This window comes from Schistocerca gregaria, chromosome 5 (genome assembly GCF_023897955.1).
Source record: "Schistocerca gregaria isolate iqSchGreg1 chromosome 5, iqSchGreg1.2, whole genome shotgun sequence".
In the NCBI taxonomy this organism is placed as follows: Eukaryota; Metazoa; Arthropoda; class Insecta; order Orthoptera; family Acrididae; genus Schistocerca; species Schistocerca gregaria.
Window position 1 is genome coordinate 395,280,674 of NC_064924.1, and position 72,089 is coordinate 395,352,762.

General features: G+C 40.1%; 1 protein-coding gene across 1 annotated transcript; it reads right to left on the minus strand.

Annotated features, from left to right (window-relative positions):
* Positions 1–7,676: 7,676 nt before the first annotated feature.
* Positions 7,677–33,042, minus strand: LOC126272169 (small nuclear ribonucleoprotein-associated protein B). The gene is made up of 5 exons (XM_049974810.1): positions 32,931–33,042; positions 29,673–29,766; positions 13,658–13,930; positions 11,151–11,330; positions 7,677–8,047 (listed from the first exon to the last, which is right to left on the minus strand). The coding sequence occupies exons 1-5, from the start codon at positions 32,931–32,933 to the stop codon at positions 7,938–7,940; spliced, it is 660 nt and encodes a 219-aa protein (XP_049830767.1). The 5' UTR covers positions 32,934–33,042; the 3' UTR covers positions 7,677–7,937.
* Positions 33,043–72,089: the final 39,047 nt, after the last annotated feature.

The window sequence follows — 72,089 nt, forward strand, 5'->3', positions numbered from 1 at the left end:
TATCCCGTCATTGTGATGGAAAGACGCCATCCCACCTGATCCAGTTGTAGATGACTAGGAGATATCGCTTGTAGTCAGATGAGATGTTTAATCATCTGAGTGTGGATTCGATCCAGCCCAGGAGCTGTGTCAGGGCAATGTGCAAGGGTGCTGAGGAGCTCCCAATCTTTAAATGTGGCATTTATATGTTTCACTGTGGCGTGTAGTGAACAAGAGTACTTTCCCTTCCAACCATCGTTTCACGGTGTGAAAGGCTGGGGGGGAAGTTCTCTGACGCAGGGGCTAGAGCAAAGTGCTCGGCAATCCCATTTACATCGGCTGAGAGCACGCCATTAAAGTTAACACCAGAGCCACCTGTTGGGGTCTGGTCCCCAAAAAGATGTCTGATCTTCATAGAAACTTCGGAACGTGAAGTATGGCACCCAAAGGTCGACATGTACCTCTCGCAACACTCCTGTTTCCATCATTTTATAAGCAGGCGAATATGGGCAAGGAGTTGCTTAAAGGCTATTAGGTGTTCTAGGGAAGGTTGGCACTTACGTCGCTGTAGAGCTCGCTGATGCTCTTTAATTGCCTCAGCAACTTCCAGTGACCACCAAGGGACTGCTTTCGCCGGGGGCACCCTAGAAAATGAGGGATCACGTTTTCCGCTGCAGAAATTATCGTTGTAGTGACATGCTCAATTCCAACATTGATAGCACCACATGGGGGAGATTCAATGGAGACAGCAGAGGTGAAGGCTACCCAGCCTGCCTTGTTTAAAGCCCATCTGGGTAGGCGCCCGTGGGCATGACGCCAGGGAAGTGGTCACTACCACACAGGTCATCATGTGCTCTTCAGTGGATAGATGGGAGAAGTCCTGGGCTGCAAACTGGTAAATCAATGGCCAAGTAACTACCATGCGCCACACTGAAATGTGTAGCGGCCCCAGTATTCAAGAGGCAGAGGTCGAGGTCGAGTTGGGACAGTAAATTTTCGACATCTCTGCCACAGGCAGTAAGCATGGTGCTACCCAGCAAGGGATTACTGGTGATAAAATCTCCCAAAAGAAGGAAAGGTTTAGGGAGTTGATCAATCAGTGCAGCCAATACGTTCACGGGTAATGCACCACCTGGAGGGAGATATACATTGCAGACAGTTATTTCGTGTGTTGTCCATATCCTGACAGTCACAGCTTCAAGAGGAGTTTGAAGGGGCACAGGTTCACTACATACAGAGTTCAGGACATAAACACAAAATCCACCTGACACACTATTACCATATTTACTCGAATCTAAGCTGCCCTTTTTTTCCAGTTTTTGTAATCCAAAAAATTGCCTGTGGCTTAGAATCGAGTGCAAAGCAAACGGAAGTTTTGAAAAATGTTGGTAGGTACAGCCACAACTAACTTCTGCCGTCGAATATATGTGGCGCTACACAGGCATGCTTTGTAGGCACGAAGATATATACTGGCGCAAAAACCTCTGCGTCAGTAAAAAAATTTAAAAAAGGTGGGAGACGAGTTTTTTTTTCTCCGCCCCAAGTTTCGACCAATGCATTTTCACACATTACCCAACGAAGTAAATACAAATTCCGTATTGTTCATCTTCGAATGTAGCAGCATTTCAATGTACTATGAAAATCCGACTCGCAAGACTGTTTGGGATGTTTGTCAATATGGCCAACTCTACGTTCTGAATTTTTTCCTATCTGTGAGAAGAGATGGTTGCTAATAGAAACTCTAATAAACTGTAAATCACATGCAGTATTCTCGTCACCATAAGAGTAATAAACATTTTGTCTTATATTGTTTCATGTTTGCTGCTATCTCATTTAAATCCTGTCTGCCTAATAATCTACGAAACTAGAGTGAGGCAACAGCAAACGGGGAAGAATATACGTATCGTGTCATGTTTATATTCGTATTATTCTTATGCCTAATAGTGATACAGTCAGAAATGAAGCACGGCAATTGACTAGATTTTTTAATCTAAGATAACTAATTTCTGTGCAGAATGTAATGTACTAAAGAAGCGGTCACAAAGATTTTCAAATGGAGAAAAATGTTCGCCTAAGTCTTGTTCAGAACATGTTCTATGATACGCAGTCTATTATTTGGTTCTTGTTTATTATCAAAGAAAGCAGCAGTGTAAGTAACAATAAATAGCAGTCTCTTGCCATTGTTTCACTAATGAGATGATTCCACCCCCACCCCCCTTTCTCTCTCTTAAAAATAAAAAAAAAGCGGCGGAAGTGTGCACAAAAGCAAGCCATGCCGCGAGTGGTGACAGGCTGTAAACACGCACTATCAGAATGCGACAAACAATGCATTACGCAGTACAGTAATGCATTTTCAGCGTAGTGTGACGTAAACACCTGTAACAAAAAAAAACGGCACTTATCACATGAAAGCAAAATAAGCAATCGATTCAAACCAGACGAAGCACGTGAAAAAGGAAGGGTACCCGTATAAATATGGACTGAGTGCCTGACGCATAGCAGTGGCTACCTGGTAAAGCTTATGACTCGAACCGAACTATTGTAGCTATATAGTCTTTCATTCGACCTGAATTGTGTCTCGTATTACAATGGACCAACTTTGTTTCGATTTGGAGGGGCGGTCTAAAACTTTTATTTCCCCTTGAATTTCGAGTCTAAAATTTCAGGTGCAACTTAGATTCGGGAAAATTGTAGTTCCTTTATTTCGAGCCTCATTTTTCAGGTGTGGCTTAGATTCGAGTAAATATGGTATATTTGCTATGGTTCTTGCAGTATCCCCTGTAGCCACAAAGAGCAGAGGTCCACATTGCCGGGAACCAGGTTCCCTGGAGGCCAATGCAGGAAGTAAATGTAAAGCTTAACAGTTGCCGTAGATCAGTAGGATGGTGGAAAAAACCGCTACACTCCACTGGAGGATGAAGTGATTGTGATACTGGAAAGGCGTGAAACACTCAATGAGACAGCCTACGCCTCAGCATCACCTGCTGCCACAGACTTTTTTCCTGAACAGGCTATATCCATTCTGTCTCATGGTTTGGCGAGATCTACGTCCTCAGCAGACGCCAGAATACTCACCTCATGCTCAGACACAGAGGTAGGCAGCAGTGGTGTGGGTGCCACCACAATTGCCTTGGTCTTGAGGGTCTTCTGTCTGGATATCTCTCAATGATTCTGGGTTTGCTCTGGCTGGGAGTGCTTCACTGATTCAGTCTCCAGGAATGATGATGATTGCGAAGCCCTACGACCAACTGCTTTTGGGCACTTCAGGCACTGGTGGTTCTTTCCCACTATCAGAAACGTGGAAGGGATTGACCCAAGGGACCCCTCCTAGTGAGAGGACCCGAAGAAGACTTATGCTTCTCTGGCTGAGGAGTGGGGACTCGTGTCCCCAATGGTTGGAGGGGGAGGGAAGTGCCTCCTCACAAGCAAGGGGGGGGGGGGGGGGGGGCACTGTAGTCTTCTGGCTCTGAGAGCCAACTGGAACTAGTGGAACTGCTGGCATTTGATCACCAGCAAGTGCTGGTGATGACATGGTATGCTTCATCGCTTGTCATCCGTCCTGATGCCACCCACTCTGACCAGGGGCCCTCATCGGTACCACCTAGATGCAGCAAAGATCACTTGGCAGGATGGGCATTGCCGGGAGTCCCGATGCCCCAGGGTGATGGGTATCTACTACTCGGCACACATAGGAGAGCTAACGGCGCAGGCATCAGCAGAGCAATCCCTGTGTAGTCAGGGGGCTACAACTAACAGGGTACATGGCGGCTCCACCACAACAGACTGGCTACCGTGCTGTATATGACGTGCAAAGAATTCCATGGTCATTGTTGGCACAGAAAACTACACTGAATAGTGGGTGGAGGAAAATGCACGCAGGAAGGTGTCCTTACCCAACAGATGGAGGATGATTGGGACAATGCCAGGGCGATAAAGTGGGCTAAAGATCTTTATGCACGATGGACACAATGCACCATGTAAAGCTCTACAGGAAAATTTTGAAAAATGGAGGTCCAACCCTACAGGGGACCATCACACAAAGGACGAAAGGTGAGAGACTCCTTTTAGTCGCGTCTTTCGACAGGCGGGGATACCTCAGGCCTATTCTAACCCTCGGACCTACAGGGGGATGTAACGTTAACTGAAAACTAAATTTGAGAGCATTCTTGGATGGTTCCAAGATGCAGTTAAAATGGAAGTCTTGCTTCCTTCCTTATCTGCAGGCTGTAACAGCTTCTGGAGCACCCAAGACACACACACCTAATGACTATGCATGGCTGTCACACTATTTTGTGCAGTCTGGGAATGAAGTTCCTCATAGTAACCCTTGCCACTGGGCAACCTGAAACGTGCAAACAGCCCAGTTTCTGCTGCCTTCACTTAACACTTTGTACTGACTGAGTGACCACACAATAAGTGCACTGGAATAAATAGTGAGAGTGCTTTAATAAAATAAACACCGTGGACATAATATCACTAAGTTGAAACACGGTGATTTAGCATTACAGAATGAAATCATATTGAAATTGTCAATTTGCAAGAAATTTTGTTATGTATTTGACACCAAAGAGAAGAACGAAAGGTATAGTGGCTTGTTATGAGAGTAAAAAAAGTGTACTACTAAATTTTACACGAAACTAGCACTTCCAATCTGTTGAAACATATGTTTGAGGATGGACAAAGCGGTGTAATTACTTTTTAAAATACAAAGAGTGATGTAAAAGTTTCTGAAGTTTCGAAGATAGCCATGACGTAGAGCTCAATCTTTTCAACAAATACATTTTAGCTTTAGAAGCTGCGTATGGAAACCGATTTCTCAGGACGGCGCAGTTCCTTATTGACTTACAGGAAGTACAGTACAGTACAGTGATTGTTAAGCAACTGCCACCTCATCCAACCACTATTTTCAGAAATTACAAGTAAACTGCCAATCATCTGTGTCAAGCTGTTTCTAGTGAGGCAAGGAATATTTTCACGGATGTAGGAGGGCACTCACAGTCATCTATGGAGTGATTAATAACGTAAAGTGAAGTACATATGAGTAACGGTACAGTATATTAAGAGTGAAGAAGGCTATGTTGAGAGCAAGATTTTTACATGAATCTGTCCACAAAAATATTAAACATCCACTGGTAAATTTAAGAGTTGTGCAATTTATTCAGCACTTCACAAAATATTGTGCTTATTGCTGCCAGAGATCCAAATATTGTAGCAGCACTTCAATGCAACACTCATGATCATTGCACCAGGCTCAACACTGTGCTGGATCGTACAACTTAAGTTGATATCAATAATGAGAAGTGATGTATTGTCATCAGTAAATTTTTTTTTCAACGTGTCAATGGTGAAGGCTCTGGTTGTCGGAACCCCTCTGCAGAAGTCCCTGGTAGGAGAAGTGGACACAGGATGGGACAGCAAATTCGACATGTTTGAGTCAATTAACTAACAGTGGTTTGAAGTACTAGCAATTTTGTCCGAGAAAAAGACAGAAGAACAGTGTACCTTGTGAGACAGGACAACAAATTTCTTCGGACGTTGCGTTTTTTAGATGCCACGGCACCTCGCCAAAATGGCGCCCACTAAATCGTTTTATGGACAAGATGGAGCTTGATTCCACTAGGAAGCTTCCGTCATTTTGTGAAACGTGCCAGGAGTTTGGCTGCAGGACCTGACAGAAGTGGGTGGGTTTATGGTACAAGTGTCGCACCTGGATCATCCACAGGAGAAAGATTTTTGAAATAAATGATCAGGAACCAGTTTCGCATAAGCACGAATCTGGATATTGAATGATGCACAACATACTACGAAGGATTTGAGGATACATCTTATCTTGGGGCACAATATAAGCCAGTGAAGATGTCTTTCAAAGCCTACATTATTTCAAAGTAAGCAGGAGTTCTGAAAAATGTTGGTAGGTGCCGCCACAACTAACTTCTGCCGTCGAATATGTGTAGTGCTACACAGGCATGCTTTGCAGGCACAAAGATAAATACAAGTGCCAAAACCTGCGACAGGGGGGGGGGGGGGAGAACATGAGGTATGAGGTTTTTTCCCCACCCCGAGTTTCAACCACTGCATTTTCATACATGTCCTACATCCATGCAAATGCTTCGCAGTATTAGATTTATGGGATATAAATAAATACATTATCCAACGAAGTAAATACAAATTCCGTATTGTTCATCTTCCAATGTAGCAGCATTTCAATGTACTACGAAAATCCGACTGGCAAGACTGTTTGGGATGTCTGTCAATATGGCCAACTCTACGTTCTGAATTTTTCCCTACCTGTGAGAAGAGATGGTTGTTAATAGGAACTTTTATGAATTTTGAATCACATGCAGTATTCTCTTCACCATATGAATAATACGAATATAAACATTTTGCCATGTATTCTTTCATGTTTGCTGCTATCTCATTTAAATCCTGTCAGCTTAATAAACTACGAAACTAGAGTGAGACAACAGAAAACGCGGAAGAATATACCTATCGAGTCATGTTTATATTTGTATTAGTCTCATGCCTAATAGTAATACAGTCAGAAATGAAGCACGGCAATTGACTAGATTTTTAAACCTAAGATGACTCAAATTTCTGTGCAGAATGTAATGTACTACAGATGCGGCTGCAAAGATTTTCAGACGGAGAAAATTTTTCGCTAAACTCTCGTTCAGAACATCTGTCTATTATTTGGGTCTTGTTGATCATCAAAGAAAGCAGCAGTGGAAGTAGCAACAGATAGGAGCCTCTTGCTATTGTTTCGCTAATGAGACGATTCCTCTCTTGTTTTTTAAATTGTATGCGGCGGTAGCGTGCACAAAATCAAGCCATGCAATGAGCGACGAGAGGTCGTAAACACTCATTATCAGAATGCGACAGACAATGTATGACACAGTAAAATAATGCATTTTCAGATTAGAGTGATGTAAACACCTATAACAAAGAGAATAGCACTTATCAGATCAAAGAAACATAAGCAATCAATTCAAACCACACGAAGCACGTGAAAGAGGAAGGATACCTGTATAAATACGGACAGAGCGCCTGACTCATAGCGAGCTTTAACTGCTCAGCTTACGACTCGAACCAAAATACTGTAGCTGTATCATCATTCATTCGACCTAAATTGTCTCTCATATTACAAGGGACCAACTTTGTTTCAATTTGGAGGTATGAATTTCTAGTCTCAAATTTCAGGTGCTGCTTAGATTCAGAAAATTTTTTTTCCCTTGATTTCGAGTCTCATTTTTCGGGTGCGGCTTAGATTTGAGTAAATACGGTATGTTTCTGTATTATGCAATCACAGTATTGCTGCCTGTAAAAGTCTTTGGTAAATTTATCAACACAGTTGGAAAGCTCCTGCTTCACACAGCAAATTAAGCATCCACACACACGTAAGGTCTTATATGGATTACTGTATTATTTTCATGCCAACAGATATGATGGTAAATGATAACAGAAAATTGAGAAGTAAATTCATCAATTCTAAATCTACCACTACTAACCCCCGCACACGAGCTATCCTGCCCCAATGGTGAGCAGAACAAACATTTCACAAATTTATTATGTTAGACACAACATTTCAGTTCTTCAAATTTCTTTGAGGTGGTGTGAAACTTGCAATCCACGTTTGTGTATCTGCAGCTGTGATTATGGGAGAGTGGCTACAGCAGGTGCAGTAACATTTCGATCAGCAATTTTTTTACACTGTAGCACACAAAACTTTTATTGCAGGTACAATTCTTTTCATTTTCATACAACTTTTAGTATGAGATCATTGACCACATATTGTCAATATTTGTCCATCTATTAATACAAGTGACACAAATTATCTTATTAAACTGCTTTATTTGCAAAAGTTACTGAGTATGAAGAATAAAAGAATGGCATGTATCAAGTTACAAATGTGAATGCGCTCACAAATCACAGTTTCTCTCAATCCTCTTAAGTAATGGACCTCAATAAGGTGGCCTTGGAGGACCTCCACGCATCATTCCTGGAGGTGGTCCTCTCATACCTGGAGGGCCCATTGGTCCACCTCTTCCCATCGCCATTCCAGGAGGCATTCCTAAGAGAAAGAAAATTGAAGTGGAAGATAAATATCTCATCAGCAGCCTAATATAAAAAATTCTCTGAAAATACATCCACATTTACTCATGCATTTTATTTATATGCAAGTCACATCAGACTGGAATGCTCATGGCATGACAAACCAGGCCATTCAAACTATGTCTTTACACTGTACAGCCTTCATACAATCATTATGACAGGTTTCTGAAAACGATTTGTGCCAGAGTTTTAAACATAATTAAGAAAGAAAATACAGAGGAAATAAAGTAAGACAAATTACCCCTACATACAATCTACCAACAGTCAGTACATTTTGTCTCTGTTCCACATCTTCAAGAAAAATGTGGAAGACATGACTTTTGGAACCACATAGAATTTTTCCATAATGTTCATGTAATCACTGTTAATAACATTTTGCACTTACTGTACAAAATTTTCACCACTGTCTACATATTTCATCCCACAATCAAATGTTGTATGCTTACCCAATGAGAAAGGGCTGACTTACTGAAGCACAGTGCTGAACAAATGTTACCGCCAACAGTCCAAATGTAGAGAAAGTAGTGTAGTTTCTGTGAGCTGGGGCTTTGGAAAGCGCCCCCCCCCCCCCCCCCCACACACACACACACGCTTTCTATGTGGAAAGTTTCACAATATTTTTATCATTAGGGTGATTGTATGAAGTCTACAAAGCTTAATTGCTAGTTTTCCAGGCAATAAATCGATATGGAGGGCTAGAATCTGAACTGGCTATGAAAAAAAAAAAAAAAAAAAAAAAAAAAAAAAAAAAAAAAAAAAAAAAAAAAGAGAGAGAGAGAGAGAGAGAGAGAGAGAGAGAGAGAGAGAGAGAGAGAGAGAGAGAGAGAGAGAGAGAGAGAGAGAGAGAGAGAGAGTCCTGAATTTCAAATCTGCTGGTACCCATGGCTATCTTGCTATATTTTTATTCAACAAAACTGGTCATAACTGCCTTAAAAGCAGCTCTAAAAGCAGACTTACTTAACAAAACTGCCTGTATCACAACTAGCTATGTCCCAATTTTATTATTGGAGTTACAGAATAGTTACAGGTTTTCTTTTCTTCTTTTTGACAGCCCTCTAAGTCTTAACTGCAAAATTTTAATATCTGAAATAACGCACAAACATATTATTCAGGTTTTTACACCAACATTCAGTCAAGCACCTTCTCCAACGAACATTTGTTTTTCAGTAACTATACTAACTTTGAGATTATGTTTCCTTCAAATTTTTCAAAGAGGCCACTACATCTGAATCTGTACTTAATGTTACGTCTGTTTGCATGGCTATCTTCCACAGCAGATGTTAAAATCTGTCACTATAGGTTATCCGCCTTGAGCTGACTGCTATTTTATTAAAAAGAATTACATCAGATGTGTTTCGCTTTTATTTACAAAGCATCTTCCGTAGTTATTGGTTTTTGTTTACATATTTTGCACCTTCCCTTCTTGCTAGCAGTGGATGGTGTCGAAAGGCTTTATTTCACATTTGCACTTGGCAGTTTTTGCCATTCTACATTATTTCCTGCACTGCATTATTTGCACTTCACTTTCTTAAACTCTTAGTGTTAGGCTACATTTAAGAAAGTGAAGTGTAAATAATGCAGCGCAGCAAATACTGCAGAATGGCAAAAACTGCCAAGTAAAATGTGAAATTAAGCCTTTCGACGCCAACGGCTGCTATCAAGGATGCAAGGAGCAGAAAATGTAAAACACCAATAACCACAGAGGATGCTTTATAAATAAAAGGGAAACATGTTTGGTGTAATATTTTGTAATTAAATTACAGTCAGCTCTAGATGGATAACCTATAGTAACAGATAAACCTAATGTTTATGCTACCGACACCAAAGAACCCAAATTTCTTCAATAATACCGAGCATTGTGTGTTCAAGAAAGAAACACGACTAACATATCTATTGCTCATTCATAGAGCACTTCTTACACTATTAGAGCAAGAAGCAAACCACATTACCCATTCGAGGATATATCTATCTGGAAGAAGGAAGTGTAAGATACAACCTAGGACAATAGTGATAAAAAACCCACTGAACACTGATTATAAAGAAAGTGAAGGTACAGGGTACAAGCAGCAAGGAACTATCAGACAGAATCCAAGTTCTGATAATCCCATGTAAGTAAACAATCGGTTAAACTAATTTTTAAGAGATCATGGTGTGCAAATAAAGGCTCTAAACCCAAGTAGGAAAAAATGAGAAGATTTAGCAGGTGTTATGGCCAAATTAGGGGGAAAAAAATGAAAGAAGGCTCTATATTAAACACAAGGACAAATTAACAGCACAGAATCTAAACAGAAAAGGGAAAAGCATGAAAAAATAACGCAGAAAAGGAGAACTAACTTCAAATTAAAAGAGCCAAGTATATGAGGGAAAGTTCCTATGCCTATGGTTGTGAGACTCGTGATAAGTAGAATATATGTCTCTTCATTCTTTTTCTTAATGTGGGAAACACGCACTTAAGTAACAGCTGTTACTTTTACAGTAACTATTCAACGTGATATATTGATTATTCCCATTTTAAATATATCAATATAACTTAAAACAAGTGATACTCCACATCACCTTACCGCAAGTGTCTCCCCTATTCCCTTCACGACACATACTCTACCAGTGGCTCAATTCACTAACCATTACTGGCATATTTCTAAGACAAGTTTCAGACAGACAGAGCCCTCCGATACATCAAGATTCTCAGGCTACAAATGGTGTACCACAGCAAAATATTTATACAACACACCTTTTGGTATTGCAGTTGTTGTTAAGAAGACTTTAGATGTATGTACTATGGTGTAAGAGCAGGAAAGCTTTCTCATTGTTCTTTAGTCATTATTAACATAGGTGAGGCAGAATAACTAACATTACAACCCCCCCGGTGTAGACTGAGAATGCTGATGCACAAACACCACCAACTAATGATTTCACTAAGAGAGGCAGGAGCTACTCATCTTTCACAAAATTCATGTGTTTAACGAAGCATGATAATCTGAAGCTGTTTACTCACCAACTGCATTTTGAAAACCTAGTACATTCTATAAACAGGACGAATTTCACTGTGAAAAAAATCTTACCCATCATTCCTGGTGGTGGTCCCATCATGCCAGGAGGTGGACCACCAACAGGCATTCTTGGTGGTCCAGGCTGCTGAGGTCTCATCTGAGGAGGTGCAGAAACAGCAGGAGCACCTCTGCCAACAGGAGTCATGACCTGCTGAGATGGGCCTCCCACTCCCCTTACTGGTCCTTGTAAGCCTAAAAAAGTGGTAACATCAACATTTCTACTTTATTGCTCTAACAGGAGGAGTCACAACAATGAAATTAACACCTGGAACTACTGTCCACAATGGCACTTCTACTTATGTGCAAGGATCAACAGAAATCTTTAGCAATGAAAGCACTATTTTAATATTAATTATTGTTTTGATATTAATATTGTCACACAAAGTTGGTGGGTGACAGAAAACCAGTTTATAGTATTGGAGGATTCTGTGTTGTTCGACAATGTTAATTGAGCATTGCGATAATACAAATAGTTCACATTCTATACCCAACTTAGTCATGCATGGAAAGAAGGCGCTACTGCCTCTAGCTACAGGGAATAGATGTGCTTTGTCCAATGTTGTGTATTAAGTTTTAAATTCCTCATGGGTTGGCAAAGAATGTTGAAGCAAGAAACAGAGAATTTTCCTTTTTTGTGCATTGTTAGTGGTAGTGAAGGCTGCTGCTTTAATTTGAGACATTCTATTTTGTAATGCAGGTAGAGTACGTGATTCATTTCAGTTTTAACAGTTATACTGAATGATGAATACTTCATCTGAGGATTAAAATAGAAACCTTCAGATTCTGATGGTTCTAGGAAAAGGCAAGTACGCGGATAAATGATTACAGTCATGAAGAAATTAAAGAATTCAGTCTCACAAACTTGGAGAAGACTGTAATTCTGAGTTAAAGTTTTTTGAGGAACTAAGGGAGAGAGAAAAATTATATATATATATATATATTAAAACATAGATTCCAAGACTTACCAAGCGGGAAAGCGCCGGCAGACAGGCACAATGAACAAAACACACATACAGAATTACTAGCTTTCACAACCGATGGTTGCTTCTTCAGGAAGGAGAGGGAAAGACGAAAGGAAGTGGGTTTTAAGGGAGAGGGTAAGGAGTCAAGGAGTCATTCCAATCCCGGGAGCGGAAAGACTTCCCTTAGAGAGAGAGAGAGAGAGAGAGAGAGAGAGAGAGAGAGAGAGAGAGAGGGGGGGGGGGGGGGGAAGGAAGGAAGGACAGGTGTACACACACACACACACACACACACACACACACACACACACACACACACACACACACACACACACATCCATCCGCACATACACAGACACAAGCAGGGAGGGAGAGAAAAGGATGTGGGTTTTGGGGGAAGGGGTGGGGAGTCGTTCCAGTACCGCGAGCGGAGGGACTTGCCTTGGGGAGGAAAAAAGGACAGGTATACGCTCGCGCACGCACGCATATCCATCCGCACATGCGCAGTCACAGGCAGACATTTGTAAAGGCCAAATGTCTGTTTGTGACTCTGTGTCTGTGTGTGTGTGTCTGTGTGTGTGTGTGTGTGTGTGCGAGCGCACGCGCGCCTGTACACCTGTCCTTTTTTCCCCCTAAGGTAAGTCTTTCTGTTCCCGGGATTGGAATGACTCCTTACCCTCACCCTTAAAACCCACATCCTTTCATCTTTCCCTCTCCTTTCCTCTTTCATTATGAAGCAACTGTTGGTTGTGAAAGCTTGAAATTCTGTGTGTGTGTTTGTGTGTTTTATTCACAGTGCCTATCTACCAGGACTTTCCCACTTGTAAGTCTTGGAATAATGGAAGTGTTAAGTGTGAAAAATTAACAAGAAGTGATACATGCTCAACCAGGACAAAATACTGTTCCGACAGTTGATGGTTGCTGAATGAAGGGATAATGTGGTGCAAACCACTACAGACACCAGTTATTTAACATTGGCTACTATTATGAAAGACCCTGAGATTCAATTCCACCCAATTTACACTGATCAAGGAGCCAGAGGATGGTATACTGGAAGTCAGAATTGGTTGCATAAATAGATTACATGCAAAACAGATGGCTGCAGGTGTTTCACTTCTCATTTCACACTGAACTTATTTTAATAACTTATGGTTCCAATTTTCCACACGCTAAATAAATGAAACTGTGATCTTAAGAACTAAATTCACAATATGTGATTTCAATTTATTAATTGTGTTATATTTAATTTTCTTTGACACGATAAATCAAACTGGAAAAAATTACAAATTTTATGTGGCTTGGTGAATTATTCATGTATTACAACTCAAAGCTACATCTAATCCATTATTTGATATTTGTTAGAACAAATTATTAGGTCTAACAAACACAATTTTTGAATTTTACTATCATTAATTTTCATGATGTTCCTTTTCAATGAACAGTCACACAAACTGCCCATCTTTCAATTACTCCACAGCACGACGAGCTTTAATGTGTAGTGGCATGAGATCAGTGTTCACTAAAAACATGAAAATGATGTTCACCAAAGCATTATCTTACCTGCAGGAACACCTGTGGCACCAGCAGGTACACCTCTACCAGCTGCTCTACCAACTCCAGGACCCGGTGCAGCTCCTGGAATAGGCACCCTGGGCAGTCCTTCCTCTGGTGGAGGAGGCCCTTCCACCGTTATCGACACTATATTCTCACCTCTTAATAGAACAAAGCCTAATACACGTTTTTCTTCCCGTTCACCTTGCTTTGTGTTCTTTGGTTTCACCTTACGAAATTCTTCACAATCTCCAAGTATGAGGTTCATATGTTTGTCAAAAGCTGCAAGGAATAATAACACTTTGTCAACAACAACATTATATGAACAGTTTCTAGGAATACAAGCCAATCTGGATAACATGAGTTGAGGCAAGAAAGAAGCTATGGATGACTCAAACAGGGACAAAGACAGATTGAAAGATAAATCCCTAAGGTAACTCCCTTATACAATCTATGGGATGATAGTTGCAGCTGCCCAATGATGAGAACCCCAGTTCGGTTGGTAAAGCACCCCTGCTGCCATGCTGTGGATAAACAGTACCATGTGATGGCTCGCATTACAGGCATGGATGTCGATTAGCTCTTGTTGTAAAGCGATATTTTCTGGCGTTGAATGTTTCTGCACTCATCAGGTATCGTGAACAAGTGTTTCATGTTGGTGCAGCATTAATAATAAAAGAGAGTCATGTCTTAACACGAGATTTTCAATGAAAGTGGTCATCCAAGAATACGTTCACCGGCTATAAAGATAACGTTGTGTTGCAAAATATTCCTCTAAATTTGAGAACAGTAATTGACAATACACAGCAGCACTCGGCCCTTATGAATAAAGCTTCTACAATGTAGTGGAGGAAAGTGGCATTTTTCTCTGGATACGAACGAATGTTCAATTGGATGAAGTTAAACCTAGCCTGTGTAAAAAAGTAATGGAACTTGTGTTAGTGTACAAGCTAAAATCTCCATGCTACCAGGTTGCAGAAATTGCTGATGTTGAAGAGTATAATTTAATCAGGCTTACAATGTATCATGCTCATTTAAATGTGACTGAGAATATATATAGGCCCAGCTGAAAAGTAGTGTTGCCAAAAACAGAAACAAATTTATGCACAATGAGGGTGAAATGCTGACAAAAGAAGTCATTACAAATTTACATCGCAGGACTGTGTCACGTTTTGAGTATTATGTTACTTCTCTCTTGTTGCGTTAACATGTGCTTCTTTTGCCTGAACACAGCCGAGTCTACAGGTATATATCTCACTATCATTCAAACGCAGTTTAAACTGTGGCAGAATCCAAAAGCAGCATATTGTTAAACTAGTAATTGAGGGCGAGACATATCAATAGTTATAAGTGAGTGCATTTTCAGTGCAAAAATTAATGTGCAGCTTCTTCACTTATGTTGTTGCAAAACCCACAGCAATTCCTGTTTCGCAGGATGTTGATGGTCCTGGAAAATTATGGTATTTCATTTTTTTTTAAATCAGTAGTTGCTTGAATATCATGAACGATATGGAAGTTTCACATATTAATCATGTCGGAAAAAAACTCTTCATTTTGCGTGCTATCATTTGCCAAAATCATATGTTGTTATTTCATACCATTTATGAGACACGAGGGATTGATGAATATTTCATTCTGATCTTTTCATTGGTGACTGATGATGGAACCCTTTACATAAATACAATGTTTTTAACATTGGACTCAGTTAGCGATACCCTTTGGGGTTTAAAGAATAATTTAATATGCTATTTAAATTTCAACATAATGACCTAACACACACCAAACGCAAATTCATAGCGACCCCTGTTTTTCAGTGCAAAGTTTCAGAATTTCTTGCAGTAGTTTAGCTAATAATAAAACAATAACTATGACCATTAACGAAATGGTAGGTAATTCATCCAGAAGCTAACGAAGAAAGCTATAAGATGTGCGAGATTCAGAGTTTATTACTAAATAGTTTCTTTAAAATCATTTGATAAAAGATTGCAGATCGGCCAGCTTGTGCGGCTGACAGGTTACGTGCAGAGCAGGCCTGGCGTTATCAACACAGATTGGCAACTACACTTCCCTCCATTTGCTGCATACTGAACTGTAAAAGGTCAAAACTAATTTTAACCGCACTATACTGACATTTGTACGAACCAAAGTGCAGACCCCCTCCAGACACTGTATTGAGGCCGGTAAGATTATAATGGAATGCCCGATAAATACGAAACTTGGGAGAGTGGTCATCGAGGAAGCGCAATACAGAACACAGAATAAGAGGAAACGAGGTGTTACATCATTTCCAGTAGGTGACTGTAATACCTTTTGCAATTCCACTGGGTTATTATGTGGCTAGACTCCAGGTTAGACATACAGAATCCGAGGGGAAGTCACGTCACGTCACCGAGTCAGTGGCCATAACCAACAAGAATAGGGTGCCATCCATAAAAACTGGGTCTGGTTGGTTGGTTTAAAAGAGGGGGGAGACACCAAACTGATAAGTCATCGGCCCCTTGTTCCGATTAAAATAATTCTACAAGGGCGGGAGCAAAATAATTGAGACATACGGAACACAGCTGGAAGAAAGGAGAAAACCACAAGAATGACAAGGGTAACAAACACTAAAATAGACAAAATCGAACAAGAAAACCACAGACAGGGGGCAAGAAACATATAGAAGAGATCAAACAAGAGAGCAGAATACAATGGCTGGCTGACCATGAGAATGAAAGGGAGAAGCCAGTCACTCCGCAAAACATTAAGCACACATTAGAAGCACAAGGATGGAGGACACAGAGGGACAAAGGACATGGGCTAAAACTTAGATCAAGTGACAAAACTCATCCTCATGAATAAAATGTAAAGTAAAGCTGATGTTGAGGCACTGCCCCCACACAGTAGGTAGGGTGCTGTGAAAGTTAAAAAGACCCCCGCTGAGTGGCTAAAAGTGGGCAGTCCAGCAAGAGGTAGACTACTATCATTTGAGAGTCCAGCGACACTGGGGTGGGTCCTCCCGACAAGAGGACGGTACCATGCATTAAGCATGTATGGCCAATGTGGAGCCTGCAGAGGACAACTGATTCCCTGCGAGAGGACTGCATGGAAGACAGGGCCATGCAAAAGGTCCAGGAGAAGCTTCGGCTGACGTGTATGTCCCTTTAATGAGACGCAGTTTGTTATGCCATTCCGTCTCCCAAAGCCGAAAAACTCTGTGGCGTACGACAGAATGGAGGACAGTTTCGGAGATGCCAATCTCTGAAGCGGTTTACATGTAGCCTGCTTGGCCAGCCTGTCGGCAAGTTCACTGCCTGGGATTCCAATGTGTCCTGGTGTCCACACAAATACCACTGAATGACAGGACCGTTCCAGAACATAGATGTACTCCTGAACAGACGCTACGAAAGGATTGGGAGGGTAGCACTGGACGATAGTTTGTAATCTGCTCACGTAGTCAGAACAGAGGAGAAATGACTCACCAGAACAGGAACGGATGTACTGAAGCGCATGAGATATGGCCACAAGCTTTGCTGTGAATACACTGCACCCAACAGGTAAGGAAACCAGTTTAATATGGCTTCTGTGGATATAGGCAAAGCCATCATTACCATCAGCCATCGACCCGTCACCGTAAACAACTTCAGAGACCAGGAACACGTCAAGAATCTAGAGGAAGTGACAACGGAGAGCGGTGGGCGGGGTTAACAGAGTCCTTAGGACCATGCGAAAGATCCACACAAAGCTTCGGCAGAGGTGTACGTTAATGGACCTCAAGTAGAGATGGTAAAGGGAAGGATTCCGGTTCGGAGAAAAGGGATCACAAGTGAACCGCAATCGTGAGCCCTGACCTGGGCGGCCGACATGGGAGATGAACTGCCGTGGGTGGGAAAGGAAGATGGTAATTCGGAGGCTCAGGAGAACTACAAATGTGTGCAACGTAACTGGCGAGCAGTTGAGCACGTTGGATCCGCAAGGGAGGGACTCTGGCCTCCACCAGGGCACTGATCACTGGACTCGTTTTAGAAGCTCCCATTGCTAGGTGAACACCAGAGTAGCGCACTGGGTCGAGTAAACGTTGATGGGGTGGGGGGGCGGGGGGGGCGGTGGCGACAACCCATGAACCCAACTCTCACACTCAAGGCGAGATTGAATAAGGGCTCTGTAGAGCTGCAGTGGCGTAGAGCAGTCTGCACCCCAGTTGGTGTTGCTCAGGCACCAGACAGCATTGAGGTGCTGCCAGCACTCCCGCTGAAGCTGACGAAGGTGAGGTAGCGAAGTCAATCGGGTGTCGAAAACCAGTCCCAGTTTACTGAGAAGGATGGTGAGGCTGATGGGCCAATAGCTACACACATCATGTGCATTTTTACCGGGTTTTAGCACCGGAATGATGGTGCTCTCCCACCATTGGGATGGAAAGACGCCATTGCAACAGATCCAGTTGAAGATGACGAGGAGATAATTAGTTTAAGTTAGACAAGATATGTTTAATCATCTGACTGTGGATCCGATCCGGCACAGGAGATGTGTCGGGCAATGTGCAAGGGTGGAGATCAGCTCCTACTCTGTAAATGCGGCGTTATAAGTTTCACTGTGCCATGTCGTGAACAAGAGGACTTTCCTTTCCATCGACCGTTTGAGGGTGTGAAAGGCAGGGGGCAGTTCTCTGACGTAGAGGCTCGAGCATAGTGCTCAGCAGTGAGCACGCCACTGATGTTAATGCCAGGGCCACCTGTTGGGGTCTGGTAGCCAAAAAGACGTCAGATGTTGGTCCAGAATTGGGAAAGAGATGGTCAACACATACCTCTTGCAACACTACCGTTTTTATCGTTTTATAAACATGCGAATGCAGGCATGGAGCCGCTTAAAGGCTATTAGGTGCTCTAAGGAGGAGTGCCACTTATATCGCTGTAGAGCTTGTCGATGTTCTGTAATTGACTCAGCAACTTCCAGTGACCACCAAGGGACCATCTTTCACAGGAGGCACCCTAGAGAATGAGGGGTTGTGTTTCCCACTGCAGAATTTATCGTTGTAATAACCTGCTCAATCAAAACATCGATGGCAGCACGTGAGGGAGATTCAACGATGACAGCAGAGGCGAAGGGTATGCATCCATGGACATGATGGCGGGGGAGTGACAGGAAGTTGGGGAAATGGTCACTACGACACAGGTCATCATGTGGTCTGCAGTGGATAGATGGGAGAAGTCCTGGGCTGCAAACTGATAAATCAATGGCCGAGTAACTACCATGCGCCACACTGAAATGTGTGATGGCCCCAGTATTTAGGGGGAGTAGGACTTCAAACGGGCAGACTTCGAGAAGGAGTGGCACTACAGGACATTTTAATTTGCACTGTCTATACTTTTACAAATAAATTCATGAAACTCTTGTCAGCATGACAAGGAAGGATTCAGGATTCACACTCATAGCAGTGGAAGTTAAAAAATACGAAAAAATATTTTTTACATGTGAAATTTCATGATTTTTTTCTCTTACTGTTGGCTGCATTTGTTGCTATAGGTACACTTTTCTTCATAAGTAAGAGATTCTTCGATGAATTTCGCACAGCTTAGAAACCATACTTACAGGTGTATGAATCTCTAGAATTTATTTAATCCATGGGAAAATGAATGGGCTGTTACGTTTTAAACTTCCGTGTTTAGAGGAAACTCGAATTTTATAGTTAATTATCTCAATTTTTACCACAGTTTTTAACAGATTTGGGAAATTCTAGAGTTTCATACACCTGTAGGTATGGTTTGTATGCTATGCAAAATTCATCAAAGAATCTCTCTTACTTATGAAGAAAAGTGTACTTACAGCAACAAATACCATGTGAAAAAATAATGAAATTTCACATGAAAAAAAAAAAAAATTGTTTTGTTATGTTTTTGAACTTCCTCTGCTGTAAGTGTGAATCCTGAATCCTTCCTGGCCATGGTAACAAAGTTTTATGAATTTATTTGCAAAAGTATAGACAGTGTAAATTAAAATGTCCTGTGGTGCCTCTCCTGCTCCAAGTAGGCCCGTTTCATGTCAGACCCACTTAAGAGGCAGAAGTCGAGTTGGGACAGTACATTTTTGACATCTCTGCCATGGCCACCCCACAAGGGATTATGGGCGATAAAATCTCCTGAAAGTAGGAAAAGTATGGGGAGTTGATCAATAAGTGCAGCCAATACGTTCAGGGATACTGCACCATCTGGAGGGAGATATACGTTGCATGCAGTTTATTTCATGTGCCATCCATATACAGACAGTCACAGCTTCAAGAAGAGTTTGAAGGGGCATAGGTTCAATACATACAGAGTTCAGAACATAAATGCATTCTCCACCAGACACACTATTAAATTCGCTATGGTTCTTGTAATAACCCCTCTAGCTGCAATGTCAGGGGTCCACATTGCCAGGAACCATGTTTCTTGGAGGGCAATGCAGAAAACAGGTGTAAAGCTGAACAGCTGCTGTAACTCAGCCACGTGGTGGAAAAAACCACCGCAATTCCAAGAGGACGACGTTATCGTGAGACTGGGAAGGCATGAAACACTCAATGAGGCAGTCTATGTCTCAGGATCACTTGCTGCTACCGACTTATTTCCTGAACAGGTTATATCCATTCTGTAAGATGGTTTGGTAAGAACTAGGTCTTCAGCGGACGCCAGAATTCTCATCTTATGCTCAGACGCAAAGGTAGGCAGCAGTGGTGTGGGTGCCACCACAATTGCTTTGGTCTTGGGAGGGTCTTCTGCCTGGATATCTCTCACTGATTCTTGGTTTGCTCTGGCTGTGAGTGCTTTACTGATCCAGTCTCCAGAAATAAAGAGGATCGCGAAGCCCTAAGACCAGCTGCTTTTTGGCACTTCAGGCACTGGCGGTTCTTTCCCACTAGCAGAAACCTGGAAGGGAGTGACCCAAAGGACCCTTCATAGGAGAGGAGCCGAAGAAGACGTACACTTCCCTAGCCGAGAAGAGTTGTGATGATTTGTAATCTTATTTCTTAGCACTGAAGTTAGATCTTGACCACTTAGAGACTGCTGGTGCTTGACAACCAGCAAGTGATGACGTACTACACTTCATGGCGTGTCATCCACCCTGATGCCACCCACTCTGACGGGGCCCTCCCCATGTGTGCCACCCAGCTGTAGAGAAGGCCACCTGGCAGGATGGCCACTGCCACGAGTCCCGATGCCTCAGGGTGACGAGCATCTACTCCTTGGCATACGTGGGGAGTTAATGGCGCAGGAATCAGCACAGTGATCCCTGTGTTATCTAGGAGCTACAACCAAAAGGGTACATGGTGTCTGCACTACAACAGATTGGCTACCGTGCTGGATATCAGGTGCAAACGGAAAGCGATACTGCACAGAGGATGGAGGAAAACGCACCTAGGAGGGTGATCTCACCCAACAGCTGGAGAATGAGCCGAAATGCAGGTCCACGTTGACGGAGATGCAAGAGGTCTCAGCGCATGATGGACACTATGCACCATGTGAGGTGCCCTTCCCCAACTGGCTTGCTGTTTAGGAAAATTTTGCAAAATGGAGGTCAAAACCTACAGGGGACCATCACATAAAGGCCCAAATGTGAGAGACTCATTTTAGTCGCCTCTTACGACAGGCAGGAATACCTCAGGCACATTCTAACCCCCAGACCCGCAGGGGAAAGTGACTGATTTGGGATGAGGAGGAGGGGACGTTGCCTTCTCGTCCTTCGACTTGTGCAGCCACTTCTTCACCCTAGGAGGGAGGCAGGGGGGAGGAGGCACTATCAATAATGGAATAAGGGGCAGCAATGTCAGGATTGAACAGTGAGCGAGCAGCATTGGGGGCCCATCGAGCGTAAGTCACCTGAGGCTGCAGGTTTCATATCTCAACAACACCAGAGGGATGTGTTACGGGGGGGGGATTGGAGCTGCAGGGGGTAGGGAAGGGAAGAGAGGCAGTATGGGTGTACAGAAGAGGGGGGAGGGGGAGAGGAAGACGTAACTGAAGCAAAGGTAGAGGAGAGATGCACAGGGCGAAGCCTGTCAAAATTCTTGCGGACTTCAAAGCAGCTGAGACAGTCAAGAATCTTTATTTCCTAAGTTCTTTTTTCCTTTTTATATAATGGACACTGATGAGACGATGAATGGAGACTAGTTTGCACAGTTAGTGGTATGGTGCAAGAACTGCCCACACAGAGAGTGGCCAGCCACCACAAATTGGAGAGGCACTGCATTGCAAAGGCATGTGGCCGAACTTGAGGGAATGGAAGCAAAACATGGAGGTGGGCAGGGTACTCTCTCAAATGCCAGAATGAAAGCAGCAGTGTCTACATGATGGTCTTTAGGGACTCTCTGGGCACACTAGATGAAATCAACACCACATCATTCCAGATTAGTCCTAAGTTCATCATCTGACTGGAGGAGAAGGTCCCTATGGAAAGTTACACACTGTGCCATACTGAGGGACTTGTGAGGATTGATTTCACTGTGATGTATCCTGAATGGTTGGGAGGAAGGCTGAGTGACTGGCTGAAATTGTCTTTACAAGGAGGGAACCAGATATCTTCCTTGTTAAGGACTCAACTTCAAACTTCTCATCAACGTGTTCCACAAAGAAAAGGGGTTTTGTGGCAGCAAGAGTCACCCTGTCAATCCTGGTACAGACGAGAAACCGCATTAAGTCAGCAAGAACTAAGGTCTCATCAACTGCCAAGTTTTGCTTTTTGTCTTTGTCTTTCATAAATTTACCTTGAGCTTTGGCAATAGCATGACACGTTTTCAGATCTTCATGGTTTGCTACCAACATTTTCTCGTAGTTTTGTGATCACCATTTCCATTCTGTCTTGTCACACACTGCCTGTATTCTATATTTTCAGCACCAAATCGTCGTCTTCAGATTCTACAAACAAGCCTGAATAACCTTGGCATTTTCCAAGATCACAGAACTGTCAATATTTGAAACCAGTAACTCCCGAAACTTCAAAGGGTCTTTACAGACATGCCAAAACTCAAAGAGGAAAAGGAACTGGAGAGAGGGTAAATCGATTACAGAATAAGCACTGATGGACTAATTATCTGTAGGTGGAAAGATAAGAGGACAACGAATATAATTTCTACATGTCACACACCATAAAATGTGTCCACAGTAAGCTGTAGGATGAAAGACTGAACAATAATCAATATTACTTGCCCTCACATGTTGAAAGATTGTTAATTCCAGTATGAGCTATTAGGATAATTTTGATTGACTCAAGTCAAAAAGACTATGCTACAGGAACAAAGCGCAAGAAATGGTGGATGATACTGTACTTTCATTTTTAGACTGCTGTGTAAAAAATGTGTTCACTGTGCACAAGGAGACAAATGTAGCAGTTCTCTAATTCGGACTTTCATTAACAGTAGTTGTACAAAAGTATGTTTGTCCGGAAATAGTTTCAGTGACTTCTGCTATATCATCTGTAAACAAATAAAATTTGCCATATCAGATGAAGGCACACAAGCAACATGCAGGCCGAAGTATTCACCTCGAAACCAGTAAACGTAAGTCCATTAAATCATCATCCAGAAGGTGTGCAGTCTGCAGCCCACGAAAACCTCCAGTCCAAACAGTGTGGATGCATTTAGCATGCTATGTACCATTGTGCCTGAGAGTTGGCAAGAACTGTTTCACAAGAAATACCAAGAAAATTAAAAGGAAGTTAAACCAAAGTTGAACTACCAACTATTGAAATTTTATACCATAATGGGGCAAAGGTTAGCTGCAGTGGTCACATTGAATGTTAATATTTTGTTGTTTAAGTGAATTTTTATAAACCTATTGGGGTCAATCCATACGAAATGGTCCAGTGATGGTTGCTTGACCATTTTTAAATTTTTTTATACGTGATTGCCCTTTATTTGAGAAGTTCAAAACAGTTTTTTAAAATAATTTATCTTGCACCTTTGCTGGATGGTGGCCAGTTTTATTTGTAGGCGCGTGACAATTTTTCAGCCTGGAGACATATGAACATCCCTGCACTGGGTTAAGTTAAAACATTGCAATTGCCATTGTTGTTTTCAGAAAAGTGTCCTCTACAACATTGTCTATTACACAAAATACCCTAAATTTAAAAATAACCTCTAAAGTTTGGTATCCAAATTTTCAGAAGTCCACTTTTTAGGCCAGAAAATAACAAACAAGGAGTGATTTATGATTTTCTAAGTTTCCAGTGGGACTGAATATAAAAATATGTTTTTTGCACAGTTTGTACACCTATATGATAGCAATGTACTGTAAAAATTTCAACATTGATATCTGACCGTGAAGAAAAATATGAATTTTTGAAAATGAGGAAATAATACACATTACTCTACAACTGATCTTATGGCTGTTGCCTATTTAAATGTTTTATTGTTTCATTGTAATAAAATTTAATTGTAACATATATTTAATTAACACAATCAACAATGTTCATTTAGTTTATTTTTAATAATGCAATATTAAACGACAGGAGCTTTCACTTCTGTTCTTTGGTAATAAAAATGCCCATTTATGCTTAGCTTTCTTGCCAATAAAGACTTACATTATTGCTGGGTGAGGCATTGTTGTAGTCAGTCTGTTCTGAAACCTCAGAGTAGATGTACATACTTTATCGAGAGTGTAGAATGTGTTAAGTGCTTTGTTCTGTGTGTAATTTGTAATTAATTTTGGGAGATTAAGTGGAACGCAATAACATGGATGAACAAAGCTCTGTTGGAGGTACAGCAAGTGAAGTGTGTCACAAAACAGTTTATGGTTCAGTTTCAAAAAACTTGAAAAATGTCAAAGAGTTTGATGAAGTTAGACAAAAAAGGTTTGGGGGAAATAAAACTTGAACATTTGTCCTTGTTATGAGGAACAGCTTCCCAAGTGAAACGTAATGTGATTCCTGGAAATTCCCTGTTCCCAAATTGTTACTAAAAATATCTGTTGTGAATCCAGAATCAGAATCATGTAACCTTGTTAATGACATTTATATTTGTAATGAGGAAAATTAGTTAAAGAGCAAGACATTCTTCCAGTTTTAGGAAAGAAGAAAGGAATAGGTCTAAGTGAAGAAACAAAAAGATCCAGCAGTTTTTTGAAGATGACGATAACAGTAGAATGTGCCCAGGTTGCAAAGACAGCAAAATAGTTGTTATAAATGGAGTTAAAGTAACAAAGCAGAAATGACTAGCACTGTCAAATTTAAATGAACTTTATGTAGCTTTCAAAAATTCTCATCCTGAATGCAAAATTGGAAGATCAAAATTTTGTGACCACCATAGCTGGTGTATTTTGGCTGGATCCTCAGGGACACATTCCGTATGTGTTTGTTTATATCATCAAAATGTCAAACTGATGATTGCAGGTGCATAACTCTGTGATCTTCACTACGAAGAGTTACTAGATTTAATGGTCTGTGACACAACAGTTATGACTGCATGATGTGTTTGTGTAATAAATGCTCTGGTAAGGAAACCATTACTGAACTATTTCGTGAATATGATGAGGAAATGCAAAACAGTATTACCTTCAAACAGTGAGTCACAACTGACAGGACAGAAATTATAACAGTGGTTGAATCTCAAGAAGAATACTTGGAATATTTAACTGATAACTCACAGAAACACAGAAGTCACCACTATGTTTCTAAAATCCAGAGTAAGTTTCTGAAAGACAAAAATGTACAACTTCATGAAACTGACTGCAAAGTGCTATCTGATTTTGCAGAAAATGTTACATTTGTGATTCAGGATGAAATACAAGGGTACCACTGGGTCAATGACCAGGCCAGTTCTTCAATTTGCATTCTAAGTGACTACTTGGAGCACAACACTTTGGCTGTACATGTGTTTCAAAAGTATGTAATAAATTACATAAAAGAAAATTTTCCCAAGTTTGAGAAGCTGATACACTTTTCAGATGGAAGTGATAGTCAGTATAAGAACAAAAAGATTTTTTCAAATCTGTGCAACCACAAAGTAGACTTTGGGTTGGAGGCTGAATGGCACTTTTTTTCCATCTTGCCACGGTAAAAATGCATGTGATGGAGTAGGAGGTACAACAAAACTTGAAGTAAAGCCAGCCTGCAAAGACCAAAAACAGAGCAAATTTTCACAGTACATGACATGTATGTCTTTTGCAAGGATAATATTAATGGCGTTACCTATTTTCTGATCAAGAAAGAAGAAGTGGTTCTGCATATGAAAACATTTCAAACTAGATTTGAAAACTGTATAGCAATAAAAGAAACAAGGCATTTCCGCAAATTCCTTGGCATTGCAGAAAACATTTTGATGCTATGTAACATCAGAAACCGAAATTTATGAGGATCACTGTGTCAGTAAAATTACATCTCTGTTTTTAAACATTGAATGACATAGTGGCATGTTTGTATGATGAACAGTGGTGGCTTGCAGAGGCTGAAAGAATAAGTTTGGAAAACAATGATTTTTTGGGCATTTTTACCACCCTGCTGGCCCAAGACCATCAGTCAAGAAATCTACTAGTGACAAAGTTTGGATACCAATGAAAAATGTTTTAAGGAAACTTTCAGTGCTTGAACTTGCCACGGCAACTGGGAGGTCTTATTCTGTATCACAGAAGCTGCCTGAAGAAAGAAGTGTTCTTAACGTTCACCACCGGGTTTAGGAAGTTAACATCTCGAAGGTCGTTAATTGAAAATATTAATTTTAAGTATGTCAAAATAATATAAATGTTAATTTCAGCGATGTTTCCACTTTTTGTATATAATTGATTATATCCCACTAATATCAGACATTAATAGGCAACAGTCATAAGATCAGTTGTAGAGTAATGTGAATTATCTCCTCATTATCAAAAACTCATATCTTCGTTCACAGTGAGATACCAATATTGAAACTTTTACAGTATGTTGCTATTATATACGTGTACAAACTGTGCAAAAATCATATTTTTATATTCAGTCCCACTTGAGATAACTAACCCCCAACTTAACAAAAACTGAACATTTTCAAATTTCAAACATTCATAAAAATTAAGAAACATTTTTAAGTGTTCTTGCTCTGTATCAGACTAGTAGTGTATGATATCTAACTACAGGAAGAAATAGATTGTCATAAATCACTCCCTGTTTGTTATTTTTGGGCCTAAAAAGTCATTTTTGAAAATTTGGATACCAAACTTTGGAGGTCATTTTTGAATTTAGGGTATTGTGTGTGTTTTGAACTTCACAATTATAGGATGATCACATATAAAAAAATTAAAATATTTAAAAATGATCAAGAAACCAACTTAATTTTTATTGGACCACTTCATTTGGATTGAGCCATCGTAGGAAACATATTACCAATAAAACTAAAATGTTCCAAGTGGATAAGGTTTGAAATATGTAAATTATTGTTCATGCCCCTCTGGGATAAATTTTTGTGGTGTTTACCTCCCTTAGCAGAGTTAAGGAATACATACAGCTAAGCGATAATGGTTTCAATTTGTAGGCCAGAGCGTACTGAACTAAATGCTTTTTGTTTGACAGGCCTAGGGGAACCTATTACTGAATAATAAAACACAGATGCTTGCAAATGCAAAAAATACTTGCAGACTGAAACAAAAATGCCCACAATTTCTAAATGATAAACAATAAATGTTTTAAAAAATATTTGTGAGTCGACTCAACATTAGGGAATTCACCCAATAAATATCAAATTTTTCTGAGATGGTCAAGCCACCAGTTATTTCTTTTCTTGACTACCACCCATTCTTCCTAGTTCTCACGTGCATTTCATCATGTTATACGTTTCTAAACTGCTTCCATTGTCTGTCCACCCTTCCCCAGAACTTGTTGACCTGCTCCTATTTCGACTGATTCCTTCAAAGCTTTTGTTTTCTCTCCCCCCCCCCCCCCTTTCAGGCTGCTCCTCCAACTTCTCTCTTTCGTTAACTTCATGACACACACACTTTTCACTAATCATAAGAATGTGTGTGTATTCTTTCTATATATCTCTGCCTTCTTGCTTGGGTTCTTACCAGATCATACCATTTTCAGAAAATGTTGCTAGTGAATTGGTGGTACCAATCGAATATTCATTAAAGACTGGATGTTTGAGTACTTAATTCTCTGAAGTGTGCAGAAAGAAAGCATCAATTTGCTTTTCAAGACACACTTGATAGATCTCTGCAGTTGGGGCTAGTGTACTACAAACAACTATCCACATTCTCTGCATTAAATGGAAACAGATCACTTACTCAGAAACCAGTACACGTACACATATTTCCCACCTCTTTGGGTTCTGAAACAATTTGTGAAAACAGTAGGTACATCAGATTTTGAAATTTTAGTGCTCTTATTGTCATGAACATTTCTGAACACACTTCTTCCACGTTTTCTTGATTGCTCCAAAGACTGCTACATCTAGTGGTTTCAAGATTTGTAGAATGGGGATAAAAAGCAACTAGCATGCTCTTGTTTTCGTGACAATATCTGCTCAAATTAAATGTCAAATGAGAGCAGTCTTTACCTAAAAAAAATAATACGCCTAGGATTTTTTTTCAAGAATGGACAAATATATTTTATGTACTGAAAGAAACTTTCATCTGATATTCATCCGTTTTCCGTTTCTCCAATGTGTCAATTTGAAGGACTATTTTCGTTAATGCTGCTGGAATTCTTTTGTAGAGTTATTTGCTAAGGGATGTGCAAATATTCCACCAGCATTCGCAGCAAACATATTACATTACCTTTATCAGAGTTAGAAAACTTAATCAAATTTTACAGCCATGAGGACCTGTGAGTATCAAAGTAAAAAAGATGTTTCATTCATACCAAAAACTGTCAGTACCATTTGACACATCCTTAACAGTTTCAGCTACTTTCTGAAAGAAATTTTTGATTTTCTCCCCTGTATCAGAAGCTCTTGTCCTATTAACAAATTTGGCATGTTTTGAGGAAAACTCAGTCTCTTTAGAGATGAATAATATTTTTTCCAGATAGATTGTTTGCAAATGCAGTCTTACAACTTGTCTTACAACTGTCCTAGCATTAAGTTTCTGCACATGCAGAGATTTTCCTCAGCTAGTGGAAACCTGATGGAAGAGTTGAAACCCAGACCATCAACATTCTTCAATTTTGTTTCTTAGGACAATCTGGACCAAAGTGCCCAGCGAATTCTTGTGAAAATACACAAAAAATGCATTTCTTAATGTTGTAATTGGGGTACAGTGCAATTTGCTTGCTATACCAACTTTCATTTCCTACCGAATAGCCTTTAGCACATCTTTAACATTGCTGGGAGAATACTGAAGTCTTATCCTTTGGATGACTTAATATTCCTATAAATATTGCACAAATACCTCGAGTTAAAAACGTTACATTTTTATAGTTCCCATTGCACATTTTATTATATTATGAGCATTAATAATATTGAGAAATGCCCAGGCATATAAATTATGGCTATGTAGATAAAATGATTATTTCAATTTTTTAAAACTTTTATTTAGCCTAGTTATATTGTAAGTCTGCACTATAGATGTTTTATATCAATTTATTATGTATTAATAAATGTGACCACAAAAGGATTCACACATACTTTCAGCAACACGCATGGTCATAACAGAGAACCAGTACTAAATATTGGCCTGTTAATTACCACAATAGTCTAACAGTATATTCTTACATTTTAACTTTTGAGAAATTAAAATAATTCGCCATATCTTTCAACAAATTATGTATCTTCTGAGGTTCTGTTTCAACAAGTACGACTGTACTTTACAGAAAGCGAAACTTCACATTAACAAATCTTTTCACAAAACAGACTCCAAACAAGAAGAAATGCTTCTCAACACAACTGAATAACACTTGTAATAATTTTTGTAAGAGGCTACAACTGGGTTGGTTGGTATTCAAAAGAAACTTTAAAACTTAGCAGTTACACCAAAGTGGCCACAATTCGCATAATAGCTAAAGTTGGAGCTTTCCTCCACTTTTCCATTCAAATGTAGTTTGCTGTTACAAAGTGGGTTTCAATGTTTCTGGATGCATACGCCGAGCACAACCAGACTGTATGCAGAGCTCCACTTACCTTTGAACGTTCCAATAAAAGTCCTGGAGTCTTGCAATATAATTCTGACCCTGTAGTTGATATGCTGAAGCATCTTATTATTTTTCCCGATCGTCTATAACAAAAATTACGTATCATACATTTCCAGCAATGAGTAAGGACACACAACAAAATTTCATGTCAACAAAACTTAATTTATAACATTTTCTTCTGAATTTCATTCCTTTAGTATACGGTTTGCTGGACCCACCAGGGTAACCACTCAACTTAACTGTTGGGTCATTCCAGGTAAAACCAAAAATTAAAAATATTTCCAACTTTACCGTATTGGATTTAACTTGAAATGAAGCACAACCGTAGCATTCACTTACAGTAATGTGAGGATTTGTTTTCACATTTTCTGACAAAAGGTTGCCAAATGATGAGCGGGGCGAGAAAACAATTTTTTTGCCTTGCGGAATAATACTGCTTCGTTCACAACTTGAGTTTTCAGTAAGCAACAATAATGAAATGGAGTTGATAAATATAATCAGTTGAAAACAATATTCTATTTTTATGAAAACATTATTGAATTTTGGAGTGGTGGTGGTGGTTAGTGTTTAACGTCCCGTCAACATCGAGGCCATTAGAGACTAAGCGCAAGCTCGGGTCAGGGAAGGACTGGGAAGGAAATCGGCCGTGCCCTTTCAAAGGAACCATCCTGGCATTTGCCTGAAACGATTTAGGGAAATCACGGAAAACCTAAATCAGGATGGCTGGAGACGGGATTGAACCGTCGTCCTCCCGAATGCGAGTCCAATGTGCTAACCACTGCGCCACCCTCGCTTGGTTTGAATTTTGGAACCAGAAATGCAAGCCAAAGATACTCTTTTCCTCTACACATTATAAGAGTTTCAACTCTAAATGATCATGTGGTCACTATTTTAAGTAATTTGAAGTGTAAGAGTGTACAAGCTTTAAAAAAATAATCTGTTTTAAGTATTAGACCTACTTCTCATCAGCTGTGCGTTGTATAACTGCACGTGGCCAACAAAATAAAAGAAATTATTATTTATCAGTGTCAAATTAAAAAACCAGAAGATGCAAACATAAAAAAAAAATATATATATCAGTACAGCTGAATACCAAAGATAGGCCCAAAATCAGATGAGCCATAACAGTTCAGTTTGTCATGCTTCTAGCCAGTCAGTTTGCTGCACATCAACTTTTACGCATGGGGTAATGTGTATGTTCGATTAGTTGAAATTTCAGTGTTCGAAATTCCCTGCTGTTTACAGAAAGAACTGGAAAAGGTGAAAGATGCAGACAGTCCCTCTAGATGCAGGAAGCAACAGTGATTTAATATTTTACCAAATTTTTTCTAACTACACAGGCTAACCATCAGTGTTCACTGTCTTCACAAGCAATATATCCTTTAATATCATCCAACAATACAGGATCACTGACAACAGCTGTCACCTGTTCAATTAGACTTTATAATTCTTGTCTTGCTTAGGGGAATTAAGATTAAGACTTTTGTGTTCCTGTAATTGTGCAACATTTCTCAAATCTCTTAAGTTTCAATTCTTCATTTTCATGATCTTCCATAGTGGTATACTTGAAATTTATCCACTCAACATTATCAATGGCAAACAACTGTTCGGGTGTCATGATTTGATTAGTATATGGGCACTGACTGGACACGCAGTCACGTAACTATTCACCAATACCATCGTTAACTCCTTTACCACGAGAGCAGGGTGAATAATGCCACTGAGCTTCAAAATGGCACAACACAAGATGGTTTAGTTCTTTCTATTCTTATACTGAGCTGTCTGTCAAGAGAGTAATGTATTTTACTTTTTTAAATTAATTTTTTTGATAAGAATGAATAATTTAGGATCGCAACAGGTGCACAGCAACAGTGTCATCTGTGAGATATTCTGTTACGATAAGACTTGTGCGCTCAGGTGTGTCACCATCCTTCTAGTAAGTTACAAAGGGATTAATTATTGTCTGTTTCTAAAATGGTAAAGATCATCATCTGTTACAACAAATGTGTAATTCTCAGCCAAATCACAAATCTCCAAGAACTCAGCTGCTTTAAGATTGAAAAATAATCTTTCTGGGAAGGCAGATAGTTGACTGGGCACATAGGAATGTCATGTTTAAATGTTTTGAATTTGTCAAAATAAATAAAAAATTTAAAAAAGTAGCAGGATTTCTGTGTGTGTTTCTAGAGATGTTACTTGTTAATATAATGGACACTGGTAATTGGAAAAAAATAGGTAAATGATTAAATCACAGTTAATGTCCATATCTTTAATTTCCCATGGTCATACAGACATTCTTTACGTAAATAACTGGGAACTAAAGGCAATCTTTAAGCCTCAAGCTGCTATAGGAGGAACACACACATTATCCCATGGAGAAATGGTGGTGTGCAAGCAATTAACTGCCAAGAAGCATGATGAATTAGATATAACTCAAATCATGAAGTAACGAATGATATTTAGGACTACTATTTAAAATAAATCGAGTTTTAAAGGTGTCTTACATCTTAAACATAAAATTACTTTCGACAGTAAACTAACGTTCATCCCCAGACGAAAATTCCAGAATTTTTAGAAGTAAACAGTATCTTTCGAATATATTTCTCGAGAATTTTAAGAATACAAGTTATCAAAACGCTGTAAATTCAATAATGATATTCTCATAGATAATGAAGACATATTTTCCGGTAATTGGGTCTATCACATGAAAGCACTTTAAAATGGCTTACAAATGAACTTAATTTCATTGTTCTCATTTGCTTGGAACAGAAGCTGTTAATAAAACGACACCGTTCCACAAACAAATTTTTTTACACATTTAGCAAACAAATCTCCGTAATCTTTTATCAGAAATTTGTGGAAAAAATTGTATTGTGTTACTATTTACGAATACTACATGCATACTTCATATCAAATAAATTTAAGAGGGTCATGTTGCAGAACTTGTTTGATTTGTCGTGGACAAACCCCGTTAGCCTAATAAATCATAGACTTTTGTTACAGTTACGTAGTGCATTTGGTGTCTGACACAAATTCTAGACGAAGACGTCGACAACGTCAGTTTTTTTTATGTCAAAGTTGCATACCACAACAATACAGCATAGCGGATGGAAATCATGTTGCACCGCATCGCCCGGCATTTGCAGAAAATAAATTGTCACTACATACAACACATAGTTTAAAAAAATAGATTATGCTTGGATAAAAATTATAACTTGAAACATTATTTGCATATTTCCCAACATACCATCTTCGAAGAGTTACACTATTCCTTTACAACAACTAACAAACACACCGCCAAAATGGCGCCATCAACTACATATGCAAACTGTGAACCAAACACGACTCAGCAAAGATATTATTTGGGGAAGGATGTAAGATATGTACAGAGATAAAGGGGCACCAACAGTAGTGAAAACTTGCACATGCATCCACTCTTCATGCTCGCCGGTCGAAACAAACGATCCTTAGACGGTATATATTACTGTGCAGTAATAGTGTACAGTATTACTGTTATTTTTAAATTTCTAAAAAAGTGCGACTTTTAGCGTGATTCGAAATTTTGGAGGATGGATACACTGCAGGTAAGCTAATTACTCTATTCTCTTTCAAGCAGAAAAAAAGTGGAGGAAAAAGTGGCACAATGAGTCTCAAAACTTCACTCAGAAGAACCTACGGAACAAAGTGAAGCTGGATGAAGTACATGATCATCGGAACTTTTGATGTGTTCGTGCTCCAACATTCGAAACGGTAGTGGTAACGGTTACTAGTAGATTTTGTTCTTAAAGAATTTTTAAAACAGCATTTTTTGTCGCAGCTGAGGGCTGCAGCTTTTAATACATGGAGCGTAGTAAATCATGAAAAGCATTCTTAATTCTCCAGTTTTATATTCATTTGCCTTAACATCCCATGTCAGCAATGATTTGTACATTTTGCTGCACTGTAATATGAACGTTATTTCGTTTTCTTTTTAACTCTTAGTACTAGATAAACACAAATGCCCACTCAAAGAAGCTTAGAGACTATAATCTACAAAATATGTTAGTGAGTGCAAGGTAATGTCAATACTGTCTACAAACAAGACAATATTTCTCAGGTAGCGCAATACATTTGAAAAGTTCTCGATCTGTACAGTATTATTGCCCAGACTCTCAGCTTAATCTACACACAATCAGAAATATTAAGCAATAATATTGACAGTCTAGTGACCGCTTGAAGTGCTTGCTCTTCTGTAATGTCATTCTCTACTGGCACTGCATTGCAAATGTCATTGTGCAGATTTTACATCAAGAGCTTACAGAAACGTGACCAAAAGAACACCATTGACAAATATTTTTATGCTAAACTGGAATACTTTTAGAAAATATTTAGGGGTGTTAAAACTAGTAATAAAAATCTTTTCTACACAGAATGTGTCGTTCGAAAGGCAAATGGACGACTAAAACTGTTTTTTAATTCCTTATCAGGTGTATTTCTGTGCTGTCAAACAATCAAAAGCAGAATGTGAGCAGATTATTCTAGTGGCATTTGTGTGTCTTTTTTATGGTGGTGGGGGACGGTGCAGAGGACAATAAGTTAAATGGCTTTTAACTTTTCTTGTTTGTCAGACAAGGTGATATGACAATGGCGCAGTATGGTGATGTTGGGTAGTGTAGTGTTGTAACTTAGAGCATTTCCTTTTTCATGAATATCGCATTTCTTGGTCAGTTACCTACTAGCCATAAATAATATGTCAGTGAAGTAATTTAGGTTTCCATACTGTATTCCTTGCTGCTTGCTGCCTTCATTGGAGAAAACAGTGATATGACGAAATGTATTAAAAGAGGCACTTTATCTTCTGGTTGATGACTGTTATACACACATATTTCACTTGTAAACACATGCAATTGGTTATTTAAGCTCAGAAATTACCATGAACCTATTATAAAGCCAGGTACTGCGAAAATTGTTCTCAATAAGAGTAAAGTAATTACTGGTGCCTGCATACTTGATCGCATTAAATAGTTATTTTTTATTTCATTATAGAAAATGTCTGTTTGAGAAGCTTGATGGTAGATTTTATAATGTGCTGCATATTCCGTGGTAAATGTTGTGATTAATGTTCGGAATGTCCACCGCCAGTAGCTGAGTCGTTAGCACGACAGAATGTCAGTCCTAAGGTCCTGGGTTCGATTCTCGGCTGGGTAGGAGATTTTCTCCTCTCAGAGACTGGGTGTTGTGATGTCCTAATCATTATCATTTCATCCCCATCGACGCCCAAGTCACCAAAGTGGCATCCAATCGAAAGACTTGCACCCGGCGAATGGTCTACCCGACAGGAGGCCCTGGTCACGCGACATTTACATTTACGATGTTCGGAATAACTTCTAATTATTAGTCGGTTTTGTATAATCAAACTTACACTTCGATGAAGTAGTCCCACTGCACAGATTCACTTAACTATTCATATTGGGATAAACTAATATTTATTCAGGAGACCCTCACTAAATGGTAAAAAAAGCATGTCCAATTATAAAGGGATGCATGTGGCAGTTTTTGTTGCCTGTAGGAATCTTTGAATTAAGCAGCACACCATCACAAATACATGTGACCATTTAATATTTTCTTTATTGGATTTTAAATGAGTGGTAGGAATGCCAAAGCATTGTTATTCTCAGTGGAAGTGAAGAAGAATTACAGGGTCTGATGAATGAAATGAACGGTCTAATGCATTCGAATATAGTTGGGAGTAAATCAAAGAAAGATGAAAGTAATGAAAAACAACAGGAATGAGAACAGTAAGAAATTTAACATCAGAACTGGGAATCGTGAAGTAACACTTCTACCTAGGCAGCGAAATAACCCTTGACAGATGGAGCAAGAAGGACATAAAAACAGACTAACACTGTCAAAAAGGTCATTCCTGGCAGAGAGAATTTGCTAGTAAGAAAAACATGTCTCAATTTGAGGGAGAAATTACTGAGAATGTACATTAGGAAAACCAGAACAGAACAGAATCGAAGGCTTTGAGATGTGATGCTACAGGAGAATGTTGAAAATTAGGTGAACTGATAAGTTAAGGAACGAGGAGGCTTCCTACAGAATCAGTGAAGAAAGGAAGATACAGAAAACACTGACAAGAAGAAGAGAAAGGATGACAGGACATCTGTTAAGGTAGCAGCTAATAACTTTCATGGTACTATACGGATCTGTAGAGGGTAAAAACTGTAGAGGAAGACAGACACTCAAATAACTCAGCAAATAATTGAGGATTTAGATTGCAATTGCTACTCTCAGATGTAAAGGTTGGCACAGGAGAGAAATTTGTGGTGGGCAGCATCAAATAAGTCAGAAGATAGATGACTCAAAAAAAAGAGTCATTTGCAGATTCAGATGACCTAAAGGACTTGATAGGGCAGCTATACAGGGTGTTACAAAAAGGTACAGCCAAACTTTCGGGAAACATTCCTCACACACAAAGAAAGAAAATATGTTATGTGGACATGTGTTCGGAAACGCTTACTTTCCATGTTAGAGCTCATTTTATTACTTCTCTTCAAGTCACATTAATCATGGAATGGAAACACAGCAACAGAACGTACCAGCGTGACTTCAAACACTTTGTTACAGGAAATGTTCAAAATGTCCTCTGTTAGCGAGGATACATGCATCCACCCTCCGTCGCATGGAATCCCCGATGCACTGATGCAGCCCTGGAGAATAGCGTATTGTATCACAGCCGTCCACAATACGAGCACGAAGAGTCTCTACATTTGGTACTGGGGTTGCGTACACAAGAGCTTTCAAATGCCCCATAAATGAAAGTCAAGAGTGTTGAGGCCAGGAGAGCGTGGAGGCCATGGAATTGGTCTGCCTCTACCAATCCATCGGTCACCAAATCTGTTGTTGAGAAGCTTATTGTCAGCCCACACACGCTGATTGTGAAAATTTACAATTTGATCATGGTGAAATAAAGCCTCATCCGTAAAGAGAACATTTGCACTGAAATGAGGCTTGACACATTGTTGGATGAACCATTCGCAGAAGTGTACCCGTGGAGGCCAATCAGCTACTGATAGTGCCTGCACATGCTGTACATGGTACGGAAACAACTGGTTCTCCCATAGCACTCTCCATACAGTGATGTGGTCAACGTTTCCTTGTACAGCAGCAACTTCTCTGAGGCTGACATTAGGGTTATCGTCAACTGCATGAAGAATTTCCTCGTCCATTGCAGGTGTCCACGTCGTTCTAGGTCTTCCACAGTCGCGAGTCATAGGCCGGAATGTCCGTGCTCCCTAAGACGCCGATCAATTGCTTCGAACGTCTTCCTGTCGGGACACTTTCGTTCTGGAAATTTGTCTCGATACAAACGTACCGCGCCACGGCTATTGCCCCATGCTAATCCATACATCAAATGGGCATCTGCCAACTCCGCATTTGTAAAAATTGCACTGACTGCAAAACCACATTCCTGATGAACCCTAACATGTTGATGCTATGTACTGATGTGCTTGAAGATAGTACTATAGAGCAATGAGTCGCATGTCAGAACAAGCACCGAAGTCACATTACCTTCCTCCAATTGGACCAACTGGCCGTGAATCGAGGAAGTACAATACATATTCACGAAACTAAAATGAGCTCTAACATGGAAATTAAGCGTTTTCGGACACATGTCCACATAACATATTTTCTTTATTTGTGTGTGAGGAATATTGCCTGAAAGTTTGGCCGTACTTTTTTTGTAACACCCTGTATATGTAAGGCTAAGGCAAAATGCTTATTGTATACTTGTGATGATAATAATCTGTATTAATTATAAATTTTCATTTTCATTATAGTATTAAAAGATCAAAGTTTATATAAATACAGTGTGATACTTACCGAAATTATAACATTAAAACACATTCCAAGGCCAATTCATTTGGTCCATCATGTCACATCAAGCCAATTTGCAAAGCCGAGTATCCAGACGTTGGAAATGAGCTTACGAGATATGCTCTGTCGTACAACAAGTTGGAGTATAGTTTGAGTATTGAGTAACTAACAACGATAAAGTTTATTAATGGTCAAAGCAATCGTACAGAAAAGATTAGAAGAAAAACAAAAGCACGGAATCTACTACTAAAACATAAGTCAGTGGCGAGAAAACGGGTTAACTCCCAATATTAGCAGATAATAACACCATCAACATTTTCTTCTTGAGAATCCTTGACGTGACGTGACTTGAAGGACTGTTGACGACCTGTGGGAATGCTCTTATTTGAAAAGCATTGTGGAATGTTTTGATGGGCTGTGTTGTGACACGATGGCCAGTATGATTGTGTTCCACATGCCATAGAATTTTTGGACAACTGACAAATCTTATATGGCTCTGTTTAAATAAATATTCAGGAAGAGCTGATACATTTAGTCGCCTGTAAGTAAATAATTTGTTCACTGGGTGCTACGAGGCGTTAACTTATCATGACAGTCTGTTATATGACATATGGACAAGACTATTGTTTCTTGTTCTGTAACAGTGTACCTTTACTCAGCATATTACTTTCAGCAACTTATTTATTAAAATGGAAACAGTAATAAACAGATTTACACATAATACTCTATATGAAGATCCAATAGTAGCTTTAATGACACTCTTTGACAATTTTGGCAGCAAAATGTCACCCACATAAAGTTACCTCACACAATAACACAATATTCACTTATTTATTCATTTATTTAACCTTATCTGACCAGGGCCATGAAGTTCTTTCTTACATCAGACCATGGTATCGCACATACAGTACCTTTTTTTACGTCATTGTTACATGAGGAATGACAATTTTATGGTTTGAGTGTCTGAAGTGGCAGTGTGAGTAAACTGAAGTGACTATGGACTAGTAAAGTTAATACTGGCAGTTCTTGTACTACAGCAGTTGCAGTAATAATGACAATAATAACAATAATGACAATGGTAGGTATAAGAAGAATTAATAGCTATACAAAACATATCCTGTCTGATACAGTGAATCCTTGGGATAGGAAATTTAAGGAGAGTGCTTTGGCTAAGAATACTGGTAAATAAGGAAGATGAGGTTGGAGGAAGGGATGTACAGGGCAACAAGTGCTTAAAGGGACAATGATAATTCTTAATGTTGCTTTAGCAAATATGTCGTTAACTGTCTTCTGAAGCAGGTGGTGTTATTCAGTTCTCTGTTACAATGCAGATGGTTATACAGAGTGATAGAGTGGGGAAGAAAGGAACTTAAATGATCGCATGGCATTTATTGGCTGGGATATCCCCTTTGGGGTTAGGCCCCCCTATTGCAAGTCTTTCTAGTTGACGCAACTTCAATGATGATGAAAATGATGAGGGACACACAACACCCAGTCCCCTGTCGGGAATCACTGAGCTATTGAGGGGGAAGAAAGGATTTTGCTCAGATGGGAGCAGTATTTCTGCCTTGTTGTTTAGACAGGTCAGGTCAAGGAAAGATTCAAGGGTCAGCAGTCACTGATAAGACAGTGGACAAGGCAGAGGTTATGGTAATCTCTGTACTTGTCTGCACACAGAATGGATAGCTGTGCAAATGATGGTGAAATGTGATCAAAGAGTCGAACATCACAGGTATAACGAACACAGGCATTCATAACCAATTCCAGCCACCATGACTTTTCCTAAGAATGGTCTTACATGGTAACAGTACTGTTATCAGTATTGGGAAATATAAGTGTTTGTACAAGTTCCTTTTTCAGGTGAAGAGGGCATGGAGAGGTGCTGATGCCTTTTTGCACACTGCAGTTCTCTGATCAGTCCAACTTATGCCTTATTTTTGCAAAACAGTTTGTAATGCAAATCTTGTTGTCATAAACCGAAAATATTCAGATCCTTTATATTTTTGAGAGGTTTCACAGTAGTGTTCCATAAACAAAGGCAAGTAAACAATGGTAAATCAGTGGTAATCAACTGGCTTATTCTTTCATGTGAAAGGTGAAAGTACTGCGATAAAATTTTATGATCACCATTAATTATTAATTGTGATCTTCTGCCTTATACTTCAACGATCAGAGTAACCACGTTAATTTTTTGTATTTGCAATCTTTCTTACTTCTGTATCTTCATCTAGTCTCGAAACTGAGATCTTTATTCAATTGTAGACCTGTATTAAACGGCTCTCACCAAGGGTAGTCAGTCTTTCTTACGTACCACTTGCTTTCGATATGTGTTAGTAGTAAAATTTTTGAACATCCCGCCAGATCTACAGTATTGGCGATTTATTAAGTAGGGAAATAACTTTATTTCATAAAATTTATAGAGCAGGGTCACTGGAAGTTAATGCATATAATGATAATTACTTATCAAATACTTTCTGGCACCATTTTATAAAAACTTTATCAAAATATTTTTGAAACCTATATCACCTATCACTCATTATGAAAGCCACAGCTAACCTGAATGTGACTCAAATGGTTCTGAGCGCCATGCGACTTAACTTCTGAGGTCATCAGTCACCTAGAACTTAGAACTAATTAAATCTAACTAATCTAAGGACATCACACACATCCATGCCCAAATAAGGATTCGAACCTGCAACCGTAGCGGACGTTCGGCTCCAGACTGTAGCGCCTACAACCGCACAGCCACTCTGGCTGGCTAACCTGAAGATGCAGGACAGTTTACAGATGGATTGATAGACGCCTATGTCAGTGTCTGTATGCCGCTCACAATATTAATGGGCTTATTGGAGGGTAATGAAAGTGTCATTACGAATGATAAACAGAAATTGTTTCTATTTCGTATAACTGTGGGTAATAATGAAAGAATTCTTTACAGAAATTGTACAACGTGTAGCATAAATGTAGAGGTATTACATCATATGTGTCATATCTCACAGTGATGTCTCTGAGAGCAAATATCGTCATGGATATACCTGGATTTTATGATCAGTGTGGAAGTTTGTGTTTAAAGACGTTGATATCACTGCATTTTCCAGTGCTGGACAGGTATTAATGAAGTATTCCACTATTGTTGCTTCACACAAACCTTTTAGTACAGTACACTGTGCTAAGACTCATTGAACAATTTCATGGATTACTCGCTGTCATATTGGAAAATGGTGGGATGAAGATGGAGCATCATATGAAAATATGGTGATACTGCTCTGAACCTATGATAATAGAGATAGCATAGTTTATGTCAAAGACCATGAAAAAATGTAGGGGGGCTTGAAATCTTCATGCTTGGATCAATACACAGCTTCAAGCAGTTCCCAAAATTATTCTAATGAACACAGCTGTGTACGATGGTGGTATGGAAAGTTCTTGGAACAGAATAGAGAAAAGTATGTACACCACTGAAACTTTTCGTATTTTTCAATGTAGTCGCCTTGTAGAGTAATGCACTTGGTTCAACGATGTTCCAGTGCATCGATCCCATCTAGAAAATGAGTTTCCTCCAGGCCTGCAAAATAATTGTCAGCTCTGGCTATCAATTCTTCGTTTGAAGTGAATCTTCTTCCACCTAGAAAAATTTTCAGTTTTGGGAAGAGATGGAAGTCTGGCAGAGCCTTATCAGGTGAATAAGGTGGGTGTGGCAGCAATTTATACATTATTTGGTGTAATTTTACAATGGCCACGGTACATGTATGTGGGCGCACGTCAAGAGTCACAGCACCCATCTTGCAGATAATTTTTTCATTTCTAATTCTTCCACTAAAATGTGATATACCACTTCAGATGACATCTGGCAAGCGCGAGCAATTTCACACATATTCAATCGGCGATTATTCATGACCATGTTGTGCACTTTTCCAATGATTTCTGAAGTAGTGACAAATCTTGGCTGACCACTGTGCAGATCATCCTGACCAAATTTAAATTCATTTGTCCAATTAGTAACAGTTGCATGTGAAAGAGTAGAGTCTCCCAGTGTATTCTGGAAATTGGCATGAATGACCATGACTGTGGATAATAACTGCTGTTAATACTGTTGTGATTCACAAAGGAACATAATAATAATAATAATAATAATAATAATAATAATAATAATAATAATAATAACAAAGCCTCAAATACAGCAAACCATTTGCTATATTGTGATTAAATATACAGATAGTATTAATAATACATTTCGCCTACTGTTGATACACTCATGCTCATAAATTAAGGATAATTGCAGAATGTGGTGCCACGCATTGTTGCACTACACGAAACTGGCGCTGATAGCTTAGGCACATAGGGAACACACACTACACAGATCTGTATGTCCACAGTATTGGTGAAAAGTTGAGAAAACCGTCTCAAAACACATGTGCTACAAAATGCCACTGTTTCCTGCCCATGTACCCCAACATCAGTGTGGGATATGATCACCATGCACACATACACAGGCTGCACAACGGGTTGGCATACTCTGGATCAGGTGGTCGAGCAGCTGCTGGGGTATAGCCTCCCATTCTTGCATCATTTCTTGTTGGAGTTCCTGAGGTGTCATAGGTGTTTGAAGACGTGCATCGATACGTCGACCGAGAGCATCCCAGATGTGCTCAATGGGGTTTAGGTCAGGAGAACAGGCAGGCCACTCCATTCGCCTGATATCTTCTGGTTCAAGGTACTCCTCCACGATGGCAGCTCGGTGGAGCCATGCTTATCATCCATCATGAGTAAGGTGAGACCCACTACACCCCTTAAAAGGCGGACATACTGGTGCAAAATGACACCCCAATACACCTGACTTGTTACAGTTCCTCTGTCAAAGACATAGAGGGGTGTACATGCACCAATAATAATCCCACTACACATCATCAAACCACGACCGCCATACAGGTCCCTTTGAAGGCCATTAAGGGGTTGGTAACTGGTTCCTTGTTCACGCCAGATGAAAACCCGGCGAGAATCACTGTTCAGACTATACCTGGACCTGTCTGTGAACATAACCTGGGACCACTGTTCCAATGACCATGTACTGTGTCCTTGACACCAGGCTTTACGGGCTCTCCTATGACCAGGGGTCAGTGGAATGTACCTTGCAGGTCTCCGGGCGAATAAACAATGTCTGTTCAGTCGTCTGGAGACAACTGTTCCAGTGGCTGCTGTAAGGTCCCGAGCAAGGCTACCTTCAGTACTCCGTGGCCGTCTGTAGGCACTGATGATGAGATATTGGTCTTCTTGTGGTATTGCACACTGTGGACGTCCTGTACTATAGCGCCTGGACACGTTTCCTGTCTGCTGGAATCGATGCCATAATGTTGAGATCACACTTTGTGGCACACATAGGGTCCATGCTATGACCTGCTGTGTTAGACCAGCCTCCAGTCGCCCTAGTATTCTACCCCTCATAGCGTCATCAATATGTGTTCTTTGAGCAATTTTCAACACACAGTCACCAATAGCACTTTTGAAAATGCCTGCGCACTTACTCACTGCACCATACTTTGCCATGCACCAACACACCTCTGCGTATGTGGACTACTTCCAGCACCACCACTGACAAACGCAGGTCAAATGCGCCACATGGTCATACCCTGAGGTGATTTAAACCCAAAAACCGTCCACCAGAGCGTTTTTTCACCATGTATCAGCATTATCCTTAATTCATGAGCATGAGTGTAGTTACTACCATGTCAACACGCAAGTATGTGAAGAACCTAACTAATTTTGGGAATTGTACAGTGGCTAACAGATTTTGTGTAAAAAGCTTGCCACGCTTATTTTAAAATGAAACTTGGTGACTAGCATAAGGGATGATCACCAGAGACAGTTTGCCGCTGTTGTGTGGATTGGTTCAGATTGTGGATAAAAGAAAAGAAAATATGTATGCCATCTGTGATTCCAGTGGTATGGACAGAGCTTAAAAATTACCTTAATGACTGTTACTTCTGCTTAGTTAACGTTCAGGGGTGCAGTTCTAAAAATAAGAGGCAAATTGTGTATCTAAGCATTGATTCAACCATTAGGCCAATTTGCACATGGAGAAGATCTGGCTGCTCCTTTTCGTCTTGCTGCTGTACAGAATGTGGCAGAAGATGATGAAGAAAATGAAGTTGATGCAATTACTGAAGGCGATAGTGATGTCCACCGGCCTGAACTCCATAACTGTTCTCTCAGAATAAACTTAATGCTCTTGTACGAGATTTGAATTTGCCTAAGGAATCTGCAGCTCCCAGTTAAAAAGTAAGAATCTTCTAGAATCAGAAACCCATTACTCATGGAACATACATAGAGAGAAAGAATTATTCTCACAGAATGAGTTAATGCACTTACTTGGCGTTGAACATGATCCTACAAAGTGGAGATTTTTCTAGACTCATTAATGAGGAGTCTGAAAGGCGTGTTACTGCATAATCGAAAGGTGTATGTGTCTATTCTTGTGGCCCATTCAGTTCAAATGAAAGCAATATATGAGAAAATGAAGATACTCTTAACAAGTAACCAGTATGAGGAACACACTTGGCTTATCTGCAGTGACTTCAAAGTTAGCGGAATACTATTAGGACAACAAGCTGGGATTACAAAAATGCCTTGCTTTCTATGCGAGTGGGACAGTCAGGAAAGGCAAAGTCAATGTAGTGTGAGAGTTTGGTCTGACAATGAAGAAAAGAGAAAAAATTGCAAGACCACCTTCCGATCAGTTACTGAGAACTTTCTATGGAATAACAAAGATCCTAATTACAAGGCTGTAGTTGAAACAAGTTGCAAGATTTCAAGAAGATGGGTTATGAAATGTGTAAAAGTCCATTTTCTACACTCACATATCGGCTACTTTCCGGAAATTTGAGACATTACATTGAAGAGAAGAGCGAAAGGGGAGGTACCAGCTGCACTGGGTAGCACCTGTGTTGGCCGACTGCTGTTGGATGTTGAAGAGGGACAGTCATCATACACAACGATCTGCAAGGAAGTCAGAGAAGACAAAGTTTAAAAGTTATGGAATACTGGTGACTTCTTGGTTTTTATACAAGGTAGTCAAGAAACAAATTAGGGCAACTCTGAGGAGTATTTTTAAATGTATCCTTTAAAAATGTATTTGGTTAGAAACTCACCTTGTGTGAGATGTTGTTAGAATATGTAGGTGGGCTGAGAAGTGAAAATCGTCAAAATATTACTACTTATTTTGTGTAAAAACCTGACATCATAGACAAAAACTGTAGTTAGTTCTAGAATCAGCATTAAAAATTGATTCAAGAATACTTACTTTCAACAAATCATCAGACAAAGGGTTTTAAAATACAGGCTAGTGTAATAATTAGAGATGGTTTTCCTCTTCCCAGCTGAGATCTGCTGCTGTTGGCGGTTCTTCACACTGACTGGACATACAGATTATGAAGAAATGACAGTGCATACAAAACTGAACTAAAAACTTAAAACTACTCGAAAGGTGAGGGACTGATCTTGCACGCCATTAGCGCCCCAGGGCCTCTCGGCCTAATGCCACTGGCACCAGGAGGAGGGAGAGGGATGATATAATTGCAGAAGTGCTGGACGTTGGAGTCATCGATTCTGGGAATTCTGATGATGACATAGCCGGCCGGTGTGGCACTTCAGTCTGGAAGTGCGTGACCGATATGGTCGTAGGTTCGGATCCTGCCTTGGGCATGGATATGTGTGATGTCCTTAGGTTAATTAGATTTAATTAGTTCTAAGTTCTAGGAGACTGATGACCACAGAAGTTAAGTCGCATAGTGCTCAGAGCCATTTAAACCATTTTTGAGTGATGCTGTAGCGATCTTATGATCACTGATTCCCTGTTCTACGCTAACTTAGTCGATAAGTTCGACTCTGTTTGTCAGCAACAGATCTAAGATGTTATCTTCAAGATGGTTAACTGCTCGGATTAATCGTATAAGGTACTTAGAGCAATTTCAAACGATCCCCTGTCCCTATTACCCAGCCTAATCACTTGAGTCTCCCAGTCTATAACTTGTAAGTTGAAATCTCCATCTAAGACCATTTACATGAAATTTTCTCCAAGTTTTCTCTTGGAGTTTAGTATCTCACTGCCACTGACATCTGGATTCAGTGAGCCCTCTTCCTAGTATTATGTGGACACTGTGACTTTATAAGAGTGTCTAGTTTCTAGACCTTTCCACAGGTTATTTTACAGATGACACCTGTAAATCACAGGTGTAGGGCCAACGTCCAACAGCATCCCAGATGCGTCCCAGATGCATTCACTTTATAAGCGTGTCTAGTTTCTGGACCTTTTCCCAGATTATTTTACAGATGATGCCTGTAAATCACAGGTGTAGGGCTAATGTCCAACAGCGTCCCAGATACGTTCAGATAAGACGGATTTGATAACTAAAATATCAAGATGAATGTATATCAAATATCTGTGGAACGATTGAATCTCATGTCACAGACAATTACGATGTAGTGTTGTAAGGTGTCAGGCAAATCCAACATCTTACATGAAAACCCTGATATGATAAGCAAATCCAGTAGTATGTCACATAGCTCAGAATAAATCGTAACATTAAATTAACCAAAGTAATACGAGTAACGAGTGAGCAAATGGAATACCACAGACTAACAGAAGAATGCCTAAATGCATGTCGTACCTTCCCACCGTGAGGCAGACGCAGTTACGAGGGGAGAAACGAGGACAGAAGCCGAGAGCAGAACCATGTTAAGCTAGATAAGGGAGGGACTGGGCACCCACGCCGCGAGCCTACCTGTACAACTATACAACCCGCACGTTTTAGCGTGAGGCTTTTTCGCGTCTCAGGTACGTCAAGGATCACCCCCAGCCCATGTTAAAAGCTAGAGCCCTCCAGAAAAGCAGTATAGATCTTACGATAACACAAAAAAGGGCCACTACCACCCGCAAGTTTTAGCGTGAGACTTTTTCGCGTGTCTGTTACATTAGGACAATCCTCCAGCCCATGTTAAAAGATAGAGCCCTCCAGAAGAGCAGTATAGATCTTACGATAATGCTAAAAGGACCACACTAGCTGCAGGTTTTAGCGTGAGACTTTTTAGCGTCTTTGTTACGTTGCAAACTTTAAAAATATTGCCCCACCACGAAAAGTATAACGTTTCTCATTGGATTGACAGAATTTTTGTTGGCGGAGCTTAAGGTTAACATTGAGACCCTGATTGGTCAGATGAAAACATAGCCAGAGAGTTTTTTAAACTAACTTCGGTAAATTGTAGTAAGGAGAAGTTAGGACAGAGTTAGTTCCGAGACGGCGGGCTGGATGGCTGCTGCGCCGGCCGCTGCCGCCCTGACGCTACTTAGACACCGACAAGGTAATGAACGCACGCGATGCCGCATTTTTGAGCGCATAAGGCTTCACTCAGAACTGCAGAAGTCTCATCTGTTACACCCCCTTTTTTTGCGTAATACTAATCGTTAATGAAAACTCATTGTGTTCACATTTGCCACTTGAAGAACACATCTGAAACGCGATGATTTTTCTTTTATACAGTTATTGAGAAGCTACATCAGCCACTGTAATTTACGACAAGTTAGATAAGTAATTAAAGATAATTGAGTGTCACTGTAGACCATTTTGATAGTTTTCTCTTTTGTGAAACTTAATTTAAACCTAGATTATAGATGTGATATGGCATAGGTCATCCTTCGATCGATTGTAGAACTTGGAAACCCATTTAGGGAATATTCGTTCACATTTTTGTTGAACGCAGTTAGTTTTTACCATCCTGTATTAAAACATTTCCTTTTATCAACAGTGCAATTTATAAACGATGTTTTGTGAGTAGAATAAAATTTCCAATGGTAAACTTAACTGCTTTTTCGACGTTATTTTACCAGCTAACTAAAAATAGGAAAGCCTTGAACCCTTTCCACTATATTTAGTTAGAATTAAGATTTTTTTACAGGGAGTGCAGTGGAGCTGACGCTGAGATCATTTAGTATTTGGTTCTATCATCGCTAGTCTCACTGAACTCTTCTGAATTCTACATGTCATGTGTGGTGTGGTGTCTCCTTACCAGCAGCAGGTCCCAGGTTCAAACGAGTTAATTCCCTAAAAAACACGCTCAGAGCGTCGTTGCGCGAAAGTGGTAGGGAGACACGATATAGTACAAACAGACACCACCATGAATGTTTAGAATGTCACCGCCTAGTTTTAAGTGAAATTTGTAGGAATTTGCATAAAAGCCACGATGAAGCATTGCATTAGCTACCTCTGGTCGGTAAGCACAGTAAGACCGGAAAGCACAGTTTGTCTGGTGAGCACAGTATAATCAGTGAGCACAGTCATAATAACACATATGCAAAAGTCGCAAGACAGGCTAAGCAAAATCTGTACATCAAAGTGGTAATAACCAGAGTGGATGGGATGATGTCACCCCCTTAGGTTAATGTTGTGAGCTACATTACTGAGGGCTTGGTAATATTGCCACAAATGCATCTCAGAACCTTATAAATAGCTGTGAATTTGGAGTCAGGCTTATTCAGAGTCCAATAGCACCACCATGACGCCAGGGCCATGCTAGACAGTGACACGACCAGACAATACCAGCTGCAGCCATGGGTTGGAGGCTGGGTCAGGCCAGTCACCTCCTGCATTGAGCATCCTTGTGGAACTTTGTGCCGCAGCACTGCCAAACTGCTGCTCACACTTGCCATCATCAGTTTCTTGCCAGGGGGGAGCAGGTCATGTACTCTGCACAACAGTCATCATTTGCCTCTGGTGGATGCAAGCACAGCCCGAGTCACTGGGTGCAAGCATTCCACAGTAGAACACAGTCGAGGCAGTAACAGGGGACTGTCCTTTATACTTAATGTGCGTATGTGTATGAGTTGACACATTGTGATGAAACAAATAAGGTATTGGTACAGGAAGCTGAGCAAAGGGTGCTCGATGATTTCCTGAGGGGTTTAGCGCCAGAGACGTCTAGAAGGACGTGTACTGGCTCGCCTAGGGACCTCCAAGTGTCCCTTACGCTAGCATTGGAATTTGAGGAGACTGATATTGTGGCAGAGGTATGAGATAGACGAAATGTGTTTGCAGCGAATAGGAGATGCTTTAATTGTGGGTGTACATGGCACGTGCAGAGTCAGAGATGCCGGCTATGGAGTAATAGGGTTGGTATGAACTACCAGTGATTTATGGGAATAGAAGTAGGTATGGTATGAAACAGAAGCAGTGTTACAGGAATAATGGCAGGGATGGTCTGGTTGGTAACAAGCACCCATTAAACACTAAACGAAACCCCAGAACCTCTGAAAGGCGTTCCCAATAAAAGAAAACTCAGTACATACGAATGTAGAGGAGGAATGAGCCATAGAGACTGTAATAGGTGGTAGGAAGTATGAGTTTTTGTTGTACACAGGGGTGCACATATACATGGCCTTGAGAGACTTAGTGGGTAAGAGGCAACTCTACACACTACTTTATAATTTGCTTGGGGTGAGAGATAATGACATATGACCTCTTGGGTTGATAGTGATGTATTTTCAGTCGGGAGAAAGTCAAAGCAGTTTTAAGGAGTGATGTATTACGTAAGGGAGGACTATAGCACAATCCTAGTGTTAGGCTTCCTACATGAGCATCATGCCACAATAGACTTTCAACAGCTGTGGTGGAACTTAGTGGGAAGACATTTCAATGAAGGGAAACAGTCGTTAATGTTGACCTGTCATGAGGAGCGTCTGTTGCACAAGGCAGTCCCAGTTAAACCATGAGTAATGACATTAAGATTTAGTTACCATTACAGAGTGTTCAGTTACACTGAGAAGTGGCTGTGGGTGAGTGTGAAGCCTGACTTACCAATTGGTATGTTGTGTGCAGCATAACAGCCAGAGGATAGTAAAGCATTAGAGGAAGCATGTTTATCAGAAAGACAAAGCATTGTACACATACAGGAAAAGAACAGAAGCAGGATGATATCTATCAATGTGGATAGTTTCTGCGCCGAGGAGGGTAAGTTGTTAAAGGGAACGTTAGAGGCAACTTTGAAAATTCTCGATAAGGAAATTGCTGTGTAGACGTTGTAGGCTATAAAGTGCACATATGCCACTATACATTTTTCAGATGAAGTGTTGAAAGAGATAAAGCCTCGTCAATGTTTGGGTATCTGGATTAAATAATTGTTTTTTCAAGAGGTGTGCAAGAAAATAGTCAAAAAGGGAAGGAAGTGCTCAAGAGTTTACTGATAACTCAGCTAACACTGAGAACTGAAAAGTATCACTTTATGTTGGAAGAACTAAATTAGTTAGGTCATGTAATTTGTAAGAGTAGTATGAAGACTGGTCCAAGATTGATATAGGTTTTGTGGGGTTTTCCAGTGTCAGAAACAAGCAAAGAGTTACAGCCTTTTCTGGGCCTCACAAATTATTATAGAAAATTTGAGAGGCTTAGCAGATATACACTAGTGCTTACACAATAACTAAGGAAAGATACTAGATTTGTTTGGCCTGAGGAATGTCAAAATTCATTCGTCTAGTTAAAGAAATTATTGCTGTCAAATGTTGGTATACCCTCATTTTCGAAAGAAGTTTATGTTATCTTGTGATGTGTTGAACCATACTCATGGGTACATTTTGAGCCAGGAAGGCAATATAGAACACCCAACTGCTTTTGGATCTAGACAACTGAATGGAGTAATTGTAAGGTGTCAGGCAAATCCAACACCTTCCATGAAAACACTGACATGATAAGCAAATCCAGTAGTATGTCACATAGCTCCGAGTAAATCGTGACATTAAATTAACCAAAGTAATACGAGTAACGAGTGAGCAAATGGAATACCATAGACTAACACAAGAATGCCTAAATGCATGACATACCTTCCCATCGTGAGACAGAGGGAGAAACGACAACAGAAGCTGAGAGCATAACCGTGTTAAGTTAGAAGGCCCTACGATAAGGGACGGACACCCACATCTCCAGCTAACCGCTAGGACCACCTCCAAGCCCATGTTAAAAGCTAGAGCCCTCCAGAAGAACAGTATAGATCTTACGATAACACAAAAAAGGACACCACAGCCTGCAAGTTTTAGCGTGAGACTTTTTCGCGTCTCTGTTACGTTGCAAACTTTAAAAACATTGCCCCACCACGAAAAGTATAACGTTTCTCATTGAATAGACAGAATTTTTGTAGGCGGAGCTTAAGGTTAACATTGAGACCCTGATTGGTCAGATGAAAACGCAGCCAGATAGTTTTTTTTTAAACCAACTTCGGTAAATTGTAGTAAGGAGAAGTTAGGAGGGAGCTGCTTCCGAGACGGCGAGGTGAGAAGAGTTGTGCTGCCCACTGCCCCTGACAAACACCGACAAGGTAATGAACGCACGCAATGCCGCATAACAGCGCATAAAGATTCACTCAGAACTGCAGAAGTCTCATCTTTGCGTAATGCTAGTGTCGATCGTCAATTAAAGCTCGTGGTATTCACATTTGCCAATTGAAGTAAAAATCTGAAACGCGATGATTTTTCTGTAATATAGTTATTGGAAGCCACATCAGCCACTGTAATTTACGACAAGTTAGATAAGTAATTAAACATAATTGAGGGTCACTGTAGACCATTTTGATAGTTTTCTCTTCTGTGAAACTTAATTTAAACCTAGATTATAGATGTGATATGGCATAGGTCATCCTTCGATCCATTATAGAACTTGGAAACCCATTCAGGGAATATTCGTTCACATTTTTGTTGAATGCAGTTGGTTTTTACCATCATGTATTAAAACATTTCCTTTTACCAATAGTGCAATTTATAAACAATGTTTTGTGAGTAGAATAAATTTTCCAGTGGTAAACTTAACTGCTTTTTCGACGTTATTTTACCAGCTAACTAAAAATAGGAAAGCCTTGAACCCCTTCCACTAAATTTAGTTAGTATTAAGATTCTTTTACAGGGAGTGCAGTGGAGCTAACGCTGAAATAATTAAGTATTTGGTTATATCATTGCTAGTCGCACTGAACTCTTCTGAATTCTACATGTCATGTGTTGTCTGGCGTCCTCTTACCAGCAACAGGTCCCAGGTTCAAACTAGTCAATTCCCTAATAAACACGCTCAGAGCGTCGTTGCGCGAAATTGGTAGGGAGAAACGATATAGAACAAACAGACACCACGCAGAATGTTAGACAATGAGGCATTATTCTGTGATGGAGAGAGAAGTGCTTAGCTTGGTGCACAGAGTAACATATTTTCAGTGTATGGGAGGAATTTTAAAGTAGTTACTGACCACACTGCTTTGAAGTGGTGTAGACACGTTAAGCAAGTAGGTAGCTGTGATACAGGTACTAGGTCGCAACCTAGTTGAGTGGCAAACATTACAGAGTGGTGATAGGGAAAGCAGCAGCAGTTCAGGATGTTGACAGGTTGTTGTGTAGGAAGATGAGATGAGGACCAAGAGTGGTGCTACCATTGAAACTAAGGAAGAGGTACCGAGAGGAATGCATGATCACATTTAGTTGGACCATGGAGGACGCAGAGCAACGAATCAGGTGGTGGCAGAAAAGTGCTGGTCGAAAGGAAGGAAAAGTGATGTCGACCAGTACATCAGGAATTGGGTAAGTCTGTGTCAGCGTACAGGTTGGAGTCAGAAACAACAACTGTTGCAGAGGCTGCCAGAAGCGTGGAATTATTTCATTTTATTGGGGTGGATGCGTGAGGCCCATTCTAGCACACTCCGGTAGGGAATAATTTTGTATTTGTTATGAAACGCCATTTTTCTCTATGTATCGAGATGATACCAGTGATGGACCAGCATGCATTTAGAGGCGTGTAAGTGGTGGCAAATAGGTGGGTGTTGAGGTCTGCAGTGGTAGAGATAATAGTTATGGATCAAGGGACAAACTTCATGTCAGATCTGTTGAAGGACTTGTGTTGGCTGTTGAGAGTGAAGAAACTAAGTACTAGTCTACTTAATCCCCAATCAAACAGAAGGACAGAGTGGGTCCATCAAACGACTGAGAGGATGCTTAGTTATTATATCTCCAACCACATAACTGGAACATGTATGTATCTTTTGTGATGGGTGTTTATAATTCAAAAGTACACACCAGCATCAGGTAGTCGCCATTCTAGGTGGTGTATGGCAAGAAGGTGCCCTTGTCATTCGCTGTGATTAAGCTGAGAGGGAGTAGAAAGGAAGAGTCAGTCCAGGAACTTGTGAGAACAATGAGAGAACGTTGGCTGAAGGTCCAACAAGCGATCACCAAGGCATTCGAAAGGCAATAGGATACAGTGAAGCATGTAGGAACATTGCCTCAATACAAGGTGGGCCTGTGGATGATGTTGAGTCCACATACTCTGAAAGGGAAGAGGAAGTTTGTAACGTGGCACTAGGGCCCATAATAAGTGATTGAAGCAACGTCACGTGTGAATATAAAACTATTGTTGGAAATAAAATATACGTCGGACGTTTGCAGCCCTTCAAGGGTGTATCAGAGGCAATCTCAGAGGGAATATTAGTGGAATCAATTAAGGAAACGAAAAATAAGAATTGGATGAATGAGCAACCGAAACAGGAGATCCATGAACCTTGTGCATTGGATGCATGAAGGCTGAGGAGGAAGTCAATATGTTTTGTGTTTTGTTATGATTCTTACGATTTTGATTATTTTCTTCTTGTGTGTAGGATAGATTATTACAGTACTTCAGGTTACGATTATATGTATATATGTGAGGGTAAGGATTAACTTTAATTAATATGTGGGAAGTTTTGAAATTATAAACATTGTTATTGGTTGAAGTCCAGCACCCATGCATTAACTTAATTACAGAATGTACGTATAACCACCTTGGCTGCATAAAATTGCTTTCAAATGGCCCTGGCTTCGACAGGTCTAAGGCGATCTTCACCTCAATAAAAAATTACACAGGATTACCTAAAAAATATAATGACATCGCTCAAAAGTACAATATACTTAATAGGGTTACTTCCAAAAAAAATGTACAAGTAGTGTACTTATATGTAATCACACCATAGGTGAAAAACATCTGAGAGAAAACGCTCTTGTCCAATTGAAATTATCACAAGAATAAAAATTAAACTGTAAAAATATAACATGTTTGTCAAATGGAATAAAATGTTCTATCGAAATACAATGGCAGTCACGAGGTCACTTAGGGTCAAACAACTGCATCAAACCGCCGCTCCGTCACACTAGACGGCTAACAGGCCAGGGCAGTCACGAGATGGACACGAAAAACAGATTTGCGCCATCTAGCAAGAAGCAATCGAATTACAGACTAGAGCAAATGATTCACTGCATTGACAATTTAACATTATAGGCAACAACAGGATTCTGTGCATGGAAATTACAATATGCCGTAATGGTCTTATTTTATAAATGACAAATAGTTCAAAATGTATATAGAAAATATAAAACTGGAAAGGAAAACGATGTTTAAGAGTCTACATTGAGGAGAGTAGCGGCTCTATACCTTGAAAAAAGTTTTTATTGCGTCATTGCGGCTGTTCGTTCAGAATGAGACCGTCCTTTAGAGTTAGGTGTTTAAAAATCTCTAGCTCTTCTAAGATGTTAAGTCTAAAGCCATTTTTCTCCTAGTGCAAGATCTGGACGCCTTTTACATCTTTAGAATTATGTCATGTGGTTAACAAATGGTCAGCGAAAGTTGAATTGTGAACAAATGTTCAAATGTGTGTGAAATCTTATGGGACGTAACTGCTAAGCTTATCAGTCCCTAAGCTTACACACTACTTAACCTAAAGTATCATAAGGACAAACACACACACCCATGCGCAAGGGAGGACTCGAAGCTCCGCCGGGACCAGCCGCACAGTCCACGACTGCAGCGCCCTAGACCACTCGGCTAATCCCGCGCGGCGAATTGTGAATATTGGTGCCTTTTGTGCGAGAAGGTGCTCCTTAAATCTTGTCGAAAGAGCTCGACCTGTTTGATTTATAATAGGCAGGACAATTGCCGCAAATAATTTTATAGACACCAGAATTCTGCCAAGGGTAAAGCATAAGTTTCAAGTTGTATATGCTACTTTTTAAACAATTATTAGTGGATAAGACTACTCTACAGTTATATTTATTTTGAAGTAAACGCTGTATCCTGTAAGAAATTGGACCCAGAAATGGTATAGAGAATTTTTTTTTCTTTTCATTAGATTCGTCATTAGAATCTCTCATTAGTTTTCCTACTAAAAATACTATCTTCTATAGAAGGATCATAGCCATTATTGGTTGCAACAGTTTTAATCAGACTGATTTCAGAATTGAGATTTTCAGAAGAAAGGAGTGTGGAGGAGGCTCTATGAATAAGCGAATGAAATGAGGCCATCTTATGAGAATGCGGGTGTGCTGACCTGAATGGAACAATTTGATTAGAACTAGTTTCTTTATGGAAGATATTGGAGCTAACTTTGTCGTCTAGTATCGTAAGTATGAGATCTAGGCAATTCAATTGCTGGAACTTATTTTCGCGTTCACAGGTGAAAGAAATATTTTCATGAAACTCGTTTAACATATTAAAAAGGCCCTCTGTATATGATCATAATGTCATTGACGTATCTAGCTTATGAAAGAATGCCTACAGTTGACGCTGAAAAATTGCTTAAAAATTTAATTTCTAAAGAATTAATGAACATATCTGCAAGGATTCCTGCTAAGTGGTTCCCCATTTCATCCTTTCCCATTATCCTTTAAGAAAAGTAAAGTGACGATCACCTACTTCATGAGTTATCCCTTCGGGCGTTCTTAGGAAAGTTGATTGGCTGAAATACTCTTTTTGAACTCTGCAGAGAGATCTAACTGTCCCAATTTACTGAATTGCAGTGATCATCCTACTAGGATAGTCGATGTAGGAAGAATTTACTTGTCAGCTTTAGAATGGATATTTTTCTGGAATGTTTTTGTTTTGGAAGTAATTAGTTGGGTAGCCCGCCCGGTTTGCCATGCGGTCGGCTTTCCGGAGTGGGAAGGAGCGCCTGGTCCCCGGTACGAATCCGCTCGGCAGACTTGTGTCGAGGTCCAGTGAGCCGGCCAGTCTGTGGATGGTTTTTAGGCGGTTTTCCATCTGCCACGGCGAATGCAGGCTCGTTCCCTTATTCCACCTCAGCTACACTATGTCGGCGTTGCTGTGCAAATGAGTTCTCCACGTACGTGTACACCACCATTACTCTACCATGCAAACATAGGGGTTACACTCGTCTGGTGTGAGACGTTCCTTGGGGGGGGGGGGAGGGGATCCACCGGAGGCTGAACCGTACAATGACCCTGGGTTTGGTGTGGGGCGGCGGAGGGGTGGACTGTGGTAGCCGTCGTGGGGTTGTGGACAACTGCGGCTGCAGCAAGGACAGAGCCTCTCCGTCGTTTCTAGGCTCCTGGTTAACATACAGTACAATACATACAATTAGTAGGGTAATGGGAGTTCTGGTGCACTTTTGATTAATTAGGCAAATAAATGAATTTGCTCGATTAATTACCCCCACCCCAAACGATATTATGGGTTTTCCTTGGCTAGCTCATGGCTGCCGATATGGGCACACATTTCTTTGTCATCTGTCCATCCCTCTGGGAAATCCCCCACAACTCCCCCCTCTCTTCCCCTTTCTCTCCCCCTCCCTCTCTGCTGATAGAAAAGAACTTTTTGAATTTGATGTGCTTTTGAAGGGGTTCTGGCACACTGTCTATGTCACCTATGTTTTGTTCCATGTCAGTGCTTTTGATATCAAATTAATTGTCTAATTAATTAAGTAAATTGAAAAAATTGGAGGGAAATAGCTCAATTGAGGTACCTCCCTTCCCCTTAACCTGTTGTGCCACTTTTGGTATTCCGTCGCTGAACATGAGCTGCTCCAGATAAGGCCTGAGTTATTTGAATAGCCCACTTCACACCCTACCAATTAATTAAATCGATACCCTTTTTTATGAGACAGTTTTCCTTGGTGCATACTGCCCCTTCTGAAGATATTGATTGATTGGGGGGGGGAATCGATTGTCGTGTGTATAACATTGTTTATTCAAACAAATGGTTCAAATGGCTCTGAGCACTATGGGACTTAATATTTGAGGTCATCAGTCCCCTAGAACTTAGAACAACTTAAGCCTAATTAACCTAAGGACATCACAGACATCCATTCCCGAGGCAGGATTCGAACCTGCGACCGTAGCAATCGCGCGGTTCCGGACTGCAGCGCCTAGAACCACGTGGCCACCGCGGTCGGCGTTTATTTAAAGAATTTATTGTTAAATTGTCTGCACTGCATGGAATATTTGAGCAATGAAGGCACTTTTTTTATTCCGATCATGTAAGGAATACCGTCATGAAACACTCACCTCACGTAATTATACTGTCAAGGATCGCGCTAAACGTATCTGGCGATCGCCAGTCTATGGCACGCGCTGCAGTGCTCTAAGCTGGCCAAGAGGCATGCATCGTCTACTGGAAGGCGCAGTGGTCCCGGGCTCGCGACACCGCACCGCGCAACGAGAGATTGCTAATCCTATACCATTAAGGGGACATCCCCAGTATTAGCACGTTGACCTTACGGAGACCATCAATCAATATTGAAATAAAACGATGCATAGTGAGTGTCCAGTGAGCTCTGCTGGATGCATCAGCAGGAGAAAGTTGTAATTTTTGTGGCCATCCGGCCGGAGGGTCACCATGCTGCTGTGGTCCCTTTTGTTTGCGATGTCGTCCTTTTTTTGAGAATTCTTTCCTCAAATGGTTCCTTCCAGTTATAGCACCTGCACCTCAGACCAAGCTGCTCCAGAATGTTGATTAAATTTTAGTTAAACCACACTAACACCTCTTTCTTCCTGAACAAAGTAATACATACCTGATTAATCCCAGCTGTGGTTATCTCAGAAATATTTAATTTGCGCTAGGTCCACTGTATCAAATTGATTGACTAATTAATTAAATCGATATACTCTGGGTGGGACACTTGTTCCTTGTTCCCTATTGGGGATACTAAGACTGGCATATTTGGTGGGAAATTCTGAGGCTATCTGGGGTTCGACTCCGTAACGTCGAGTTTCCAAACCCTAATCTTGCCCCTTCTCGATTTTCCTTTCCTCCTATTGGTGTATACTGACACAGTTAGATCGTTTGGTGGGAAATCCATGACATTGGATGTAGCTGGAGATGGTAGTGAGAATTTCAAATTTCAGCTCAATTGCGATGTGTTCTTGAACAATTTGCAGGAGACAGGGTTAGTGTTTGATTGTAGTGTGCTCGCAACACCACTACTGGAAACAATAAATTCATCAGTCAGGAATTTCACATCGTCGCTGGACGTGGCGCTATATAAAAGTATATTTTCAAATTTCGGTGGAAATATATGCCGTCATGGTAGTGTAATTCCCGGCCACCTACAGGTCTGTTAAATGTATTTTTTTAAAGCATTGTAGAATTCCCAAGTTCGTTCTCTCTGATACAGTGGGAGAAAGAAAGGGGGGAAACAGCCCACCATATGACAGGATAGTAATAACACAAACCCCATGTCTATTTAAACAACAACGCTCCACCTTTCAGCTGCAAGACAAGAGTCCACTCGGATGTATTGAGAAGCGCTCATTGCCACACCCAGCAGCTGTCAGCATGTGGACAAGGCACTTTGTAAACACATTTACTTAAATTTTGATCCATTCCGTAGTAGTTGCCACGATCAGGTGTTGGCGATCGCAGAATCTTCCGGAGGACACGGCCGCTGGTCGTCTTTGCACACACCCCTCCTGGTATCCACACGCCGGTTGCGCCAGATGATCAGAGGCCGAAGAGACTGCCGCCGTGGCCGCCAAGTTGTAGACTGGTCAGTTTATACAGGGGAATAATTGTCCAGCGCAAACACTAGCCATATTGAGTCTTCTCACGTAACTCACACGACCGCTTCTGCCGCCGCTCTACCAGCACACTGGCTAGTTCACCATTCAGTTATCCTGAGGGCGCCGCGAGGGCCGCCGCCGGCTCTTGGTCTCGGGGCTGTGGACCAGAGCCGAATAGCCGGTAGTGAGAACCTTTTTTTTGAAGCCACCACTTCTGATCGGCCGCTGTCCGCAGACATTGCAAGGCACGCAGCAGAGGCTTGAGCGTGCACAGTAGTTCTAGCCAATTCCACCCCTACATTGACCCCCCAAGTTTAAAAAATCCGCCGCGCGTGATTAGCCGAGCGGTCTGGAGCGCTGCATTCATGAACTGTGCGCCTGATCCCGGCGGAGGTTCGAGTTCTCCCTCGGCCATGGGTGTGTGTGTTTGTCCTTAGGATAATTTAGGTTAAGTAGTGTGTAAGGTTAGGGACTGATGACCTTAGCAGTTAAGTCCCTTAAGATTTCACACACATTTGAACATTTGAAAAATCCACTTTACCCAATCCAAGATGGGGATGCTGTTGACGATACGCGAAATGTGTATTTTTCACTTTTATATGAGCTATTTTCGAAGACAGAAGAACTCGGGGCATTCAGGTGTTTTTTGACTCGCTAAAGTATCGTTACATGTTGTGAAAATCCGGTGACAGTATGACATAGGCTATATTTCTCTCACCTGGTAAAAAAAATCTGTTCTAATCAGCTTGATATCTGCATCACAGGACGAGAATATTTAACTCATTTTGGCTCATGACGGAGTACTAAGAGCATGCTGAACCTCTGTCACAGTATGCTTCCTCACTTTCCAACTCTCTTAAAGCTACCAAATGCTTCGTCACATGCAAAGTTTCTTAAGGTAGCAGCACAGAGAAGGTGTAAAGTTCAGGTTTATAGTATGAATCACATAAGAAATTCGGTAATGTAGCTGATTTTATTACGATGATCATCTCTCCCTGTGTAGGTGGGAGTTTGAAATTTCGTTAAAAGATATCTCCTCAACGAAAAAACGCCTGATTACTGCTCCAACCCCGAACCATGTCCGTGGTACTTTACCCCTCGCTTCCACACGCCTGGCGGCACATCATTGATATTGATTTGATAGGCTAATTAATTTAACTGATCATGAGAGTCACTTTTCACGGTGAATAATTTGGATCACACTCGCCAGGTAGCTCAAATGGGAATCACTGGAGGGAAGACGAGGAACATTATTTATTGAGAACCGGCATTTGAAGCTGACCACAGAAGGATTCTACCGCTGCCGACGTACACGACGAAGATAAGATGCTAGAAATAAGCGCTCATAAGAAGGTATATAATATTTTTTCCCTCGCTCTGTTTGCGAGTGGTACAGGGTACCCTCCGCCACACGGCGTACAATGGCTCGCGAATTAAGCGTACAGATGTAAATGTAAGTTTAGTCAACCTATTAAGACGTCACTCCATCCATTTACAGGCACACAAACCTCACTGAAGAATGTTGTCTCTTATTCATCGAGAAAACAGAAGACGAAACTCCTACTGTTGATTGTCTCTGACTAAAAATCTTCATATTAGCTCCTAATTTTCTATCTGCAGTCTCTTGGTGAGACGTATGTGGAATGTTGTAATATGTTCGCCCACAACAATTAGAAGAAACCGTATAGAGCTCACCTCTCAACTCCTCTTTCGCCAGAGTATCGCTTATTACTGTGCAACAATGAAAATGTAAATCTAATGAAAATAGCCAATTCCTATCAATTGTAATGTGCTGATCGCGAATATCATTAAGACAATTCAAAATTATCTCTAGTTTGCATTTTACACTGTTTTATTACGGCGAGATAATTATACATGGATTTTTATCTTAACTTTAAAATCAAATATCATAATGGTTTGTCAAAGTCATAATAACTAGTAACCATGAATTATATTATTGTCCCTGGTCTTACTTGTGTGCAATGTTTTGGATATAAACATTTGATACAATTTTTAGTGATCTTTTTGTCTCCCTTCTCTTCAAATTCAGTGACTTTATTAATGCGTGTAATAATTTTTGCACATTTGTTTCCAGATTAACTACCAGTTGTTCAAGGTGACTGCTATTGAAGTGAACAAAAATGCCACGAGTTTGTGTTAACAGTGTTGAAACGTTTTTCTACGTGGGTAGAGAAGTGACATTTGCTTCACAAAAACAGCAAATAACTCCATTGATTAAAAAACCTTACTGTTGTTATTTTGGATCCAAAATAGATGATGAGGATAAATCCTGGGCTCCAAGTGTGATCTGCAACACTTGTGCCAGCAACCTCAGGAATTGGATGCATGGGAAAGGACGTTCAATGCCCTTTGTTGTGCCCATGATCTGGTGTGAACCAATTAACTATGTCAGTGATTGCTGCTTTTGTATAGTTCCTTCTCTCAAGAAGGGAATATCTAACAAGAAGAAGCGGACAGTGATCTATCCTAACATCCCATCTGCCACACGTCCAATTCTACATGGTGAAGGATTGCTAATACCTGAACCACCGACAGAGTACGAGTTTACTTCTGATGGGGATTCTGAATGTCCTGAACCATGTACATCACAAGATCCAGAGTTTCTTCCAAATATATCATCAATTGATGATCCACAAAAATTGTCTCAAAATGAGTAAAGTAATCTCATTAGAGATTTGGAGCTCTCTAAAGCTAAGGCTTGGGATTTTAACATCAAGATTGCAGCAGCGAAATTTTCTGGAAAGCAATGTAAATGTTTCATTCTACCATACAAGAGAGCAACAATTCACTTCTTTTTTTTTTAACGTGCTCAATAGTCTTGTGGCATTTGTAGACATAAATGGTCTAATGAAGCTCTCAGATTTAATTACAACCCTGATGAGTGGAACCTCTTTATTTATTCGCCAAAGTTGAGTTTAAAAACAACGCTTTTACGTGTTGGTAATGAGCTTCCTTTTATTCCAGTTGGGCACCGTGTGCATAGGAAAGAGTCATTTCAAAACATGAAAATTTTACTAGAAGCCATAAGTATAATCACTCTAAATGGCAGATTTATGGTGTCTTGAAAGTGGTTGCACTGCTATTAGGTATGCAGTTAGGATATACTAAATATTGCTGCTTTCTCTGTGAATGGGATAGCCGAGCTCGTGCATCTCATTATAGTAAACATGAATGGAACACTAGAAAATCTCTTCAACCAGGTATAAAGAACATTAAGATTCTGCTCCCGCCGCTGCACATCAAGTTGGGTCTCATGAAAAACTTTGTTAAGGGAATGAACAAAGATAGTGACGCATTTAAGTACTTAAGGCAAAAATTACCTTAATTAAGTGATGTCAAAGAAAAGGAGGCCATTTTTAGAGGCCCTCGGAATCGAGAGCTTTTTAGAGACCACACTTCTGATGGAATCATACAATTCGATGAGAAGTATGCATGGGAATGTTTTAAGTCAGTCTGTTTACAATTCTTAGGGAGAAAACGACCAATAAATTACAAGGAGATTATAGATAACATGTTGTCATCTTATGAAAAACTAGGTTGCAACATGTTATCGAAAATGCATTTCTTACGTAGTCATCATGACTTCTTCCCCAAAAATTGTGGTGCAATAAGTGATGAACTTGGGGAACGATTTCATTAAGATATTTCCACATTTGAGAAGAGGTATGGCGGAAAGTGGAGCCCTACTATTTTAGCAGATTGCTGCTGGACTGTCATAAGGGATGTTCCCGAGTACCTGTATAAACATCAAGCCAAGCGAAAACGGTCATCTTCTGAATTTATCCCTGAACAAAATATGTAACTGTATATACTATACATGTGGACATTTAACAATTGTAATCCTCTATATACATTTGTGACCACTTAATTTATATATTTTCTTTTGTGTTTTACATAGTTCTGGTGCAAAGTAGACTTACAAAATATTTTCATTCACGTAATATTATCTTCATTTTTTATTAATGTTTTACTTTTGTATTTCCAGAATGGCACTGATATTTTTCAGTGCACAACACATAACATAATTCAAGTAATTACGCACTCAAAATTTGTTATGCTGAATCTTGAAACATGAATGCATATTTAGGTAGTGAGTTATTTATACAAAAATGTAGATGACTTAAAAAGAAACTACAGCTAAATATTTATGAAGATGATGATTTTGTATCATTTTATACTGAAATAAACATAACTGACTTAAAATCATGCAATTTACACAGTTTCACTTCAAATTTGTTGTTCAGTGTTACCTGCCGTATTCTCATGAATTTTCCAGTCTTCGATGTATAGCATTTGAGTCGAAATATTTCCACGAATGAGAGCTAATTCCCTCGAAATCCCATCACGTTCCGACATCACTATGCCATTAGTTAGAAGGTTGTCTAGTCCTCCACCTGTCACTGACTAGGTAGAGAGCTATTACAGTGAGAAAAATAGCATACTAAAGTACAGGAGGAAACTCACAATCATGCAGAGTACACGAATTTTTATCGCTTTCATCAGTTTTGCGTATTTTCCTTCAATTTTTGTAATTTTTCCAGGTTATCCGTAATTTCAACGCATTTTCCTCAATTACTTGAAGTCCAAACCACCACTCTGGAGGAGTTGTCATGTCAATACATCGTTTCATCGAGTCGATCTGTTATGCTATCAGCCAATGAAATTGCAGCACGGTTCTCAATTACTGTCCCATTGCTAAACGACCCCCTCCATTACTTTGCGAGGATCATATACATGTGGACATATCTCGAACCCTGTTACACAGCCTACATCATATTACGTAAATATTGTTTCTTAGTGTAGGAAATAGCCATTAGCAGAGTTCAGGTGCGAAAACTAGATTCCTTAGCCAAAACACAAATTCGGCAGGGTTTTTGTTACAATTTGCCATCTCCTCCTATGTGGATGGAGTCACAAAGTATTCTAACATTCGTGGGATAAAGTCGGAGATTCAAATCTCTAGCATTCAGCCCTCAATTTCGAAACGAGCTTCACCTTCGGTGAACCTATAGGCAAAGGTCCCTGGAAAAACCTCTGTATGGCTTCTCTCTATGCATCTCGTAAGTCTTCCTTAGTCTTTCACCAACCGTCCCTCCACCACTGTCTCCGATTTAATTTGAAATCGCCTACAAGTAGGAGTATACTATAGATGCTACATTCAATGTCTCGTGACTCCATCTACTTTCTATCATCCTTTAACGAAGATCCAAGTCAGTTTAGGGGCAGACGCTTGTCTTTTCCAGAAAAGCATCAAGGAGATCTGTCAGCTTGTATATACCTCTATTACCCAAATAGACATACAGCAGAATGCTGTTAACAACCGAGCAGTAGCTGTTCCGTAAGGTATTTCCTAGCTAACACTGCATGGCTGTAATTGGTAGAGAGTACAGACAAGCCCACTGTAAATAATGTTTGTTAAGGTCTAAAACACCTAAACAGTCCGCCACATGGTCAAACACGCGATCCACTCTGTAGTTGTACATTGCGTGTAGTCTTTTTTTAAACTCTGTAAGGCAGTTGCCGATAACTTTGGTATCACTCCTGGGCTTGTGATCCAACATATATAAATGTATTACTCTACATCTGTTGGTCATCCACGTTAAACATTTCACTGTTGACGAAAATTTACTGTTTACATAGTTCCCAGTGCTTCCAAGTAAATTTTTTCTCCTATTCCTCTTGCTGTCACAGAGTTTTCTTCTGCGTGCGAGTTTGTTATTCTACTTTTGAATTTAATCAGGAAGGCTCTGCATTTACCTCTTGTTTTTTTCATGGACCGACATGAATTCCTCTCCTGTGCTAACCACTTTATCACAACAGCACATGCAACCTGTGTCCTAAATTATTTTCTGGCTGTATTCAAATCACTGTTTTCCTCTCGGTTTTTACGCTGTGCAGATACCTGTAGCACCACGGAAGTTATTCTCCGATGTCGTTAACACATGTCGTATCATCCTGTCCCTTGTTCTTGTCACAGTTTTCAGTAAGTTTCTTTCCTCTCCGATTCTGCAGAGAACCTCCTCATTTCTTACCTTATTAATGAATATAATTTTCAACTTTCTTCCATTGTACCACATCTCAAATGCTTCGATTCTCTTCTGTTCCGGTATCCTCACAGTTCATGTTTCACTGCCACACAGAGCTGTGCTCTAGACGTACACTTTCAGAAATTTCTTCCTTGAGCAGAGGCCTATGTTTGACTCTAGTAGCCTTCTCTTAACCAGGAATGTACTTTTTGGCAGTGCTAGTCTGCTTTTTATGCCCTCCTTGCTCCGTCTGTCAAGAGTTATTTTGCTGCCTAGGTATCAGAATTCCTCAATTTCATCTACTTCGTGATTATTAATCCTGATGTTAAGTTTCTTGCTGTTACCACTTCTGCTACTTATCGTTACTTTCATCTTTCTTGGATTTACTCTCGACCCATGTTATATATTCATCAGATTGTCCATTCCATTCAACCGGTCCTGTAATTCTTCTTCATTTTCACTGAGGATAGCAGTGTCATGAGGGAGTCTTATTATCTACATCTACATCTGAATCTACATGGATTGCAAATAACACTTAAGTGCCTGGCATAGGGTTCATCGAACTACGTTCACAATAATTCTCTATTATTCCATTCTCGAACAGCACGCGGAAAGAAAACGAACACCTGTATCTTTCCCTGCGAGCTCCGATTTTCCTTATTTTCTCCCTATGTAGGTCGGCGTCGACAAAATATTTGCGCATTTTGTGGAAGAAGTTGGTGATTGAAATTTCGCAAGAAGATTCCGCCGCAACGAAAGACGCCTTTTGTGGTGTCCATCCCAAATCTTGTATCATGCCCGTGACACTCTGTCGCCTATTTCGCGATAATAGAAAACGTGCTGCTTTTTGTTGAACTTCCTCGATTTACTCCCTTAATACTATCTGGTAAGGATCCCAGACCGCGCAGCAGTACTCCAAAAGAAGAAAAGAAGACAGACAAGTGTAGGGTAGGCAGTCTTTCTCTGCATTTAATCTTCCCTTGGAATGAAAATAATGCAGGCAGCGTTCCATGCCGCAATGGGCATATTATAAGTTGTGATGGTACTCTCTGCGAGTTCTGACAGGTTTTTTATACAGTAGAAAAGACGTATTTTTGTATTATTAAGAACCTGCAAAGTGGCTAGGTTAACAAGTCTTATTACGACGGTATTTTGTAATGTGCAGTGGCCCAGCTCTGGATTCGCTGACTTTCCTCTTATCTTCCAAAGCTGTCCGTTCACAATCTGAATACAAGATCCCTTAGACGTTTACAGACACATCTTCATTCTGTTTTCCGAAAAAGCGAACATGTATGACCTTTGCAGGGGAGGGTGTGTTCCAAAGTTTAGTTGGGTTTCATATCGCCAATATTTAGACTCGCGTTCTCCATGTTGATTTATGGGATATAACCCCACTATAACAGACCAGTTAAAACGGACATTATCCTTCGACTTGACGCTTATTACTCCGATTTTGTTTGCTACTGTCTTTGGCAGTTCTGTGTATACTTCTCCATAAAAAACCCTTGTTAGCATTAACGTAAACATACAATTGTTTGTTTCCTTCAGTGCCCCCGAAGAATGGCAGACTTTAAAAGTCTTGAATTTTTTAGAAATTCGCTGTGACATGGATTGTTTACCGTTCGCAGATGTCAACAGACAATGTTCTCTATATTGAAGCACATTCTTTTCCTACCTGACTTTGGCAAGAGAAAGTTGCAGAGTAGTGAACAACTGATCTCAATAGGTTGGGTAATCTGACGAACTGTGGGCTCGGAAATGTGAAAACAGGCATCGAAGAAATGTGTAAAACTATAGATGGGGCAAACACAACTGAAATAATACATGATCGATGGAATCATAACTTTCATATTGTAATATTACACAAGGTGTTATCATCAAATTAGAATTGTAATCAATGAAAGTCTATGCGACTGCATCACCTCTTTATTATAGTCCATTCAAAGATTATGTTAGCTGATGGAAATTTAGTCTAATAGTATGATCTTTTGCAGATTCAACTCTGCTGCTGTTGCCACTTCTTTTTCTTGCAGTTTTTTTTTTTACATGTGCTCGATCAGATGAAAAATTCTTTGCTGCTTGATCAGGAGGACCACAGATTTTATTACGTTAAATAAAAAACATGTATTCATAAATGATACGGTCTGCTGCTCGTGGTCCAGTGGCTAGCGTTGCTGCCTCTGCATCACGGGGTCCTGGGTTCGATTCCCGGCCGGGTTGGGGATTTTCTCTGCGCGGGAACTGGGTGTTTGTGTTGTCCTCATCATGTCGTCATCGTCACGATCATCATCATCATCATCATCATTCTCATTCGTGACAGTGGCTAGATTGGATTGTGTAAAATTTGGAATGTGTCAATATTGGAACTTTGTACGGGCGCTGATGACGACGCAGTTGAGCGCCCCATAGACCCATCATCATCATCATCATCATCATCATCATCATCATCATCATCATCATCATAAATGATACATTGCACGGCTGACCCCAGTACTTCTGTCCCAATAGTGTCATCTTTGCTTTCGATTTTCCTTTGGGAGGCCGTGAGTCAGTTGTTCGTTGCCGGTGCGTCTACTTAAGTCTGCAGTGTGGAGGCAGCGACAGACTGTGTGGTCTGTCGGTTGCTAGGTAGTATGGGGAGCGAAGGTTGGCCTTGCCTTGGTGCGCATGGTCGCTGCGCGCGTATGAGTGGGGTGCTGCGGTCGGAGACGGCTGCCAAGTCGGGTTCTGGCACGACGCGTGGTGTTTGGTTTCGTGCTCACCACACAGTGAACGTTGAAAAGAAGCGCTTGCTGGAGCCTCACCTGGATTAACCGTCCGCCTGCTCATATGGTGTGTGTTTGATTAAAGCACATGCAACTGTGTGCTAAGTTATATCTGTTAATGGTTAGTCAATGTTGTCAGCAGTGTGAGTTTGCTCTCGAGTGTGCCATGGCAAGTTAAGTCACACATGCCATGATAAAGGGCCTTAGGCATTCCCCCTTGGTTTCTTACTACCTGATGAAGGATCACCAGATATATGTAAGCAGGACTGGTGAGCTGCTCATTATTTAGTGAATTTATGTTTATGGTGGTGCTAACAGTGCATTTTAAATACAAGTATCTGCACATTATTGACGAGTAACTAAAGACGAAGCTGTCTCGTAAAATCTCATCATGTTTCATGAAAATATAGTTCTGCTCGGCCTTGTCTTCAAGGTGAACCCAGCTGTTACTATCGCGTGGTGTTATGGTGTTTAAATGAATCATTAATTTACTGGGTTAGAAACCTTAATTTTTAGGCGAGCTTTTCTGTTTTAAATGTTATAGTTTATGTCTTGTGTAGTATGAATGTGTAAATGCAAGTATGCTGTTGTAGTTGATTTATGTTTCAGTTATGTAGAGTGCAGTGCTTTTCGTCCAGTATGGTGGGGTGTGGCATCGGTGCTTGATGACTTGGCTGCTCCCAGTGGAACTGTGATTCGTGTGACCAGATCCATGTGGAGGCCCTCTACCTTGGTCACGTCTTTAAGTTGAGTATTGCTTCACTCTTTGTTTCTGGTTCCGTCAGGTCGTTAAGCTTGGTACCCCACTCCTCCGCCACTCAGGCGAATGTACTTTGGACTTGAATTATGACTTCGATCTTGTAATTCTGAGTGGCACTCTGTCATTAGTGCCTGTTGAGATTCATTAAGGCTCTGATTGGTTAGTTGTCTTTTCTTTATCATTCAGAATGTTTTTATTTGTACCTTGTGTGTGAGCTGTAAAGGCTTACATTTTTATGAAGGAAGCTTTTATGTGTGTAGGTTACCAAGTAATATTTAGACGCCAAGGGTGTCTTTTATTAATTGTTTGTTATTTCAGTTAGTGTTTATCTGTACTGGCACCTAGTTGATTATTCTTTAGTCAGAAGTTTGGGCACTGGCTGCCTTCAGTAGGGAGTGTTAAGATTTTGGAAGTTACTTTTGTATATCTTGGGTTTTGTAATATTTGTTTACGTTATTCCATTGGTATGAAATCTTATTACAAAGAGAAGTAGTCATTGTACAGCCCAGACTTGCCAGATTTGAATTTGGCAAGTTTTGGTTTTATTAAATGTTTATGCCAGGAACAACTGTAATTGATACTTTATACATTGGTTAACTAAATGTTTGTAGGGTTTTGACAAAAGTTTTATTGTAATTCTGGTGGGGTTGTTACACTTCAAGCTGTCTTGTATTAAACTGTGTAAGGTAAATAAAATTCTTTAACAAGAGCCATGTATGTTTGGTATTATGGCGCTGCTGCGTTCTGTGTAATGCTAAGATGCAAATGCTCGTCCCAATAAGAATGACTGCGCAAGAAAAAGAATATTTACATTTTGTGTTGAATTTCCGACTCCCAACAGCTTTTGTGCAGACATGTGGTTGCTTCTTGCAGATTTTTCTCCCAAGTTGTTTGATGAAATTTTCAGGAACTCAAAAGATATTTACTGGTCTGAAGATGAAGCAGAAATGTCTTCACCAAGCTGGAAGCTCTGCTTTTTATAGCCTTAAAAACGTTCTCAATACTTCCAAGAAAACGTTCTTGCTGCTGCTGCTATGTCAGCATTCTCATGTCGTGTGGTTGTTCGGGAGAACCACATATTCTGTGACGTTAAATGATAAAAACATGTATTCATAAATATGACAAAAATGTATGTATGGTATACAGCATAAGCAAAAGAATACTTGCATTCCTGTCTGTTCATTTGCTCTCTTTCTAGTTGCCCCAGTTGATCTCGATGTTGACAACTGGGTTGACAAAGTATGAATGCCATCAGTGAGTTGGAAAATCTTTTTACTGCCTCATCCTTCTCTTGGGTCAGCTGTATAAGAAATACAGTATTTCTGAAATATGAAATATGGACTGCAATAAGTACTTTATCACATGTATGTTTGAGGACTATAGATAGTGTCTGATGTATGAAATGCAAAGAGATCACATGTTTTTAAGGAGTACAGAATCTGATGTATGAAATGTAATGTGTGTATGTGTGTGCATGTATAATTTTACAAATATAATGCATCTTTTAATATTATGCCAGATGTAGCGTTATGTACACAATAATCTTTGACTATCACAAAAGTAATGTAATTTGATACCATTTTATGAATCACTATAATAATATTAAACTGATTACTTACAGATTTACATAAAAATCTTTCAGCAATAACTAATATGTTTGATAATATTTATGGAATATCCAGTTGGTTCTTGGAGGAACACAAATTTATTAATATCTTGGATGCAACGTGAAGTTCCACAATAGTATTTACTAGTTCTTTATGAAGCAGCTTTAGCCTTCTTAAGCGATTGTCAGATAACTTAGTGCTCAAGAGATAGTCCACACAACTTCAGTGAGAATTAATAGCTGTACAAAGAATGCTGTAGAAAGATTTGTGATATTTTATGACTATATCAATACAAAACACAGGCATGATGTATTACCTACAGAGACACTCAACAAATAAATCTTATGTTACAGTATATTTGCATATAAAAACTGTGTTAGTGTATAGAACAGAAATGTTCTAAAAGTGAGGCAGACTGGTGAATGTGATGAACAGACCGAATACAGAGAGAGGAAGAAAGATGTCTATGGAATGTTGATGTGGAACAGTTATAATGAGCTTGTTAGCTAATGGTGAGAGGAATAATAACTAGCTGCTACTTTAATAAGGGTGAGTATTGAAACTATGTTTGATCGTTGAGGACCAGGCGAAGATTCTTTGATTGGTGCTTATCAATGAGCAGAATTTCAAATAATGTTAGTTGTCTCCATTTAGTTCCTTCATGGAGAGCATCACAATTCACATCATATGAATGATATTCATTCAATGTATGTTCAGCAAAGGTGAACTCTTTCGTTCTCAGTCTCCAACTCCTTTGATGCTCAGTCAGCCTGACCCCTACCTGACTGACCTACCTACAATTTGCCACACAGATTGCAAGGAAATTCTATTAATTCGACTCGGATCTAAACGTGGAATCTTATCTTTACTATTGAGAAAGAGGTGAGCAACAGTATTTCTAGTGTAAAAAGGTGGAATATTTTTCCTGGATTTTAGTTTCCTGCCAAGAGCCAGTGAAGTCCTACCTACATTTAGCATGAAGTCCATTTGCTATCAGTGGGGTTTTGTGCTGTTTGAGGTGGATAAAGAAGAGCTGTTATCCTCTGTCTCTTCTTTTTGCTGAGTATATTGTCAATCGGTGTAGGACTATAACCATTAATGTATGTTATTTCTTTAATTATTTTCAATTCATTTTCAAAATGTGGTTTGGTTTTGGGTACAGACAATAGGCGGTGCACCATGGGGTGTAAGGCTGCGTGTTTATGTGTTATGGGATGCTGGAAATAGGCTGGTATTCCTGTGTCTGTTGAGGGTACTTTCCTGTATGTCTTAAATAAATGCTGTTTGTTACTGATGTCTTACATACTGAATGTATAAGCAAGTATGAGTGACTTTCATGGAAGCGACAAACATCTTTTACTTTCAAGCTGAGGCTATGTAATTTTTTTACTGCATAACTGGGATTTTTACACATCATTTTAATACTGATCTCTGACTGATTAGAAAGAGGAGGTGGGAATGAGGTTAGTACACTTTGAGCTAGTGTCCCCTCCCCTTCTTCTATTTTTTTAATGGCTGGAGACAGAAACAGAGGAAACGGCGCGGGGATGAGGGTTTTGAATTCCATTATCACAGTTGCGTTAGTTTAGACTTCTTGAATGATTTGATTTGTTGTTTCATTTTTAAAACTTCACAGTGGAAGTGAACTGATGATGGGGAGGGGAGGGGAAGGGGCAAAGGAATGTAAAGCACAACTGAGATTTTTGGAATTTTTACATTTATTTTATTGATTGACTCATTAATTTATTTTATTGGTTTACAATGTCACTGATAAGGGTGACAATGTCATGAGTTCGATGATGTCAGAAGTAGCTTTACTACCCAGCATTTTGGCTGAGAAGAGCATGGAGAGGCAGGACTTATTAGTTCTCGTATGCAGTTTTTAAGTTCTATTACAGTATCGTCGTTAATTAGTAAATATCTTATTCTATCTGCTAGACTTTCAATTACATTCTTTGTCTGCTTGACTTTGACTCAGCTATTCTGCTGTTCTTACAGATATGTGGACATTGAAGCATTGACGCTACTACCTTGTGCTTCGGGTGTTGGGTCTGAGGCGATATATTGCACTGCGTTAGCGGCTAGCTGACATAAATGATGTCATTATGTCATAAAAGCAAGAGGATGTAGAGCGTTCCTTTTTTTTTTGCTTCAGCGTGCAGAATTCGTTAGTTTTTTCGTTTCCTTGGATTTCCTTTTGTTCCATATTCTAGATGGTTTCTACTGTACGTTGCACATTTACATAATTTACATCTTCTGAGACCACATAGAACGATAGCCCTCTTCGCCCATGTTTTTCTTGCATCTTCAACAAGATGCCTAATCACTTCATATTGTCATAGTGTACACATACCTCTGACATTTATAATAATGCAATAAAGTTTAGCATTGTGTACGATGATAATTAATATCTTTATTTCTTCTGAAGGCAACTTTGAACTGAATCTTAAAATGAACGCTGCAGTTTCCTGCAGTTTGCCATTATTATTACTTTTTTTTCATTATCATACATTCTTCATCCTCTTCTGTGTGTTCTG

What these genes read in the sequence shown, in the direction of transcription:
- LOC126272169 (XM_049974810.1), bottom strand. An exon ending in TGCCACAGGTGTTCCTGCAG is followed by an intron (nt 11,331 to 13,657) that starts GTAAGATAATGC and finishes CCACTTTTTTAG; the next exon opens with GCTTACAAGGACCAGTAAGG. An exon ending in ACCACCACCAGGAATGATGG is followed by an intron (nt 8,048 to 11,150) that starts GTAAGATTTTTT and finishes TCTTTCTCTTAG; the next exon opens with GAATGCCTCCTGGAATGGCG.